Source organism: Labeo rohita, chromosome 3, assembly GCF_022985175.1.
Source record: "Labeo rohita strain BAU-BD-2019 chromosome 3, IGBB_LRoh.1.0, whole genome shotgun sequence".
Taxonomy (NCBI): Eukaryota; Metazoa; Chordata; class Actinopteri; order Cypriniformes; family Cyprinidae; genus Labeo; species Labeo rohita.
The window spans coordinates 24798259-24860711 of NC_066871.1; the positions used below are offsets into that span (position 1 = coordinate 24798259).

Here is a 62453-nt window from a genome sequence, read left to right on the forward strand (position 1 = left end):
ATGATGCATAAATCTTGATTCTCAAAAAAATATTGACTGTTTTTGTGGTCCAGGGGAACATAGGTCTCAGAGAAATCGCTAAAAATAATATCCTAATAAATCGCTAATAAATAATATAGACAAAACTCCATAGCTGGTAGTCAGGATGACATCCACATTACATCTAAAATAAGTTTTAAGATATCGAAATACTTAAAATAGCCTAATATTCGGTTAGAACAGCAGCTTTTATGTCCAAAGAAAATCATGCATGAGAGCGCGCGCATCGTGCTCGCGCGCAAGTCAATCATCCTTCGCCTTTTGTGAACGTCAGAAATTCCTCTCGTCAGTGTGCAGCCATCCGTCAGGCTTCCCCTTCAGTGTTAATACGCTGTAGCATCCCTCAGACAAGGTCGTGCACTTTCGCCTTTCCCCCGTGATAAACAACCAAAAAAAGTCGCGTTGGTGAGCCGTGGAAGCAGTCATTGTGTCCCAACCTCCCCACGAGGACGGAGACGAGACGCGGGCACAGCTTGAAATCGTAGTCATTTACTGTTGACAGTTAGTAGGATGGCTAGTTCGCACGTGTTCACTGTAATGGGTGACTTTAGGCGCGCGATTGAAAATGACACTGGAAGCGCGCGAGAATATTTCGCCAGGTAAAAACGAGCACGAGGCGAGCTCGCGCCAGACGCGCGAAAATGAATTCAACGGCGAGCGAGTAACGGTTGTGATGTCTTCGTAATGACTGAATTTATCCAGCTGAATAGCCAACATTTACAACCCTCGCAATAAAATAGCATCTGTTACCAGACATTATGGTAAAATCGGACAATTTCGGCTGTGAAGTCTTCAACGGTGACAAGACAGAGGCGGAGGCGAGTCCGACAACGGAGGACTTGGAAAGCGACTGAAATTCTGGGACCTTCCGTCATTTGACCGGTTATCCTTCTCCTTAAAATAATCATCACAGACTCGCAGAGCGGTAAGAGTCATATTTGTGTTTTACTAACAACATATTTCGTGTGGAGAAACAGCACTGAATGACACAACTGGAACGCGTTACCACATTTTGGCGAGGTTATGATGAGTATCAATTAATTATCTCATTAATACTTAAATAAAAGACAATTACATGTACTTTTGTGTAAAAAGGCAGCACATTGATAACGCGGTTATAACTGTAAAACATTATCGCGTTCCGGAGCGCAAGTAATGACACTTTTATCCACGGCTTTGGTTCAGCGTTTTTTGCTGACAGAAACAAAACGTCATTACAGACTTGACATTTTCTGCTTGCATTGCTTTTGCTTTTGCTTGGTCTTAACAAGACAAAGCTGAAATTGAGGACTTAGGTTAGTTTTGGTAAAGGTTTTCCTTGTGTCCGTTGTGAAAGCGAAGACACCTGATATTGGACACATTTCTTGCTCTTCACTTGGCGTAGCATTCAGGTTTTATGTAGCTTATTGATCACTAACCTTAAAGCAGCTGAACACTTCTTCTCAGTAGTTAATGAGAGTAATATATTTTTTCGTTTTTCTCTTCCTTTCTCTTCTTCTTTCTTTCTGTTTCTTATTATTCCTATAATGGATAAGCGTAAACACAGCTGAAAAAAGTTATGACTGAAACCCGTAGATACTTGTTAAAGTCGCCCTCAATAAAGCAGAGATCTCCAGAAAAGTCCCTCCCTCACTATATTCAGATTTCTGCACTCAGATCAAATAATGTCCATAAAAGCATCTTTGTTTTAGAGAGGATTGTTCTTGCAGTTGTCTTGGGAATGGCAGTTGTTTTTTTTTTTTTCGTTGCTTTCATATTGTTAGTGTCCAGCTAGTTTTATTAAGTGTTTGGTCTGGTCTGTTTAATGTCTGGGAAGAGGACACCATGTTTTCCAGTTAAATGTACACTGTACAGTACTGCTGTTCGGCTCAGTGCTCCACAGCAACAAGTCTTGCAGGTATTTGTCACAGCTATGCGCCAAAACATCTGATTAAAGCAATTAGCTGATATTAGAGCATAAAGTATTTCATTAGCAGAGGTGAGGTGGTGGTGCGTAAAGGCACAGAATAGCTCTTGTGTGTTTTAACTACCATTTTCTAGCATTTGTGTCATATTTTCTGTAAGATTTTAAAACAAATGTTTATAGCATTTAGTGCAACTATTAGTCAATTTCAATGTAATTTCATATCTGGCAGATTGTAGTGTGTCATAGACAGTCAAGAATAAATGAATCTCAATAAGTCATCTTGAAAACATTAAAAAGATTCCCAGAACAGTCCAGGCGTTTTGACGTAATGTCTTTAAACTGGAGAGTAATACTGAGGTATTCAAATGTAAGCCGTAGATGCCTTCATTCTCCGTTCTCTCTCTCTCTTCCTTTGCGTAGTTACTATGTAGGTGCTGTATATGTCTTGATTTTTTCAAATTCTCATCTTTTTTGAAATTACAGTGTTCATAATGATGAAATAATCATGAAAAGCTAGACAAGCTGATCTGCCCAGTGATGGATTTATAGCTTTGATGGTTTGCAAGCTTTAAAATCTCTACACTTTTACACTCTAAAAAATGCTGGCTTAAAAACAACCCAGAGCTGGAAATATGGACAAACCCAGTGACTGGTTTGTTTTGACCCAGCAGTTGTGTTAAATGTTGAACCCAGTCTTCCGGGTAGTTTTATTTAACTCAACCATTGTTTAAAAATGACTCTTAAAAATAAAGGTGCTTCAAGATGCCATGGAAGAACCTTTTTTGTCTAAATGGTTCCATAAAGAACCTTTAACATCTGAAGAACCTTCCTGTTTTATAAAAGGTTCTTTGTGGTGAAAGAAGGTTCTTCAGATTATAAAAAGTTAAGAAAGAGGTGGTTCTTTAAAAACCTTTGACTGAATGTGGAACCAAAAATGTTAAACATTAATAAATTAATTAAAAGTAAAGGTGCATCAAAAGGTTCTTCAAGCGATGCTATAGCGATATACACTTTTCCAGTGTATGGCTGGCTTAAAGTGAACCCAAAATAGGTTGTAAATTAAAAATCGGATAGGAAATTACTAGAGGCATCAGCAATAATCAAAAGGTGAGCATTTATTAATGTTTATTATTTAATTGTTATTCATTCAACTTATTAATAAATGTTCATTTATAAAACATATTAATATATGTTAATTTACAGCCTATTTTAGGGTTGTTTTATGCAAAAAATATAGTAATTTTTAAGCAATAATTGAGTTAAATAAAACTACCCAGAAGGTGTCAGTGAGTTAAAAAAATAAAAAATCATATCCAAAAATAATGTATTAAAAAGTATCTGGGTGTTTTTATGTATACAAAAATGTATGTATATATATTTATCAGTATAAATGTATAAAATAAATATATGAAAATGTATTTATATTAAACATATAAAGGGTTATTTTTAGAGCATACCTTAATAATTTATTTTATTTTCAAATAAAGGTTTTTGTTTTAACTTTGCACCCGACTATGAAAACTGTGAAAATTGCAAGTTTAATTGCAGGTTTGAAACTAATGATATAAACAAAAAATGCAATAAATAGTAAGGTATTTTAATATTTATTACTGTGTGAAAAATGTGTAAAAAAAAAAATAAATAAATAAATAAACAAGAAACACCTGTTTATTAAATTTATTTTGGATTATTATTAATATATTACATATATTTAAGATCATCACTTTTTTTAAATTTACCCAATCTAGTATGAATATGAGTAATTATATATAATATAATATATAAATAATAAGATTTTATAGTAGTAATATGCATGCAGCCACAATGGCATGTCAAGACACTCTCTTTCACGCACACACCCATCCTAATTTCTGTTCTTCGTTTTCTATTAGAACTTTAATCTCAAGGCAGATCTGTGTGTGTGATACAACAATGTTTCTGTGTGACTTATTACATGCATACACACAGTAGGCTTTACAGCAGAAAGCGAATAGTAAAGAAAGGGGTGGAAATTGCGTTTCGCCTGGGTGAAAGAGCGATGAGGAGCACATTCTGTCTGGCATGCAATTACACACACGCTCATGCACTCTGAAGTCCAGGAGCCTGATCTGAGGAACCTGGCCTGTGTACAGCTTTCTAATGTGAACATATACACACACACGTACACACATAAAGAGACAAAACAGACTGCTTCGTTCCGGCTGGTCAAGGCCAGTTTTGACCACCCAGATCGAAGCAGCATCAGATAAGTGGGGAGGCTCTGAAGCCTCTCGGTAAGTCTGTTAGAAAGTCTGTCAATCTGTTATCCATATGGAGAATCAGATGAATGGTAGAAATCATTGAACGATAGATTTTTTAACATTTGGCAACCACTGTCTAAACAAAACCTCACTCGTATACACATCATAAAGAGAGTCTGTAATGATGTGCTATGTGAGTTTTTGTGTGTGTACTCATGTGTTTTCTACAAAAGGAGTGCTGTCTTTATCATCATGATGATTCATAATGACTCTATCATTCTGTGTGATGCACACACACCATAGACACAGCATGTTTGTGTGTGTGTGTGTGTGTGTAGTTATAGATCCTCAGTGACATTCCCAGTGGGAAGGAGTCTCATGTGATTCTTTTCTTCCACGCAGCTCAGTGCCGAAGTGAACCTTTGCCATCCAAACACACACAGACACACACGTGAGTGTGCATTCTCAGCTTCTGTGGCTGAGTGAGTAAATCTGCAGTCAGTATTAATGCTTTGTGACAGCGAGGGATGACTGCAAAGACAAAGGCGCACTGAGACAACAGAGGCCACATAAAACACACACACAAACACAAGCCATCCTGATTTACAGCCTTCCCTCCCATGGCCTGCCCAACATCATCTTTTTCAAAACTTTCTCTTTCTCATGCACAAGCCTCTGTGTTGACACATAACCTGTGTCAAAGACAAGTACATGGGCTCTGTTGACCCAGCCAGGTCTGGGTCCTGTCAGAGACAGACAGAGGAAAACAGGTTAAGAAATGCTAAGGAAATGTATTAGGTTGCAGACTCTGGTCTCTATTTCTTCCTCTCCGGCTCTCTTGTTGAGTATGTAGAGCAGAGATCTCATGCCCAATTGGAGGCACAACAAACAGGACATTTTGCATTACTGATAGTTAAAGTGACAATTTGTTTTTTCCTAGTATCTGCAGCCTTGGCTGTGAGTAACTTAAACAGACTCCATCTGAAGTATTTGCAGCGCTGCACAGTGTACAGTACTGTGGCAAAATACGTTTTTTTTTTTCTTCCCATTTAAACTAAGCGTGATGGGGAAAACCTCCCCATGACATATATATATATATCAGGAAAGGTTCACAAACCAGGACGCCCATAGTGCAATGGTGCTGTATGTCGGCGCACTGCCCACTAGGCTATCAGTGTCGATGGTGCCATGCAAAGCTTACCAGAAATGCTCCGACTGCAAGTGTGACATGCCAGTACCGATTTTTGTTAATTCCTGTTAATTTTCTTTCTAAGAATTATAATTGACACCATATGCAAACAAAAATATACTTTTTTTCAATGCAGATCATTTATTTACATAATAAATATGTATTAAACATGACAAATCTCTATAAATGCATTTACACTGCGAAATTTCAAATGCATAAATAACTGTATAAGATTAATGTTTTAAATATTTTTTAAACAAAAAAAAAAAATGTTTGGAAAAATGCAATGATACTTTTAAATATGAACCAAACCACCAGTAGGTGGCGCAAATGACTGAGTCATTTAGTCATTCATTCAACTCGTTCATTCATTCGTTCAAACAGCAGATTCATTCAGAGATGAGGCAAGTGACTGTCTTATGAATGGGTTTCTGAATCATTGACTCACTTAATTCGTTCAAAGGCGTGGATTCATTCGGTTACAAAACACTGCTGTGTTGCTCAGAGACATGCAGTGAAATTGAGCAGAAACAGTCAATATTGTGTCTAAAACATAACACATAATTTTAACTTCTTGTTTATTGAAATACTGTTGTATAAAATCAGTGCCACACTATGCATCTATAACTTTCTATGAGTGCTGTTGTGCTCATTTGTTTTAATTTCTGCACAAGTCTCTCTCATTTGGCACAACATGAATACATTATCAGTCGCCGTAAGTGTGACGTCAAAACGGATCAGCTCGGAATCAGCAGACTGACTGGCCAGTCACCGGTCCAGGCAGATCATGCGGAAAACTGGCTAATTCCTGGTCGGTCGGTCGGTGCATCTCTAAACTTAACATTTGCAAATTGTGCTTCTGGAGTATTTTTGTTGTAGTTATATATTGTATTGTGTTTTTAATATTTTTTTATATAATACACAAAATATTTAGTAAAATATAAATGTAAATATAAAACTATAAATGCTTAACCCTTTAACTGTCACTCCTTATCTTGAACATAGACATGAAAATGCACTTTCCAAAGTTAAATTTTTAAAATTTATGGACGAAAACATTTTGTAAAATGATTTTAATGCACAATTTCCATGGTAATGCAATGTCTGACTTTAAAATGGTTTTCAAAGGGTGAATTTTGAGATTGTAAGTTTTCATTTGATATATAAAGGGTTATATTGCGTAGATTATGTAGATTTTTGAAGTGGACTCTTGTCATAAATTAATCTATGACTTTTCCTACATAATTTGTAACACAAAAGAGTGGTAAAATATCTATTTAGGAGTCTTAGACCTTTCCAACGATATATAGTTTGTCATGATTAGATTAGGATTTATTTGTAATATGGTGAAGACTTAGACTTAGGCGTCCCACAGAGGGGACGATGACAGTTAAAGAGTTAATAAAATTATAAATGCTAATCTAAAATTTTACATTTTTTGATTAATATGTATATTTCTTTATATTGAGGCCAATGGACAAAATGGCAGGGAAAATATAAATCTGAATTACTGTTCTTAAAAAATCCATAAAATACTGTTATGCTCTGAAAAAGGCAGTAAATGGAGTTGTCTTTGTTGGCTGTAAGCCAAAGCAAACAAACAAAAAAAAGCCAACATGACCAAATGTAGTCCGATTTCATGAATAAATCACTTCCTTGCTTTGGTCCTGTTGCTGAATCAGACAAGACGTCTCAGACAGTCATCAATTTAAATCAGATCATTAGCAGATTACTTATTGAATCTGCAATTTATTGACTTAACATCTGACTGAGTGGATATTTATGACAACATGTTAAAGGGGACATCGGATGCCCATTTTCCACAAGCTGGTATGATTCTTTAGGGTCTTCATGAAATGTCTGCAACATACTTTGGTTCAAATTCCCCGATGGTCGTGTAAAACAACACCGTATTTACCTTGTCAAAACAGCTCCTGTTCACAGCGACTCGTCTTGGTGCATGCCTCTTTAAATGATAATGAACTACTGCTCACTCCATCCCTCTCTGTTTTTTGTATATATACGGTGGTGCGTTACCCTCAAAAACAAAACTAATCCACTGCATGCTCAGTTGCTCTGATGTCGGGAGAAAATGAAGGCTCGGACATCGTACAACTGGCTGAGGGCGGACAGTCCATTAGCCTTCGTGGGCAGAGCGTGAGCAGTATGATGTCATACTGCTCAGAAAATCAAAACGGCTTGATAATTGAGACTGTTTAGGTTTTTTGGGGGGTTAAAAAAGAAGTGAATGGATTTTTATCATTGTAGAGTGGTTGTAAAGCAAACACCATGTAAAAGTGAATTTTGCATCCGATGTTCCCTTTAAAGATAAACATTTCTTTTAATTTTAAGAATGATCAAAAACAAAACATTATGTCTAAAAGAAAAGTATTGTTTTGTGTACTTCACTAGGGCTGTTTCTTCTAGCTCAGCACAGACTTTGACAATAGAGGTAGTTATGCTTTTAATTTACAGCAAGAGTAAATAAACAAAGTACAAGGAAGAAGCCATAAAAACAAGCTGTTCTTGCACTTTTTTGTGATCTGTTTCTCCTTTTCGTTCACCTCTAACTCTCCCTCTGTGATCCTGCCATGAGCGCAGTGACAGACCCCTTGGTTACATCATCAACACGAAACATGAGTCCTCCAACACAGGTCAGAAAGTATTAGACTGAATGTGTGTGTGTGTGTGAGAGAGAGATGTCCTTGTTTCCTGTCTTTTCCCCAAGTCATGTTCAGAGGGGGTATCGTTCACCCATGGCTGGGTTTCCATGGCCACAAGGACCGAGCCAATCAGAGCGCAGGGCCACCATGTGCTCCAGACGAGGAAAAAGCCCGCCGGCGACACATATGCTAGCGTGCTAACGCTAACCCAGCATCTTTGCGTCTGCTCCGCGGCTCTTCCTCTCTGGCCTTCTCTTTCATTTTGATCCCTTCCGTCCTTGAACCTTAAATCTCTCTTTAGTTTTTAAATAGCTTGATGTGTTTACAATGTCTCCCCCTTATGTTGTCACTTTTATTCTTTTTGGTTTCTTCCCAAGGCAAGACATGAATAATGAGGGAAAGATGGACAGAAGTAGAGGAAACAGGACAAGTGCCCCCCAGACAAACAACCTTTAACTCAGCCTTTAAAAATAGAAAATGAGGTGAGACGAATGCCATGGAATTTCTCCTACTTACAAACATTGTTGATTTATATTGTCTGACTTAGTTTGTATATAGTAAGAGTGTGTACGGTAAAGAGAGAAAAAGAAAACATTTGCCAGAGGATTTCAGAGGGCAATTCCTGTAAATGTTCTTCTTCAGGCCAACAACTGAGTTTTCCTGTGGTTTAATGCACTCTAAACTGTAATGGAATTGCATTGTTTGCCTTTGGGAATGATTGTGTCCGTGGAAATGGAATTCCATTGTTCGAGTCTAATCTCAGTTTTTATTCAGACATGGTTTTCATTTACTGTGGAATCGTCTGCAGGTATGGCATTGTGAGTCGGCAGTGGAGGAATACACAGCTGCTGCGCGCGCTCTCTCAAAAGTGCACACAGACACACATTCTCGCACATACCTTGATCAAAGGCTTAAAGCTCAGATTTTGGAGAAATCCCCTCTTTGGCAAGTCATCGTTTCCATGGAGACTAAAATATTTCTTCTGTACTCATTCTAAGCTGTTTCTCACTTCATGGTACTATTATGTGTTTCTTCTTTCTCAGTGTTTCCCCTGCCATTATATTAGGGGGCGACCTGCCCCCCCTTGAAGGCCAAGTTAGTTTTTATTTAATTTTATTTTCTATATAGTGCCAGATCACAACAACAGTCATTTAAGGTTTCCCTACCTATAGAACAGGTCTATACCTCATTCTTTTATTAAAAAAACTAAATGGTCTTATGTTATTTATCTTATTTACTTGACGGCATGTCATTTCTGTCTCTACATGGATGCGCGTCTACAAATTCATAATTCAGAGTCCATTCATAAAAACGGAACTTAGCGCGGAATGCCACGGAATGCGTCAATTTTTGGATGAATAAATCAAAATTGGGTCTGTCTCTTAATTCGAACTGTGATATGGACTAATGTCTGTGAATATTAAAATGCAAAAAGACGGTTTAGATATAAATCCTGCATGTTCCGCTTGGCTCTGTATGTATGAATGGTGGAAACACGGTTTGTTTACTACACAAATAATGAAGGCTCGCTGTGATTTATTGGCCTCTCCGTCTCTTATATGATGACATGAACACATGAACGTTGTCTTCGGAGCTGCTGTGAGAGTCATTTCATGTGAATTTTGTCATTTCATTTGAGAAAACTAGCATCATATCATACTGTATAAACACAGAAACTTCACTGCAGCCTGTCAAAATAAAAGTACGGTTTAACATGTAACAGAAATATATTACGTTTGTATTACTTTTGTATTATAACCTGATTAACCACTTAATTGTAGAAAAAAAACACCTACAATTATTATTAAAACTGTTTTAACAGAATATTCACACAAAATTTCTTCCATGTATTAATTTTAACAGTAATCCTTTGTTTGTTTGCCAAAAAAAAAAAAAAAACTGTTTAATTTTCTTTTTTTTTTTTTAAATAAATAAATGTTTAATGCCTTCATTTGATTATCAAAAAAATTAAAACACAAAAATTTCTGGAGGAAAAAAAAAGAAAAAAAAATTGTAGGGCCCTATTGTTCAAAATGTTAAAATTGAGAGTTTTGGACTATTATATACTTTTTTCAACTGCTACCCAAAACTAGCGCAAAACCAGCCCAATTGCATTTAGAGGGGTTCCCCCTATAAAAATCGTTTTCTGGGGGTAAAATACATGTTTTTTGACAGGGTTCCCTTGGTAAAATTCACATTCAAGTGGCCAAATATCACATTATTTTTTTCCCCTTTTTTCAGAAAACAGTAAGTCAGTAAATGTGAAATGGTTTTCGATTTGCTTTGAAACAATTTTACATTTTTTCAATAGAAAGACTGAAATAGTAATAGTGAAATAGTAGCTTTGTGTATTTTATTTACAGCTTTGAAAAATCATTTTTACAGTGTATGGTTAATGTTTTTATGTTTGCACGGGAAAATGCTAAGAAAATATATATTTTTTGCAGTGTTCTTGGAAGCTTTTCACATTAATAGATGAACAACAGGTCAAAATTACAGAGTTTTGCTCATTTAACAAAGCATAAAAATGGATTTGTGCAATCCGAATATCAAACACCGGTGACAGATATTTTAGCATAAGAAGCTTTAGCGCAAGAATCAGCTTTAAGACGCAGTTATGGAGGTTGAGAGGAAGATACGGTAGAGCACACGCAGAAGCGTTAATATGTCGCATAACAAGCAGATGCTGCACTAATATGCTTCGGCTGTGGATTAGCTTTAGCAGTCAAGGTGCAAGATGGCACACTAAGTTTATACATAATTCATGTTATTAAGTGTTAAATCTGTGGAGTCTACGGATTTGGGATTTTGTGTGCTCCATATCATTTACCTCACAAAAGTGTAGAGGATTGTTAGAGACCTGACTTTTAGGTGCTATTTTAGGTGAAAATATCTGTAAATATTATTGTCCTACATCAGGAGCTCTCAGTTAACGTTCATGGCTTTGTGTTGAGGGGCTTTCCTGCAGTACCTACTAGAAGGTGATGCCACCAATAATGGTCCTGTATGTTTCAGAGCAGCGACTACAGCTTGAGGTCAAGGCAACAGCCATGTGTAGCTCTACTGTTTACATCTGCGTGAAAGATGTTTTAGGGCCAAGCTGTGTATATATTAGTGTTGACATGCAAGGGCAAATATTTCCAACAATGTGTTTGGAATATCAGGGTTTTGGCCACATTTATGCACAAGGTCCAGCAGAGAATTGTGTTTTTTTTTTAATCTGCAGGGCAAAATATATTGTCAAACATAGTGCAATCTTGCTGAATTTGCCTCCAAAGCAAAGCCACGCTTGTGGACCCTCACTAAATCTTTACTCCATCATGACATTGCCAACACAACCCTGTTTAAAGCTTTAGTGCCACCTCCAGCATAGCACGTAATGTATTCATTGCTCAAAAACATAGGTTTTATACTCGGCTAGCTAGGAACATCAGAGATGCTTTTGAGATTCGTGTTATTTTAAGTGTAAATGAAATCGGTTTTGGCTGACCACTTGTGACAGGTATAGAAAGCAAGAAACACTAGTATGAAGACCGAATAACAAAAGCATGGGTGATAAGTAGAAGAGAGAGAGTCCATGAGTATGAAAAAGAGAGATAATGAGGTGAGCTGAGGTAATATTCACAGTTCCCCTGAGTAAATTCACTCCCTGTGTGTGTTGATTAATTATGTGTGTGTACACAGCATTGTTTCCCGCATCGCTGTTCAGTGACTGTGCTGCTCCACGACAAAGTAAAAAACATATTACCCAGTTTGTGTGTTTGCAGTCTAAACTGAATCTGATGAGATTTTAAGAGTAGCTCAAGAAAAATAATACAAAGACGATAAGAAACACATCTTTACTGGCTGCATGCAAAAATACGGTACTCAAACACAGTCTGATTCATAAATATATGATTCTTCTCAGCCAGTTGTTTTACTGAATCAGTCAAAAAAGAGCCATAGTTATTGGTTTGAATCAATCTAATGAATTACTCATTGAATTCTTTCAAGAGGTCAGTAATATTTTTAAAGTCTTTTATGCTCACCAGATTACATCGATTTGATAAAAAGATACAGTAATACTGTGAAATATTATTGCAATTTAAAATAACTGTTTTCTAATTTATTTTGAAGTGAAGTTTCAGCATCATTACTCCAGTCCTTAGTGTCACATGATCCTTCAGAAATCATTCAATATGCTGATTTGCTGCGTAAGAAACATTTCTTGTTATTATTTATGTTGAAAACAATTAATCTGCTTAATATTTTTGTGGAAACTGATATTTGTTTTATATAAAATTCAATTTGAATTTAGCATTTTTTTGTAACATTAATGTGTTTACTGTCACTTTTATTCAATTAAATCCATCCTTTAATGCTGAAGAAAAATTTTACTGACCCCAGAATCATTCAAATTGAGCTTCATCACACTGCTCTTCATGCATGTATTTTATTTCTGCATTTTAAAGTGATACAGAAATATAATAAATATATGAACATTTAATATATGGCTTGTTGATTGACTACAGCAACCATTTTTTCTCCGTTCTGTCTCATCAGCCTCGTTGGTCAAAAATTCATGGGGTGACAGAAATGGCTTCTCAGGTCAGTAGCCATTATACAGTGCAGTTCATAATCTTCTCATTAACACTCGCAAATTAAAAGCTCAATTAGTTTTTACGGATCATTTAAATAATGTCTGTTTACGTCATTCTGTATGAATATAAAGGCATGATGTTGCAATCAAAAAAATTATAATTTTCTCATCATTTAGACAGAGAACGCTCAGCTGTAGGTGTTTAATCCTGTGGGCTCTGAACCCATGATACATGGGCAGTATTGTAAGCAATTGAAACTAAATCTGTAATTAGGAGATGATGGATCATAAACATAATGTCAAATGCTTGCATGCGTATCATTACAAGAGGATTATATTGTATTTATAATTATATTTACCATATTAATACTTTAAAACATTGTGGGCTTTCCAAACTCAAGTCACCAGCATGTGTGTTTGTGTAAGCAGTAATGATTATCGCTTTGATTCTCATTAATTTAACAGCAGTCTAATAAAGACAAAAGCTTCAGAAATGACAGCAATCAATATCATAATCTCTGTAAGTGTTTGTGTGTGTGTAGGTCATGATGCTTGTCTATATGCATCATGAGCCATTGTGTTTATGTATGTCTGTACATACATGTATTAGAATTAATATTAGATCCTACCCACAATTAACCCATTTTTACACTACAGGACAAGCCTATGCTACACAGATATTGTATATATTCATAACTGTTCCCCTTGGTTAATAAAAGTACAATATATGTCTAAAGTGGCTGAATAATGATCAGAGAGGCAGAATGGAGGTCAGAGGGGAGCAGCAGATGATAATGGACGTCTAGGGTGAGATAGGATGACAGGGGCACGGGAAGATGTTTTAGGTTGGGGGTGCTGTAAGCACGGGAGTCCAAGTGGATGCTGCACACTGGTGGTGGTTGAGGAGAGATCCCCCCATATGACTGTAAAGCGCTTTGGGTGTATAGCAATACACAATGAAAGCGCTATATAAATGCGATCATTCATTCTTTCGTTCATTCACGGGAGGGTTGGTGGGGGGATGATTTTATTAAGAAACCGTTGGGAAACAATACAGAGTATATAAAACGTTGATATTTCCGTGTTCCACTTTTAAGATGTATTAGAGCCCTGCATTTCAGCCCCGAGATTTTTTACGCCCCTAGCGCCAGGCTTCGGGCCAGTGTTCGTCATAGGTCAGACGCGCGCTGGGCATCTGGCCTGTTTTAGGCTTCTCTTTATTTTTATATTTTAGACATATATCAATGGTGTTTAAAAAAATTGGTGGAAACAACATAAGACCAGGCTACTGCGACTGTCAAGAGCGGCTTGGACGGTGTTTAGTGTCCCGTCAGCAGCAGCAGCGAGTGCAAGTGCTTTCAGCGCAGCTGTTAGAGATCCGTGTTCAAGTGCACGCAATAGGCTAAAGCTTGCCACATTGCACTGGCAAAAGTAATTAACATGAATGTGTGGGGGAAAAGTAAAGAGATTTTTGAATTATTTATTAATAAACTAGTGTTTTCTGAGTCATTGTTTTAAGGATGAAGTTAAGGGTCCTTACAGAGATAAATGCATCTTTACGGATTAGCTACATAAAAGCATTTTTGTTTTCGTTAAGTAGTAATATAAATCTTTCTACATATATATTTATGCGTGTATTCGCTGAATTTCGGGGGGTTTTTTGAGACAGCAGAAAGCGTTTCATATTTGTTTTCTTTATTTTATAAAAGCACAACGTTTTATCGATATTGAGAGTGCACACAAATAAAAGTAGACCCTTTACAAATTGTTTCCACTGAAAATTAAGTGATCACGCTGGTGCCTCTGTGTCCTAAAAAGCACGCTTTAGCTCCACTCTTACACAAATGATTGGATATGCGCACATTTATATAGGTTAAACGTTTAGCATTGTTCTATGCTTTAACTGTTTTATATCTATAGATTTTACTTTAGGCAGGTTGTGATTTGAGAAGGCAAAATTGATTCAACATAGACTATGATCAACTCACTGTTTGCCTATGATTTCCGCGTTTTGGAAAATGCGGACGGAATCGTGGAATCCATTCATAAAAATGGAATTTACTGTATAACGTAGAATGTCATAGAATATGACAAATTTCGGATTAATAAATCAAAAGTAGGTCAGTACACTTAAATCAAAAAACAATATGGACTAGTATATGTGAATATTAAGCCAAAAATGCTATTTAAATATGAATCCAGCATGTTCTGCGTGTGGTTTTGTTTACTACACACATGCTGAAGAGCGTGTGATGTTTGTGGTGTTTATAGCCTTGGCTGTCTCAATATTTGAGTACATGAACACATAAACATAATCTCCAGAGTTGCTGACGTCACATTGTGGCGATACTCATATATAAACAGCAGCATGGATTGCAGTGTTAATGTACTACTGAAGACGTTGTTCTACTAATTAATGTTGTTTAAACCACGGAAAATGTGTGGAAGCTGATAAATCATATAGAGAAGGAATTAGTAAGCAGGAAAGAGTGTTATATTTTGACAAACTAAAGTTAATACAGGGCTCAATGCTAAGCAGCGATAGTGTTTTCGTAGTTACTGCTGTACACAAAGCTGCGCAACGCTTATTAACACTGCTTTGTAATGCATTAAACAGATGCTAGATGAAAAGAAAATACCATGTAAACTTTTCTGAAAACAGACAGTTCCCCTCAGAGATACATTCATATAAACTCCTACCCTAAATGTATTATTTAGAAGTTTCTTCAGATGTTTTGTGCATCATGAACAGTGAGATTGATCTGCCTGCTACAGTATTTTCTCCTCCTTATGTACGTCTTGAGCGTTTCTGACCCCCCTGACTAAATATAGTAATAACGTAATATTTCCACACAAATGACATTTTTGCCATATGGCAGTCCATATTGTCAAGCCCTTAATAGGTGGTAAATATCCGTACGATCTGCCTCCTTTGTCGCGGACTGATGACCCGACAATTCTTCCTTCTATTTCTTATCCTGACATAGTGAATTAGTTTCGTTTCTTCATTTTTTCACCAAGGCTATGCACGAGTTCCGTTCAGTTCAGTGAGATTGTTTACATTGAATGCCACCGCAATGGCCAATTTCCGGATTGATGACGTAACGTGAAAACACTCTATACCAGGGGTGATGAACTCCGGTCCTGGAGAGCCGCAGCCCTGCAGAGTTTTGCTTTAAACCTAATCAAACACACCTGAACAATCTAATTAAGGTCTGAAGGGTTACTAGGAAGCTATAGGCAGGTGAGTTTTATTAGGGTTGGAGCTGAAACTGGTTGGTTTTCCAGGGCCGGAGTTACTAACTTATTGAACCGAATGGAACTCATGCATAGGCTTGGCGAAAAAAACGGAGAAACTAAACTAATTCACTATGTCAGGATAAGAAATAGAAGGAAGAATTGTCGGGTCATCAGTCCGCAGTCATCAGAAATGAATAAAATAATAATACTAAATTAGTGATTATTAAAATTTTATGAAATCATTAAAATGGAAACTAGAAAATTAATAGAAAACAGGTAATTTGGTAAAAATAAAACTGAATTTGAGAAAAAAAAAATTTGATAGGGCCTTAAAATCTTTTTTTTTTACTTTTAATAAATTGCTGTAAAATTGTGTGTTTCATTATTTCAATAATTTAGACATGCTTTTTGAATAATAAAACTTAATTGAACATTAAAACAGAGTCTAGAAAATGGGGAAAAATGAAACCAGAAAAAAAAAAAACTTATTTTGGGGGCGGGGGAGGATAAATAAATTGAATTTGGGAAAAAAAATAAACCTCTCAAGACTCTAAAGCTCTAAAGACCCCAAACATTTGAACAATAGTGTATATAAACCTGCTAATGATGAATGAATTAAGTTGGGTTTCACAGTAATGGGGGTATCATATTGAGTGGCTTTTGTCTTTTGTTTTGTTGCAAACTTTTTTCTTACTCATTTCATTGTATTTTTTTGCTGAACTTCACATCTTCTTAAGATGCGCATACACTGGTCATTCACTGTATCATCAATAGATGCCTGTCATGAAACAGTAAGAAAATTGTCTTGAAAAGTGGGTGAAGGGCTGCTAATCGGAGAAAGTGTGTCTATAATTTGATTCACACAGTTCAGTTGAGAAGCTAGCAACCCAGCAAACATGCTTTGCATAACCCCCCAAAAATCCTGTTTGATGGAAAAGATGGTAAAGGCTAGAGGAAGAGTATGGATGAAGTTAACAGTGACACACAGGCGCAGATGAACAGATGAATAAGCGAAGGGAAGAGGGAGAGCCGAGAGAAGGAAGGGATTGGGGGAAGGGCTGCTGGGTAGATTAATCCCGTTCACCCTTTTACATGGAAACATACATACTCAGCCTGTGATCCATTTCTCAGCAGTTTTCTGTTTTAAGATGAAGCATGCATGATGTGTTTGAGGATCGTAGATGTGAAATACTAGAAATACTGTGTGTACTGTGCATGAATGTGAGCAGTATTGTGTATGTAAATAGCTGTAGCGTGTGTTTTCAGAGCAGTCTGTCTCTCTTCCCTCAAGTCATTTACAATTTCTGCACGGTTTGATGAATATGCTCCAGTGTTTGTGTGTATGTGTGTGTTTATATAGATACACGAGAGAGCGAGAGCGAGGTTTGCTTTGACCTTCCTGTTTTAAATATACACTGCTATCTTCGCCCATGCTCTGTCCTCTCCGTGTTTAAAAATGACATCTCTGCAGGCCACTTGTTTTTTTTCATCAGAGTACATTACCATTCATAGAAATGCTGGGCAACATTATTATTGCATTCATTTATAAAAATGGTCCTCTGGAGCGCCTGTGCTGGCATTCTCCTCTTGCCTCTGGATTGCCTCTGTCACCTCACTGCTGTCTTACAAATGGACTCAGCAGCTGTACGACAGAGCTTCAAAAAACTGCCTGCATGCATGGTGTGTGTGTGTTTTCTGTTAAATAATGTGAATTATGCCATTTAAATCTTCTGCCTGAAGGAGCTCAGCTGTAAAGAGCACACTGCCTTAGCTGGGTTTTCCAAAAACACACACACATGTACACACACTTCCAAGTGTAATGATTGTGAAGCTAGTTATTTTGTACCACAAGTGCACTACTGCTCTTGCAGCATTTATTTGAGATAGATTTTTTTTAACAATGCAAACATATTTACTGTCACTGTTTAAAAGGATAGCTCACCCAAAAATGAAAATTAGCCCATTATTTACTCACCCTCAAGGCATCCTCAGTGTATATGACTTCCTTCTTTCATCAGAGTTATATTAAAAATTGCTCTGGCTCCTTCAAGCTTTATATTGCAGGCGGGTTTTCTCTTTATCAGTCCAGAGCAAGTCCAATAAAGTGCATCCATTCATCATAAAAAGTGCCTCACAAGGCTTCAGGGAGTGAATGAAGGCCTGCTGTAGTGAGTCGATGCAAGAAAAATTGTTGTAAGAAAAGTATCCATATTTAAAATGTAATCACTTAAATGACCAGTTGTATATGGTTGATAACGTAGGATGTTGGAGTTGCGCATGCGCCCGTGAGTCTCGTGAAAATTAATGTTTGTTTACAGAAGCAAAGGAAGCAAAGTTTCCTGACTTCAGCAAAGGAAAACCAGTCTCCTCTAGGCTTTTATCGACATCCACAACATTTTTGTTTACAAATGTTTTGTATTTCTAATTCGTGACTGTTGTTTTGTTTTGACCTCTCCACTGTGTGTCTGCGTTCGTCACTTCTCACCGGCACATGCGCAACGCTGACGTCCTACGTCATCCACCTGGAGCTGTTTCCGTGTACAATTGTTAGCGCAAGCTAGAGAAAAGTGATTATTATGTTTCAAACATGGATATTTTTCTTACAAAAATGCATTGATTTGCTACAGCAGGCCTTTATTCACCCCCCCTGAGCCATGTGAGGCACTTTTTTATTATGGATGAATGCACTTTATTGGACTTGTTTTGGACTGATGAAGAGAAACACCCAGCCATTGTATTGCAAAGCATGAAGGAGCCAGAACAATTTTTAATATAACTGCATTTGTCTGAAAGATGGAAGTCATATACGTCTAGGATGCCTTGAGAGTGAGTAAATAATAGGCTAATTTTCATTTTTGGGTAAACTAAACCTTCAAATTTCATTTATCCTTGCTGAATAAAATAATTTCTTCTAAAAAAAATAAACTTTTGAACAGTAGTGTACATTAAATCGAAAAAGTCAAAATAGAAATAGGAAAAATATAGGAAGTATGCCATATTTCCAAATCAATGGCTTAACATTTGAAATTGAAGAATAAATTGCGTAACAATAAAAATACATATTTTGCAAAGAATAGTATTGGTTAAATAAAGTGAATTAACACAGAATGAAGAGAATACAAATTTTCATTTTTACTTTTTGATAGGAATATTAAGTCGTTGACTCAATTTAAGCCAGATATAATATTTTGTGCGCAGAATAAGTCAGTTGTTAAAGGGATAGTTTACCCAAAATTCTGTCATTAATTACTCAACTTCATGTCGTTCCAAACCTAAAAGGCTTTTGTTCATCTAAGAATGCACATACAGAATGACGCATTTGATGTGTGACAGAGTAAACAGTAATAGCACCAGCAGTGGCAGCCTCCCCCAGGTTCTAATGTCTATTCGGTAAGGAGTTTTAATTCCATAGGGGGTGCTTTTGGCCTACTTCTAATAAAATGAAAGTAAAATACACAAATAACATTTAGACTGTGTTTCTGATTTTACAACTCTTTTGCTTCAGGCCATCTATAGATCTTAAAATAAAATCTAAAGGTTACCACTGCATTTTTCTGGGGAAAAAATGCAGCAATTGATATATAGTTTATTTATAATTATTTTCAAAGCATCAATGTACTGTCATTATAAAAGAACTTCATTATTGTTTATTTAATTCTAACAAATAAGTTCTTGTTAAAAACTAAAATTAAAAATAATTTGCTCATAACTTACATTTAAAGCACTGATGTCACATGGACTGTTTTAACAATTTTGCTTCCTTTCTGGCTATTGAACATGTCAGTTGCATTGCTGTCTATGCAGGGTCAGAAAGCTCTTGGATTTCATCAAAAATATCTTAATTTGTGTTCTGAAGATGAACGAAGGTCTTACAGGTTTGGAACGACATGGGAGTTAGTAATTAATGACAGAATTTTAATTTTTAGGTGAACTATCCCTTTAAGTCAGTGATTCAGTGTGGCTGAATCAGAGCATGATTCAGACCAGTGAAACTCATGAGTTTAAATCAGACAGATTTGTGAACCAAGTTAATTAAAAAGACCTGGCCTCAGAACCACATGTTTGTTTATCATGCACTTAGCCAGAACATTGTGAAAGACAGTTGTGTTGATTTCTTTTTATTACTTTGTGACGCCGTCTTTCTCTAATGGCACAAACAGTCTCTGCGAGTTCTCAACACAGTTTTATGCCCTGTGTGTGATTTGCATCCAGCAGCTCTTTCCAGGTAACGGCACTCCATTCACATAGTTGTGCAATGTTACATTGTACACTTGCAGCTTCCCCCAGAGCTTCAGCAGGACATGCCAGTCTGTCTGTTTAATTAACAGTGTCTCTTAGGGGATTCAGCATATGAGACATACAACAGTGGAACACAAAATGCACCAGACAAGTGCAAACGCTGGTGTGTATGTGTGTGTGTGTGACTTCCCAAAACTCCCGTAGGGGATTACTAATCACTTTACCCCAACATTAGGCAGATGTTCCAACACAAAAAGATCTTGAATTATCTTTAATGAGAACTTCCACTGCAACACCTCTCACTTCTTATCTGCAGCCCTCACTTAACCTTTGTGCTATACTGAAAATCCTATAGCTAATTTGGTGTTTCTGGTCAAAAATCACTGGCCTTTTAAATATCACCAAATCTTGGATTCAATATTTTTGTCAGCTTGTTTTCTTTAAATGAACACAGGTTTTGTATTTCTGACTGATTGATCATAGGCCTCATTAATCATTGAGCTTATGCACTTCAGTTTTTAAGTAAAAAAAATATTATTTGTGGATAATTTGAGGTCCATGAGCTCAGATCAATAAGGCCTATGATCAGTCAGTTCCAACATTTGGTAATAATATACCATAACCACAGCATACAAACAAATTTTGTAGGCCGATCAAACACCAGATATATATATATATATGTCTGAATTATTAGATAAAAAGACACTAAATTTATAGGTATATTTGCTGTAAAGTGGGACTCTAAATGTGGACCATACGGCCTCAAGCAGAGAATTTGTATCTTCTTCAACATGTGTTCTTCTCCTCATCTTTTTTCTTTTCATTTTGTGCATTGCACCCTCCTGCCAGTCCTCTTTATCTCACCTTTCCAGCATGTCTACCCCTCTCTTTCACACTTGTGCTCAATAAATCTCTCCTTTCATTCTCTCACTCCTTCTCCCTTTAACACGCTTATAATTTCATCTCCTATATGTATATGATTTTGCCTAAAAGCCTCTGTAATCAAGGCTGTCAGGCTGTCTTGTATGAAAAACAGTCTTCTTTGAAGAAAAATGCATTTAGCTGACTCAAGCATTGCCATTTATAAGGTATTTTCATGATGCAATCAACAGTTATGTTTCCCCTGAAGGTGTTTTGATCAATCTTCTATAGTTTCAGTGTGGAGGCGCCTGCTATAGTCAACATGTACCTAATATCTCACCTCATTTCAGTGTAAAGAATGTGTTCTGTGAAGGGTTACCATTTATTTTTTTTTATTTTTTTTATTTATTTTTTTTGTCATCAGTAAAAGTTGAAATGACATTTTTGGCTTTCTAGCCATTATTTTTTGATGAATTTCTATAAGTCTGAAACTTACTGTGGTATATAGCTAAAAATATTGTTCTCACACATCTGTGTGTTAGAGAATGGGAGAGAGAGACTGAGTATAAAGGCCTCAGTATACTTAAGGCGAAATCGATGAACGAAAGGGTTGATGTCATTTGGAAATAAATCTGGCCAAAAAAGCTAATTTGCTGTTTTTGGACAATTGAATGCATAATACAGTACTGTTGGAAGGAAGTTGCATTGGGTAGGACATTTAAAGTGATAGTTCACCCAAAAAAGAAAATTTGCTGTTCATGTACTCACCCTCATCCAAAATGTTCTTTACTGTTCTGCTGAAGAAATAGAAGTAACCTACATCTTTGTTTATTTTGTTTATAATATAAACAAAATAATTTAGGGAAAAATAATTTACCACTTGCATATATAATAGAGAAAGACTGTAGAGTTTTTCTGCATGTACACTAAAGGGAAAGTTCACCCAGAAATGAAAACTACCCCATGGTTTACTCACCCTCAAGCCATCCTAGGTGTATATGACTTCCTTCTTTCAGATGAATACAATCGAAGTTATATTAAAAAATGTCCTGGCTCTTCCAAGGTTTATAATGGCAGTCAATGACTGTTGTAGGCAAACACGCTGACAAACGTAGAAGTGCACTAGACAGACCAAACCAAAATGGAGGTCACAGATTAGAAATATAAAATGAGAATTTGTAAAGAAAAATGTCAGAGGATTTCAATGTAAGCCGAGAGGAGACTGGTTTTCCTTTCGCTGTAAACAAAACATAGTTCTCGTGAGACTAGCATATTCTTACCAGAGCTTACAGTCATGGCCAAAAATATCGGCACCCTTGCAGTTCTGTCAGAAAATGCAGCACTTCTCTCAGAAAATTGTGCCAGTTGCAAATGTTTTGGTATTCACGTGCTTATTGTTTTTGTTTGCACTGCAACAACACAAAAAAAAAAAAAAGAAGAAAAGTCAAACTTAATAAAATTTCACACAGAACTCGAAAATGGGCTGGACAAAATTATTGGCACTTTGTCAAAATTGTAAGAAATAATTACCTTTCAAGCATGTGATGCTGCTGCAATTTGTGTTTAAACACACCTGTGGCAAGTAACAGGTGTGGGCAATATACACTCTAAAAACTGCTGGGTTAAAAACAACCCAATTTGGGTTATTTTGGCAACCCAGCGCTGGGTGAAAAAGGGACGAACCCAACGCTGGGTTGTTTTGACCCAGCGAGTTGGGTTGAATTATTGACCCAGCATGCTGGGTTGCTTTTTTTATGGTTTAAAATTACTACACTGCCAGGATGATTAACCCAAAATTAACCCAAAATTCAGCTAGGCATTAAATCTACAAATCTTGATCATTATAAAATCACTTTAACACACACAGAATGACTATCAAAAGATAAATGTTTATTAAAAACTACAACAAGAGAAAACATTCAAAAGTAACATGCATGTGAAAAGAAATGCAGAAAAAGTATGGCATTAGCAGGTTCAGAGTTTATAAATGAAGCACTGAACATTTGCTGACTATTTTGTCTGGTAAATTGTGTATATTGTATAAAACTACTGTACAAAAACACTACTTTACAATAATTGTACAATTATTTAATAGTTTCTTTCTTTCTTTCTTTTTTTCTTTTTTTTTTTTTTTTTTTTTACACAAACTAAAAATAAAACCACAACATTAACACTGACATTATAACATTTAACACAAGCAAATGTGTGAAGTATTGTGCGCATGTGTATGAATGAGTGTGAACTCCATCTTTACTGAACACAGAACAAGCATTTGACATTTTGTTTTTACAGACTATGCACTTACGGTTTGTTTCATAGTCCATGATTGCATACAGAAAATGCATCACTGCCAATTTTCATTATCTCTTTAAGATAAGTAATGTAGTCATGAAGCCCCATCAGCTCAGCAAAGGTGTGCAACATGCGGCCTCCTCCTTTAAAACTACTGTTACATCAGTTTGGGGGAAACTCTTTGTCCAGCATTTATCCCAGTCACCACCTGTTCATCACAGCCTGTTCTACCACAGTGCTCTAGAATACTACAATAGCAGACAACGGTAACATTTATTTTCTAAAAAAAAAACCTCCCATCAATCTTAAAAGAATGAAGCTCTCTTATGTTTCTGGCATTTTAACCTCTACATAAAACATTCTTTTACACTTAGTCCAAAAAAAAAAAGAAAAAAAGAAATTATGACCTTTACTTGCCTTAAACCACCTTTCCGTCGAGCCGATCCAATCGCCTCCTCTCACACGCGGTCTTCTGTGCCGTTAACTCCCGGCGCGGGCACAATGAAGACTCAAAGCTCAACAAGTCTGAAATATTACAATATTTGTAAATATGACATATGAAACTCCCAGACGTTGTATTAAAGCTATCTCTTCCGTTCAGTAGAAGAGGCCGTTAAGACTATTTCTGAGGCAAAAACCGCGTCAGCGTATTTTACAATAAAAGCTCTTTTCCGACTTTTCCCACGTTCCATTAGATCTCAAAATACTCCCGGACACACATAATGAATGATGACTTTACATTTTTAATCTTTACTTACCGAAAATCGTCCTTCGCTCGCTTCCATCTGCAGACGCTGAGAAAATGGCCGCTTCTCGCACTTTTTGACGTACGGTGGACACGACGTGCCTGCTCTCTCTCGAGTCCGCGTTCCTAACCCACTGCTGGGTTATAAATTAAGACCAGTTTTAACCCAAAATTGGGTTAAATTAACCCAACTTTCTTACCCAGCAGTCTCAACCCAGCGTTTTTTTAGAGTGTAGTAATCACACTTGCAACCAGTTAAAATGGAGAAAAGTTGACTCAACCTTTGTGTTGTGTGTCACACTGAGCATGGAGAAAAGAAAGAAGTGTAAAGAGTTGTCTGTGGATTTGAGAGAAAAAATTGTGGAAAAACATGGACAATCTCAACTCCAAAGATCTTAATGTTCCTGTGTCCACTGTGCACAATATCATTAAGAGGTTTACAGCCCATGGTGGAGGTTCAAAGATGTTTTGGGGTTGCTTTGCTGCTTCTGGCACTGGATGCCTTGACTGTGTGAACTGTATCATGAAATCTGATGATTACCAGAGAATTTTGGGGTGCAACGTAGTGGCCATTGTCAGAAAGCTGTGTCTCCACCAGAGGTCATGGGTCTTCCAGCAGGACATTGACCCGAAACACACTTCAAAAAGCACTCAGAAATGGTTTCAAACAAAGTGGTGGACAGTTCTGAAATGGCCAGCAATGAGTCCAGATCTGAATCCCATAGAACACCTGTGGAGAGATCTCAAAACAGCAGTTGGGAGAAGGCATCCTTCAAATCTGAATGACCTGGAGCAGTTTGCAAAAGAGATATGGTCCAAAATGCCAGTAGAGAGGTGTAAGAAACTCATTCATGGTTACAGGAAGCGATTGATTTCAGTTATTTTTTCCAAAAGGTGGTGCTGCCAAATATTAAGTTAAGGGTTCCAGTAATTTTGTCCAGTGCATTTTTTGGGTTCTGTGTGGAATTGTATCAGATTTGACTTTTCTTCTCTTGTTTTTTTGTGTTGTTCCAATGCAAACAAAAAAAAATAAAAGTGAGTACCAAAACATTTGCAACTGCAACAATTTTCTGAGAGAAGGGTTGCATTTTCTGACAAAATTGCAAGGGTGCCGATATTATTGGCCATGACTGTACGCTATGCCTACGTCATCCACTGGCAGTGTTGGACACATTAAAAGTAACTAAATATGAAGTTTTTGGGGTCACGGACATGAAAACATCATAATAACAAGAAAACAATGTGCTTTTGTAAAATAAAATAAACGCTCTCTGCAGTTTCAATCTCCATTACCTCTCTTCACAGTTGTAAATAAAACAACTTGAATCTCCACAAATACGTGCCTCACTTTTAAATGAAGTTAGTCACGTCGAAAACAAATACTTTCTAAAAAAAGTAATCCGTATGATGCCAAAAACTCACCTAAACTCACCTAAACTCACCTATAATGTAATCACACCTACAAGCGGCTATGCTTTTCAAATTTTAAACATCCATGTGAGACGCCTGGACATGTAGGTAAACACCCACATCACCTCCATAAAAAAAAAAAACTGAACATTCATCGAGTTCATCTCAGCTTTTTAACGTTTCTGAAAGACGAATAAGCCAGAATTTACCTCAGAAGAAGAACGCAACATAGAAGTGATAGCAACAACGCATTTTATTGTCAGTAACGGTAATGACGTTGTAATGGGGAAAACAGTAATTCATTTCATTACTCATTACTGAAAAAAGTAATGCCGTTAGTAAGACGGTTTATTTATAACGCCATTATTCCACCACTGTCTGCTGGAACGCCACTCTCTCGTGTACACCAGTATGACAGTAGCTGAAGATAGAGATTACAATTTCAGTTCACTTCAGAAACCCTTTATTAACACCCATAGCCGACTGGAACACTTTTTATGAAGGATGGACTGACTTTTTTTGGAATTAAAAATCTTAAACTTCATTCACTTTCATTCTAAAGCTTAGAAGAGCCAGGACATTTTTAATACAACTCTGATTGTATTTGTCTGAAAGAAGAAAGTCATATGCACCTGATGGTTTAAGGATGAGTAAATCATGGGGTAATTTAAATTTTTGGGTGAACTATTTCTTCAATGTTTTTTAATTAATCATCAAATTAATATCTGATGATTGAATACACTGATGGCCTATAATTAGACACTAAAGTTTTAACATCCTGCTTCTAATTTAGCTTCAAGATGCTTTATATGATTAACTGCTGTGTGCTGTGGGTTTTATCAGGGATTATAGACATAATAGGTGGTGCATTGCAATGAGCTCTAGCAGTAAACTCCAGCTGGTTTTATGCCCCTTAATAAGAACACCATGCTAGTAAGCAGCCATACCAGATGCTGGTAAATATTTGTTGCTGTTTGTGCAATTTAACCCCAAGCATATAGGAATAATCTGTGTCCATGAGTGTGCTTGCATGAGTTTTACGTCAAAGATTTGACACAATGTTAAGATTTAAAATTGCTAATTTTATTTAGCCGCTGTAGAAGGAATATAAGACTTTCCTTCAGATTAATTTCATGATACAATTACAAAATAGATGCCGCGTTTATCTCATTTCGTAACAGCAAACATTTTAATCTTACACACCTCCCAATTTGTTCTTCACAGCGCTGTCTGCCTTCTTAACACTAATTAAATATCTGCCCTCCCACCACTAATTAAAAAGTGTTAGGTACACAGGCGGGTGCTTTGAAGCCTGGGGAGGTAGAGGTATGACAATCTTTTTCTCTCTCTCCCTCTCTCTTAGTTATGTATTTAGCAGGGTTTATGTGTGAGTAACTGCGTATTCATGACACTTACAAATGCCTCAAGCTGTGCTCCAACACATTAAGTTTCCACTCCAGTACACCTCCCTATACATACATAATCATATGTAATGTATTTCCCTCTGATAAGCATGCATTGTATATTCAAGACTAATCTAAACCTTATTCAACCACAGCGGTCGTCATCTATCAAAATAACATATATGCTAAAGGTTTACCTTGGACGATTGAACACAAAATTAAGGCTTTTACATTGTGTTCAAGTGCATAGTAGGTGGTACAATTACATTTACAGCTGACTCAAACTGGCGCATATCAAATACGCATTTCTAGGCAATTGGTCTCAACTGTCTGCATACAAATGCACTATAGTACCTTACTTGCAGTGTGAAGAAATAAACTTTAAGTCTGTGTAAAGGCAGTTAACCCTTCGCAAAAACCTTAGCTACTGTTGCTATGTCTGACAAACTGCCGCTCTCACACTACACATCATGTTCTCACGCAGTGAAAAATACATCGTGGAGTAAAGAGGAAACTGGCAACACGCCGACAGACGAGAGAGAGCAGGTTACTTCTGGTATGAAACAAGGTCTCAGCTTTAAAATGTTGTCATTTTTTGAGAAATTCAAACAATAAATACCGTTTTGTGGCTTTTTAATGTGTCGTGACAGATCACTGTATTGCCGCCTTAGATCAATGAGACCGATAGTCTTTTCTTCTTTACTTAAAACACAAAAAAAGCATGAATGAACATCAGAATGTATTTTATTTTAACCACAGAAAGACGTCAATACACTTTTTTCAAATTCATGTCCACCGACGTTAATCTACTTTCCTGAATTGTTTGTCGGAACAAAATGGCGGATTCTGCATCACGATTGGTCAGATCACCTGTCAATCAAGCTGTTTGCGAAGGGTCAATTCAGAGAGTTGTTTCTAAACTCATTATTAATGTTAGAAATGTATTGCTGAAAACACACTACAGAGACTGTGAACTATAGTGCTGAATTGTGGAGTTAAACCGTTAAACCGTTTTTCACCATTTTTGTGTTCAGGATTTTTTGGGCAGGCCAGAAATCATGTCTGGATGACGCACTTATTACTTATTAACTAACTCATTTCTGTTAGCCTACAGTTTAGGAGCTGGCTATAGCTTCATCACATTAATGTATATCACCTGGTTGTGATAATTTACAAAACAGCTCAGTCTCAGGTATTTGACAGATGAGAGAGGCGGCAACTTTTTAGTGGGTGGGCGTGGTTTCAACACAGAAAGTAGACACGCCCCCAGCATTTGATTTTTTTCAAGATTTTGATATCTTATTTACTTGCCATTTTTTAATCGTTCAAATTTGGCTGGGTGGCTAATAACACATTTTTTGTGGTGTAACAAACTCAGAGCACATATTTAATATTGCTTAACATGGACTTCATTATGTAATTTTATGAATTGGCAGGCTCCTAGGCTGTGTCCAAAACTGTCACCTATATCCTTAAATAGGGCACTATTAGAGGGGACAGACATTTGTAGTGGTGTCTGAAACCATAGTGGATGTTATCGAATGCACTCATTAATTCCCATAATGCACGGTGAGGGTTGTGCCGAATGAATTCCTGCATCTCACCAGAAGATGGCACCTGCATGTTCATGTGGGTATAGAGTAATATCATTCAGGTATAAATTTCTTTTTAATTGATTATAAAATAGTTTAATGAAGATTTATACATGCTAGTTTCCATGACAAAGTTCAAGAAACATCTTTTTATTACTACTGGTGGTACCAGTTTGCTAAGTTTAAAATAATTATTAAAGGAATAATTCATCCCAAAATGAAAATTCTGCCATTCATCGTTCACATCGTTCATCTTCAGAACACAAATTATAAACAATAAAACACATATTTATGATGAAATCCGAGAGCTTTCTGACCCTGCATAAACAGCAATACAACTGACACTTTCAAGGCTCAGAAAAGTATTAAGGACATTATTAAAATAGTCCATGTGACATCAGTGGTTCAACCTTAATTTTAAGAAGCTCTGAGAATACTTTTTGTGTGCAAAAAAAACAAAAATGTGCCTGTCCGGCACACTCAGTGTCTGAATTCACTCACTCTTTTTCATTCACTTCTATATTAGTAGACTAAGGAAGAGTGAATAAGGGTATAGGGAGTGATTTCAAACACAGCCCTAGACTTACTGTAAAATTCACACTGTCCTCTTACTAAGGTTGGGATCTTGGGGAATTGGTTATTCATAACTGGTTCTATTTATTTTTGCCGCTTGGTTCCAGTAGCCAAATTCTGAAAACATTCAGCAATTATCTGGACTCATCAGTCGATCAAAAAAAAAAAAAGGAAAAACATGACTGCAACTGTTAACATGATAATGCATTAACACAATCTCAAAATAGTGCAGTCAACGCAGGTTGTATTTGACCCTATAAATCACTCATCGTTTTTTTTTTTTTTTACATTTTTTTTCACCAAACATTATAAGCTCGCCTCCCATCCAGTATTGCAAAGGGTTTTGTTACATCTGAAGGAACCATGTCTCAGCTCTCAAATTCCATGCACTTTATCCCAAAACAAAGATTTGATGCTCTTACATGTGGAGTGACAGATTTTATAAAGTTATATCGTGAAATAAATATGCATGAACAGCAGATAATATGTAGAAAGATACAGTATAACTTACTGAAATGTCTCATGTCTCATGTATTAAGTCAATGTTTCAACCACAGCATAACATCAATAAAACAGCTTGTGAACAATGACACTTGATGCATTCACCTCAAGAAAGTTATCTAGTTTGTTAGTTCACTATAAAACACTAGAGGGCAGCTAATTTACTGTTAATTATATGTATGTTTGAATAAATGTGTCATGAAGTTTTTTATGAAAACTAGCTTATGAGCAATTGAGTTCATTTCAGTTTTTATTTGAGTGTGATCTGAAAATAAATAGCAGTTGAATAATAGTTTAGGCTCTGTAATAGCATTAATAATATAGTAACCTGTAATATTATATTAATGTAAAAAAATATATATAGCATTAGCTGGGAGAGAGATTTTTTTTCCTTAGGAAAACCAAACTATCAGTATCGGCAGATGTCATTCTTAATAATCGGTTATTGGTGGAGAAATTTAATATTGGTGCATCCCTAGTAAAAAAAAAGCTGAGTTTCCTCCACTACTTATTCTTTGGTGCCAAAACGCTGCTATTTAATCTACAGCACAACCAGTGTAGTTTGGTAGTTTAATTACAGAATTAATGACTCTAAGTTGTTATCGAATCAAAAACTTACACCACAACCAGTGTAGTCTCATTTCTGGCACAAATGACTGTCTTTTAACCCTTTAACTGCCACCGTCCCCTCTGTGGGACACCCAAGTTTACTATCCTAAGTTTACTAACCTGTCACTATATTACAAATTAATCCTAGTCTAATCATGACAAACTATACATCGTTGGAAAGGTCTAAGAGTCCTAAGTAGATATTTTACCATATTTTGTGTTACAAATTATGCAGTGCAGCTTAAAAAAATCTACATCATAACCTGAGTTCTGACCTTTGTCACAAAAGACTTTCTTCGTTGCCTTTTTTTTATCATGTTTTAGAAATCATAAGAAATTATATATCAGTTCAAAACTTAAAATCTCAAAATTCATCCTTTGAAAGGCATTTTAAAATCAGACATTGCATTACCACGGAAAATGTACATTAAAATCATATTACAAAATGTTTTCATTCACGAATTATACAAATTTAAGTCTGGATAGTGCATTGTTATGACAGTTAAAAGGTTAAGTTAAAATTAACTAAGAATAATAGATGCTGTAGAAGTATTGTTCATTCTTAACTCATATTAAGTTCATGTATTAACTAACATTAACAAAGATTAATAAATAATGTAATGTATTGTTCATTCTTTGTTCATATTAGTTAATACATTTACTAATGTTAATATTTTGTCCTGATTTTGTTGATCATAAACCAATGTGTAGTTCAGAAATATATTATTTTTTAGGTAACACTTTACAGTAAGGTGTCATTTGTTAACATTAATTAATGTATTAACTAACATGAACAAACAATGAGTAGTACATTTATCACATTATTTATTATCTTTGTTAATGTTAGTTAATAAAAATACAGTAATTCATTGTTTGTTCATGTTAGTTCACAGAGCATTAACTAACGTTAACAAACACAAACTGATTTTAATAATGCATTAGTAAGTTCTGAAGTTAACATTAACTAATGCTGTAGAAGTATTGTTCATTATTAACTCATGTTAAGTTCTCTTTAACTAATGTAGTTAACTAATGTTACCATATTTTAGTTATCTACAACTAAAGGTTCTTTATTGGTTCTATGAAGAACCTTGAACCTTGAACCTTTCAAATGCAGAAAAGGTTCTTTATTGTCAAAAAAGGTTCTTTAGATTTTTAAAATGTTCTTAAAATGGTTCTTTTAAGAACTTTTCACTGAAAGATTCTTTGGAGAACCAAAAATGATTCTTCTATGGCATCAGTACAAAAACACCCTTTTGGAAACTTTTTTTTAAGAGTGTATTTATGTTTTTGGACTACACTGGTTGTGTTTATCTATCTGTCTGTCTGTGCAAGAATTGTTTCAAGTTGTTTTAAGTTAACTTTAACTTTTAACTCACTAACTGATTTTTAATTTTAAAGTCTTTTTGCATTGGCTTATTTTCTGAGATTTAAAGAGACAGAGATAGAGAAGAGACTGTATGATAAAGCATAACCTAAGATCTTTATTGTGCAGGATAAAATGAAGATACGTCAGGCCATTATCAGATTCTGTCACAAATTAATTAATCACATTTCACGTTAACTTACAGAAATCTTTCACATCGATTTCCGAGCCATAATCAACAACAAGCTTCTTCCGTAACATCTCATAATTATTGGGAAAATGTTTTCATTGCACATTCCAGCGCAGGAACGCCTCTCTCCCGCTCTACAAACGAATGTAGTCACATTAAATGATTGTTTCCTTATCACACTTGGGGAATGCGTGTCGAATTTAAATGAGATTTTTCCCACTAACTGTCTGTGGAAGTAGCTGTGAAATCCTGCGATCGTAATCTCACCTCTGTCTTTACTGTGAGAGAAGCACATAAAGAGCGAGTGGGGAAAGATAAGAACGAGGGGGAAAACAGGGTATGGATAAGAATGTGAGCGCTGGAGATCGCTGGAAGCTCTAATTTAAGCCATGACCAAAGATGGGCAGATGAATACAAGAGCAAGCATTAAGAAGTTCCCTTCCTTCCAGCAGTGTGCCGTGAAAGTGCTATAGAGAGAGAGGGGGGGGCTTTGGAGAGGAAGTGGAGGGGGTAGGCGATAAGGTTATGGGAGAGATATTGTTTACTCACTTATCTGTGACAAGTGTGCGTGTCTTTGTGTTTGAGTGTGTGTGTAGAGGAAGGAGGATGTGGAAATCTTCTGGTTTCTTGTTACAGGCTGAACATCACCCGTGATTTTGGCTCTCCTCTCTTGTCCTCCCCTCATCATTGTCTGTTCCCCTTCTGTCAGGGATATTAACCCACCCAGCCTCCCACATCAAAACCATAACACTCCCCCCCTCAAACCACAACCCTCTCTGACCCAGTTTTTTGGGGTAAAAGGCTATTGTGCGCTTTTCCGAGAGTCTCCCCCTCGCGCATTCTTCATGGCGACAGACGTTTTGCGCGCGTGTACAGTATGTGCGTGTAGGTCTCGGCTGTTGCTGTAAGGTCAGTGGTCTCTGATCAAAAGAGAAGAAAGGAGGAGGATGCAGAAATGAGAAGAGGGAAAGCAGACAGGGAAAGACAGAGTGCCGAGTATGTGTGAGTACAACTTTCACCGCATGTGCTTGTGTGACTACGAGTACGGCGAGTACGTCAGTGCTGTTTGACCTGACTTGACTTCAAGTATGTCTGTGAACTGGATGGGACTTTTGCCTTATGTGTCTCAGTATATATGGCTTGTGTTATATTATGTGACTCTGTTCACTGTGAACCAGTGAATCTTTGGTAGGGGTTCATTTTAGCTTTCCAAAGCTATAAAACAGTATAAATAAAATCAGTGGGTTGTCAAAGGATTTTTTTTTCCACGTTTGTTTATTTCTTTATTTCTTTTATTAGGAAAATGCGAAATGATATCCAATGTATTATGAGGTAAAAGGAGCACATTTCTGGTTTAATGTATGGGATTTATTTTGTATGATATTAGTATTAAATATTAAACATAATATTAGGGCTGTCGTAGGATATTTCTTTTTCTTCCTTTCTTCTTTCTTTCTTTCTTTCTTTACTTGTTCGTAAATTATTCCTGTGATAATACTAATAAAAACGGTAAAAACTTCTTATTTATTTTATATAACTATTTATTTGTTTGTTTGTGAACTATTCATATAAGAGTGATTTGTTTATCAGTTTTGCTGTTTTTAATTAAACTATATCCTTTGATAGCCCTAATATTTTCATTATTATCACAAGAATAGTTTCCAAACAAGTAAAGAAAGAAAAAATATATATTAAAAAACTGTATATATATTATTTTAGATTTTATTTTATTTTGTTTATATAATATATTTCTTGCTTGCTTGCTTTACTTGTTTGGAAACTATTCTTGTGATAATAATGAAAATGTTTTAAAAACGATTTATTATTTTTTTATTATTATTATTATTTTGCTTTTCCAAAACTGTAAAACAATATTATTAAAATTAAAGTTTTAATAATATTAGAGCTGTTAAAGAATATATTTTTCTCTTTCTTTCTTTCTTTCTTTCTTTGTTAACCTGTTTGTAAACTATTCTTGTGATAATACTAATGAAAAAAATGTAATTATAAATATATATATATATATATATATATATATATATAGTTTATACATTTGTTTGGGATCTATACTCATATAAATTGCTAAGTGATATCCAGTATATTTTGAGGTAAAAGAAAAACATTTCTGGTTTAATGTTTGGGATTTATTTTGAAATTAAAGTTTTTTTTTAAACTTTAATTTATTAAAATTAATTTATTAAAATGTATTAAAATTAAAGTTTTAATAATGTTAGAGTTGTCGAAGGATATATTTTGATAAACGATTCCTGTGATAATACTAATGAAAATGATTTTTTTTTTTTATTTGTTTGCTCTATTCATATAATTATAATAATGAAAATGCTAAATGATATCCTATATTATGAGATAGAAGGAGCACATTTTCTTTGCTTTTCCTAACCTATAAAACAATATTATTGTTTATTAAAATTACAGTTTTAATAATATTAGGGCTGTCAAAGGATATATTTTTATATATATTTCTCATTTTTCTTCCTTTCTTTCTTAATTTTTTGTAAACTAATGAAAACGTTAAAAAACGATTTATTTGTTTTTATATAACTGTTTATTTATTTATTAAAATTTGTTTGTTTTTTGTGAACTATTCATATAATACTAATGAAAATGCTGAATGATATCCACTATATTATGAGGTAGAACATTTTTCTGGTTAAACATTAAACCAGAATCAAACAGCCAAACCTATAAATCAACATTATTAAAATGTACAGTTTTAGTAATATTGGAGCTGTCAAAGGATTTGTTTATTTGTGAACTATAATAATACTAATGAAAATACTAAATGATATTCACTATAAGATGCAGTGAAAAGAAGCACATTTCTGGTAGAATATTTGCGAAGGGGTGCTTACTAATGGGGGTCTTGGAAACATAAGCCAAAAAAGGTTGCAAAACACTGCTGTAAAACAAATGAGATGGCAGACTGAGAGAGAGATACTGTGGATGGATGGATGAAGGGTATAGATTGGCTTTGACATGGTCACAGGGGCATTTTGCTGAATCTGTACACTGTCTGTCCCTGCCAATGGGCAGGGCATGAGAACTGAGCTTTTGTGTGTGTATGGATGCAAGAGACCCACATGAGTAACGGGGGACTTGGGCTTTAATCAGTTAATAGGATCAACAATTATAGCAGGAAAGCCTTAATGTATTCAGTACTAAATGTTTTGGTTTGTGCTGCATGAGCTTGTTCTCCGTTTAGATTTAAAAAAAAACATACACTATAGTATAAAGTTTAGAGTCTGTAACAGTTTTGAAAGAAGCCACAAGGTTGCATTTATTTGTTAAAAAATACAGTAAAATGCTAATAATATTTTGTAATATTTCTATTTAAAGTAAGCATTTTCCATTTTAATATATTTAATAAAATCTAATTTATTCCCGTGATGCAAAGCTGAATTTTCAGCATCCAATACTTCAGTCCTCTATCATATGATCCTTCATAAATCAATATACTGATTTTCTGCTCAAGAAACATTATTATCAGTGTTGAAAATAGTTGTCCTGTTTATTATATTTGTGGAAATTGAAAAATTATTTATTTGGAAAAGAAAGAAACATTATTATCAATGTTGAAAATAGTTGTCCTGTTTATTATATGTGACCCTGGACCACAAAACCAGTCATAAGTTACATGGGTATATTTGTAGCAATAGCCAAAAATACATTGTATGGGTCAAAATTATTGATTTTTTTTATGCCAAAAATCATTAGGAAATTAATTAAAGATCATGTTCCATGGAGATATTTTGTAAAATTCCTACTGTAAATATATTAAAACTTAATTTTTGATTAGTAATATGCATTGCTAAGAACTTCATTTGGACAACTTTAAAGGCGATTTTCTCAATATTGAGATTTTTTGGCACCCTCAGATTCCATATATTGAAATAGTTGTATCTCGGCCAGATATTGTTCTGTCCTAACAAATATATAACTTATATATTCAGCTTTCTGATGATGTATAAATGTATGATGTAGTTTTGTGGTCCAGGGTCACATATTTGTGGAAATCGAAAAATTATTTATTTGGAAAAGAAGCAAATGTCTTTCCTGACACTTTTGATTAATTATATGCATCATTGTTCTTAGGAAGCCCAAACATTTGAAATCAAATTTCAATATATCTGGTGGCGATGATTATTATTAATTGTGTACAATGTAAAGTAGTTTGTGTTGAAATGTCATTGAGAATTCAATTGTTTATCTGTCTTTTATGATGTTATTAATTGTTATTAGTTTAATTACATTAAATAACTCTTATCTTTTGTTAAGTAATGTTATGAATTTATTAAACTATAACAAACTGATTTATTTTTTAACTTGGCATGAAACCAGAAGGGATGTCTTGCCCCAGAGAGTTAGCTGACATATCATAAAAGTGACACTATACTAATGCTGAGGCACAATTTGTTTTGTTTAAGCATGTCTAATGCACACGGGAAGATTTTGATACTATTTTATGGTTGTTAGTTGACTCCCTGTGGCCAAAGCCAGTGTGTGAGTGAGTGTGTTCAACAGTCACAGATACAAAACAAAGTCTTTTATTCCCTTTGGGAGTGAGTGCTATTTCAACCTTGAGAGAGGGAGAGAGCATGGTGAGATGATGGGGGCATAACAGCAACAGCAGTCATGTAAGGACAGATGCTTCAGAGTGACCAGTTCTGTGTCTTTTGTCTTTTCTGTATGCGTGTGTACTTCGTTTGTGTGCCCACATATGAGTCACGTTCTAAGTCTACGTTTCTCACCCCTAGTGCCTCTACCAGCATAGTGAGACGCAGATTAATGGTGAAGGGCTAGTACACATGAGCGCATACCCACTGCTGAGGTCCTCTTCTGGGCGGGAGGAACAGGAAAGCCCTGGACCCTCTGGTCCTGTTGAGCTGGATAACGTTGACCTTTGAGAAGAAATAAATTAGTCTATTCTCTCTTGTCTCAGACATGAATACTTTATATTTGAACACGTAAGATATTATTATACTTCTCCCTTGTCTTTGCGCAGATGTGGCCTAATATGGTTATAACAATCAATGCTGGCTTTATTGGAAGAAGAAATACAAAACATTCATTTTGAAAAAAGCAAAACAAGAACAAGCAGAGACAAACCAGAGAGGTCACACACACACACCCGCTCAACACAGCTGTTCTCCCTCAGGGAAGATTTGTGTGGTTCAGGCTCACTGCTCAAGGTAATTGTGTCTGCGTATGTGTGTGAAAGCGAGAGTTGCATTCATTGAGTCTATTAACACCAGGCTGACCTTTTATCCAGCAATATATCTGGCAGAATATACAATGAACTATATATAGATGAATATTGGTTTATGTTGGTACCATTTTGGTTATTAATCATGTTTTAGTTTTCGTTTTGGATATAAAATAATTGGATATTATAATAGTGCTCATTTTAAAAAAGTGTATCATTAAGTTATTCATTAAAAACACTTTAATTTTATGCACTTTGAAACACTTTCTTTAATTAAAGAACTTTTTTTTTGTTTTCAAGTTATATTTTGTTCTCTGATTTAAAGTACCGTATTCCTAATCATGCTTATGTAGATATCTACTTTGTGAAAGAAAAAATTATTTTACTCATCTATGTGCTTGTGGGATATTGTGTAAGGGTCTGCGGGTCTGTTTCTATAACATCACTAAATCATCACTAAAATTATAATAAAAATCAGTAAACAACAACAGTTGTATCATACATTTTCTTCCGTAGATTAAAGGATTAGTTAACTTCCAGAATAAAAATTTCCTGATAATTTACTCACTCCCATGTCAGTCCAAGATGTTCATGTCTTTCTCTCTTCAGTCAAAAAGAAATTAAGGTTTTTAAAGGAAAATATTTAAGGATTTTACTTCAAAGGGTTCTACACAATTTCAACCTGCTGATCCCCACTGAAGTCCACTATATGGAGAAAAATCCTGGAATGTTTTCCTTAAAAATCTTAATTTCTTTTCAACTGAAGAAAGAAAGACATGAACATCTTGGACGATATGGGGGTGAGTAAATAATCGGGAAATATTTATTCTGGAAGTGAATTAATCCTTTAATAGCTAAAGGATCTGGCTCTGGTGGCTGGCTCTTTTAAAAAAGTAGTTCCAGAACAAAAAATGTACAGATACAGATATTGTACTCACCCCCTTGTCATCAAGAAAATGTTCATGTCTTTCTTTCTTCAGAAATTATGTTTTTTGAGGAAAACATTTCAGGATTTCTCTCCATATAATGGACTTCTATGGTGCCCTGAGTTTGAACTTCCAAAATGCAGTTTAAATGCAGATTCGAAGGGCTCCGAAGAAGAAGGGTCTTATCTAGTGAAATGATCAGTTATTTTCTTTAAAAATGTACAATTTATATATTTTTTAACCTCAAACGCTCCTCCAACTTCAAAATCATTCTAGATTGCGGCAGAAGTATCAACTCAGTGTTTACAAAGTGAACATGCAAAGAAGGTCAAACAGAAAAAGTAAAACAGTGATGTAGGAGTTGTAGAAGTTGGAAGAGAAAAAAAGATGGAAGTTTTTCGACATACCCTAACTGTCATGAGCCGGAATACACAGGGCTAGACAAAACAAGCGTTTGAAGTTAAAAAGTATATAAATTGTAATTTTTTTTTTACACTTTTTTGTATAACTGATCGTTTCGCTCTTCCACAGCTGGAATCATTTAGAGCTCTTTAAAGCTGCATTTAAACTGCATTTTGGAAGTTCAAACTCAGGGGAACCATAGAAGTCCACTATATGGAGAAAATCCCTGAAATGTTTTCCTCAAAAAGCATAATTTCTTCACGACTGAAGAAAGAAAGACATAAACATCTTGGATGACAAGGGGGTGAGTAAATTACCTGTAAATTGTTCTGGAAGTGAACTTCTCCTTAATTGAGAAAACTCAATTGGGACTTTCATTCTTATGTCTGCCATATTGAGGATTGCCTTTTTTATCTCCTTCTCCTTATGCTGTATATAACTGTCAATGCACATAGTGTATGTAATTGTTTTGGGGTATGAACTTAGAATTAATTTTGGAACTCTCTCTGTTTGTCCACAGAGTCTGTGAGCTGTGCAGTGTGGGACGCTGTCTGCCCCGTTGTCATCAGACGTCATGAGCTGGAGCTTCCTGACGCGTCTGCTGGAGGAGATCCAGCACCACTCCACGTCGGTGGGGAAACTCTGGCTCACTGCGCTAGTTGTCTTCCGCATCGTACTGACTGCGGTGGGCGGCGAGTCCATATACTATGATGAGCAGAGCAAGTTTGTTTGTAACTCGGGCCAGCCAGGATGTGAAAACGTCTGCTACGATGCCTTCGCGCCACTCTCGCATGTGCGATTCTGGGTCTTTCAGATCATCCTGTCCGCCATGCCCTCTCTGCTCTACATGGGCTATGCTGCCAATAAGATCTCCCACATTGAGGAATTGCGGGGCGGTGCGGGGGCCGGAGCTCCAGCCGCGAACGACTCGGCGGGGGGCGGATACACCCAGCGCAGACCGCGAAAATGTACTTTGGTGCACGGCAGCATCGGCCAGGTCATGAAGACGGGGAAGAGGAACGCGAGGACGACCCTATGATCTACGAAGTGCCTGAGATAGACAACACACGTCGTGAATTGGTGCCGCCACGTCCTAAACCCAAAGTGCGCCACGATGGGCGCCGGCGTATACGAGATGATGGCCTGATGCGAGTGTATGTGCTACAGCTGCTGACGCGCTCCGCACTGGAGGCGGGCTTTCTGGCGGGACAGTACCTGTTGTACGGCTTTCGCGTGGAACCAGTCTTCGTGTGCTCAGACAAACCCTGCCCGCACCATGTGGACTGCTTCATCTCACGCCCCACCGAAAAAACCATCTTCCTCCGAATCATGTACGGTGTCAGCTGCCTATGCCTGTTGCTAAACCTATGGGAGATGATTCACCTCGGAGTGGGATCTATCCGTGATGCACTGCGCAAACGAAATGAATCAGCCACCGATGATGAGTACCAGCTCGGCTTGCTTGCGGCTGGAGGTGTGTCCGTCGGAGTAGGCGGGCCTTCGCTCAGCGAAGGGGAACCAGGAGGCGGAGTTGGGGGTGGCGTACGAGAAGCAGACTATGTTGGTTATCCCTTCTCCTGGAACACCCCTTCTGCCCCACCAGGCTACAACATTGTGGTGAAGCCCGAAACGATGCCGTACACAGACCTGAGCAACGCCAAGATGGCTTGCAAGCAGAACCGTGCCAACATCGCCCAGGAGGAGCAGCAGCAATACGGCTCCAATGAGGACAACTTCCCGTCTGCAGGTGAGGCGAGACCACCTCCCATCAACAAAGATGTGATACAGTTAGAGGCGGCCATTCAAGCCTATACGTTGCAGCACCATGCTAGCAATAACCATGATGAGATGAACGACACCAATGACATTGATGAGAAGCCTCAGAGCAATATCACCACAGCACCACAGAAGGAGCGAAAGCAACGGTCCAAGCACGGAAAATCTGGGAGCGCTGGGAGCAGCAGCAGCAGCAAGTCAGGAGAAGGCAAACCATCTGTCTGGATCTGACATTTGCACGCACACCTGAACATTACATTGAACATTTCTGCAAGGTTTTTTAGACGCTAAATATCATGTGTATCCTACAGATTACAAAGACTTGGGAAAAATGCTGTTTTTTTGAAGTGCTTTCAGTGCCTTAAAGAAACTCCAAGAATGAGACTGATTTTTTTTCGTACTATTTCTTAATTTTCCTAAAATAATCTTGTGCACTCAAGATTATGTCGAGCTCTGAGAACATTCCCTCACAATCCAGAAAAACCCATCAAAGCTTGAAACTTTTCAGTGAGTTGAGAAAGTCTTCCGATCGGATTCTTTCGGAAGAGCGATGGCGCTACAATCCGATTCCAAACCAGCCGTCTTCCTTTTTCCAGTGTTAAACAATAACTCTTGCAACACAATGCCAAGCTATAACAATGCAATGACACACCAATGCTGTGGTGGTACACTGTGGTCTTTAAGACCCAACAAACAGTCCTGTGAAATAAGCTGTAAATCTACATTCACAAACACACAGTGCAAATGTTTTCATATCTATGGGTGTGTGAGGAGGCAGTGCCATGTCTTCCAGTTCTAACGATTCTCTAAGTTTTGAGATCTCTGTAGCATTTCTATCCACCAAGATTTGGGATATTCAGTTGATGGATCCACTTTCTACTCTGTTCTTGTACTATCCCCTACTGGTGAAGAAAGCAGTTGCAGTCTAGTCTTCTCAGCCATATAAATATATACAGGGTCCCTACGGTCTGGGAAATAACATGGAATTTTAAAAGTGTGATTTCCAGACCTGAAAAAAAAAAGAAAAATTAAGGAACATACATTAAAATGAAATTAAATTCAGTCCTTTACAGTTTTTTTTAAATAGAACTTATTCTTTGTGAGTTAAATCATTGTGAAATTATTTAAAAAACAAAAAATCAGAAGTTAGGAGGAAAAATCACAGAAACCCATTGCTCATAAAATGTGGAAATCCTGTACTTTCATATGCATATGAAATTATTTGTGACCCTGGAGCACAAAACCAGTCTTAAGTAGTATGGGTATATTTGTAGCAATAGCCAAAAATACATTGTATGGGTCAAAATATTATTATAAGTAAATATCATGTTCCATGAAGATATTTTGTAAATTTCCTACCGCAAATAAATCAAAACTTAATTTTTGATTAGTAATATGCATTGTTAAGAATTGCATTTGGACAACTTTAGGTGATTTTCTAATTATTTAGATTTTTTTTTTTGGCACCCTCAGATTTCAGGTTTTCAAATAGTCGTATCTTGGCCAGATATTGTCCTATCCTAACAAACCATACATCAATGGAAAGTCTTTGTAAACATTGACCCTTATGACTGGTTTTGTGGTCCAGGTCACGATTTTTATTCAGATTGACTTGTTAGAAAGCCACTGTGTATTGTTGGTATTGCTCTAGTGAACGTGTATTTATGGGAACGTCCTACAGCTAAAACGGACTTGATATATTCAATCCAAGTAGCAGGTCTAACTTGGTTCGGATGGTTGAAAGGTTGAACAGTGAGACTCTTCAGATCATGCAATGTAGATATCTAAGGTTCACACACACTGTGTGAAGAGTCTTCCATTCTCTCTTACTGCCACATTCCAACTTGTGAGACTTTTGCCTTTACGTAGGATGTTTCAATTTGTGACAATTGCCATGGGAGACCAAATACTGTTTGTCACAAAGACATCGAGCTACTATGCAGTCATGCGGACTGAGGAAAACACGCCATAGAACACCATTGTGTGTGCCTGCGTGTGTGCGCTTGCGTGTAGCGGAGGACGAGGCGGCGGGGGAGTGATTGCATGAGTGCATGTGACTAATATTTGATTCATGATTTAAAAGAAAAGAACAAACCCTTTACATATCAGCATTTCAGCAGTATTTATTGATGCTGAAGATTGTGGCATTAGATTTGTGGTTTCTAAGCGAGACTTGACTTGTTTGTATTTTTAAAACATCCATTTGGGTTTTTTTTATTAGCTTTTTTAATACATGGAATTCTATTCAACAGTTTGATTCGTTTATTACGAAATAGGTTTTGTAGGATTTTTTATGATTTTGTTGCCTTGTAGCAAAACAAAGTATGTGATGTAGTCAACCAGTGCAAGTACGTTTCCCAGTGTGCTCGGTGAATCCTTTTTTTCATAGTCATGATTGAATATGATTTTGCATGGGAGGGAAAATAGGAATGTTTTTATGGGGAAGTCCAATGGAAAACTCTAAACAAAGAGGATTCTGCAATGCAACTGCTTTGACCTTTCTGTGTGAATGTGTGTTGGACTTTTCGAACAGCTGTATATTGGAGCGTTCCAGATGGAGTGAGTATAAGAGACCCCTCTGCCCCACATCTGAGCACCACTGCGTGTGTTTGCGTTTAATGTGCGAGTCGGGGTTAGCCGAGGCGATCCTCAAGAAAAGCCTCTCTCGTACTTTTGTCAGCTGTCTGAGAAAGAAACCGAAGTAGTAAGCTACTTTACTTCAGAGTTTGACACATCGCTTTGAAAGCAAGCCTTCTCAGCAGGTCACAATGAAGTTTGACGGCATTCTTTCTGACGAGCGTGTGTGAATGTGGGAATGTGGCAGCATGCGTTTCTATTTATTGCCCTTTCCTGGTTATCATCAGGCCACTTTAAAGCCCTAATGTGTTTGATAAGACCTTTGTTTGTCCTGACTGGTATGTGTTTCTATAAATGTTGTCACTGTGTTTGAAAATGAGGGAGAAAAAAACACTTTTAATGTGCCAAGCTGGATTCTCCAGCGATGTACAATTATTTCCAATTTTGGAGAACCCTCTCATTGGATTTGAAAATGCATGTTCAGAGCTATTTTGTTAATAAAATGAAATAAATGGCAATGCTATGTGTCTGAGAGAAAATATGTACATTTGGTATTCAAAGGGTTGATTGTCTCTTTGCTCATCAAAGGAGTGATTTTGACGACTTGTGAAGCAGTCAGCCTGTTATTCATCCCTGTTTTTGACATGTGACGTGGTTGTGTGAGAAACGCATGGCCGAGCCATGTTTGTCGCTCTAACTCATTTCCAGAACATGAAGAGTTTCTTGGAATTAGTCTGAGCAGGTTTACTCTCAGAATGCATTCCATAAGGCATCAGATTGGCTCGTGAACCATAAACAGATCATGGGAGAAAAAAAGCAGTAGTGTCAAATGTGGTTCCCAATGGGAATGTCTTTCCCTTAAAAGGGTGTAACACAGATGCAGAAAAACCGGGTCGCTGGGCCAACACAAGCGGAATCCCCCGAGTGTGTGCAGAACAGCTTGCAGAACGTTTCGAAAACATGAAAGTGTACCCCATGCATCTATTCTCCAAACCTCTTATCCTCTGTAGGGTCGCAGAATTGACAGCAAATTAAAAACACAGACAACAGAACACAAGGGTCAGGATGAGAGATAATTTTGGAAGAAGGAGGCAGAAGATGTCTAACCTTGGGCCTTATGATAACATAAACACACCAAAGCATTGTTTATGACACAGATGCATAAATTTGTTGCTTAGTGAAATTTTTTACACAAGATTTAATTCAAGGTAATTATTTTGCCATTTATATTGCTTTACATGGACTTTAAGCTGACTTAAAGTCCATGTAAAGCAATATTAAATATGGGCTCGGAGTTTGTCACACCACATAAAAATGTATTTATCACTCAGCCAAATTTGAATGATTAAAAAATGGCAAGTACAAATTTTGAAAAAACAAGCAGTATTGTCTGCTCTCAAACACAATGGTCGTGTCCGCTGTCTGCACTGAAACCACGCCCACTCGTGCAAATATACAAATAAATTTAAATAATGAGACCGAGCTGTTTTTACGTGACAAAGACAGCAAGCTAGCAAATTGTAGGCTGTACAGTAATGACAGTAGGCCTAACGAACCACTGATGCTAATCCGCATGAAGTGTACGCTGATTGGCCAAATGCATACGAAACACCAGATACCCGGCATTTTTAAAAAGACGTGTAAAAATATTTACTCCACGAACATGGAAAACAGCGGTAACGGTTGTCTGCAGCATTGGGTTCTTTTCTTAGCCTCAATGAAATGTAATGCTGCAAGAGATTTAGTCAGATTTTCATGCTCTTTTACTTACATAAATTGTGGTTACATTCCATCTCCGTTATCACGAAACCCATGACACACAACAAAAACAGCTCTGATCGCAGCATCTTTTATTCACCAGTTGTTGACGTTTGTAAATGCCACGAATAAAGACGTCGCTGCCGGTGCGAATGCAACCAGGAAAATGGCCAGAGGGCAAAATTGGTTCTCTAGGAACCACCATGCTGGCTAGTTCCTAGAACTAAGTACGAAAACCTCTATAATTAAGGTCAGTGGGGTCCAGTGTTGTGTTGACCCCACTGAATTTCATTATATGAACAACATCTCGCTGTCTCTGTTGCTATGAGGACACAGTGCAAGGTTCCTGAAAAGGGAACAGCTCTTCTTTTGTGCTCCACAAAATAAAGAAATTCATACAGGTTTGAAAAAAAAAAGGTGAGTATTACAGAATTATTTTCAGATGAACAGTGTTGTGTTGACAGTGTTGTGTTGACCCAACTGAATTTCATTATATGGACAACGTCTCAGTTGTACGCATGTAGCCATGATTCCCTGAGAGGGAACGAGACACTGTGACCCATAGCGACCGCTAGAGGACGAAGTGCGAGTTTCCTTGAAAGGGAGCGTCTCAGGTTATGCATGTAACCAGGGGCATCTGGGTATACAGGTGCATATGGGCCCGGGCAGATTGGCATGTCTTCACATGAAACATGAAAAACAGCAATAAAAATGTAGATGTCTTGAACAACTCAGTCAACTGGCTGATTTATGAGAAAAATAAAAACAATGTTGGCAAAGTTATAGGCTTGTTGGCTTTTCTGAGGTAGGCTAAATTTTATATTACTTCTATTATGACTATTCACAAGATGTTTTATTGACGTTTTTATTTATTTATTTATTTATTTATTGAAACTTTGATCAATTTCATAAGACATTGTTTTTATTATTTTTTTAACATGCATTCAAATATTTTTTTTCATGTTTATTTGATGCTGCAAACATTAAAGAGGAAAAGATCATTGAATCACATGATGCTTGATCTGAGACAAATATAGTTATTTCACCACAAATTAAAGGAGAAGTCCACTTCCAGAACAACAATTCACAAATAGTATACTCACCCCCTTATTATCCAAGATGTTCATGTCTTTCTGTCTCCAGTCGTTAAGAAACTATGTTTTTTGAGGAAAGCATTTCAGGATTTTTCTCCATAAAATGGACTTCATTGGTGCCCCGATTTTGAACTTCCAAAATGTAGTTTAAATGCAGCTTCAAAGGGCTCTAAACAATCCCAGCCGAGGAAGAAGGGTCTCATATAGCGAAACGATCTGTCATTTTTTTCCGGCAAAAAAAAATTGTATACTTTTTAAGTACAAAAGCTCGTGTAGCACAGGCTCTGGGATGTGCCTTCACAACGCTACGTACTATTAAATCACGTCGAAAGGTCACACGGAACTACAGACCCAGTGTTTACAAAGCGAACGCGCAAACACTAAGAAAGTGCAAGTAAGTCAAACTCTGTTTACAAACAAAAAGGTGCAACGATGTCAGGCAATTCTTAAGTTGTAGGAGAAAATAAGATGGAGTTTTTCGCCATACTCTACCTTTTTGAGCCGAAGTACACAGACGAAGAACTAAGGCGTGATTCATAGTAGTGATGGGAAGTCCCATAAGATGAATGAATGACTCGAAAAAAACCCGAAGACTTGAAACAGGTGAACTAATTCCAGCACAGAACCTAACAGAATGTTGCGCATGCACGACTGAACGAATCACTCCCCGAGACGACTCGTTCTTCAAAATGAACGAATCGTTCAAGAACGACCCATCACTAATTCGTAGCATCGTGGATCCGCATCCCAGAGCCTGTGCTACATGAGCTTTTGTGCTTAAAAAGTATACAAATTTCTATTTTTTGAAAAAAAATCCTGAAATGCTTTCCTCTAAAATCATTATATTTATTATATGTGAATCTTTGTTTTGGAAGTGGAGTTCTTCTCTAAAGAACGTAAAAAAAAAAATATTTTATCATAAAATTGACAGAATTTATAGGCTGAGACTTGCAGACCACAAATTGGTAATTAATGGACTTGAAAACTTTTAAATAAAACAGCTTGATACTCATGTAGCATTATGTACTTAAGAAAAATCAAGAAGTTGGAACCCATAGGGGGCCCGTACAAATTTTTTGCATATTGGCCCAGGGCTGACTTGCTACACCACGGTATGTAACCATGGTTGATTTAATAGCTGTTTTGCAAAGGCAGCTCATTAATGACTATCTAGATCACTAACTGAACAAACTTTTCCAAGTAAAAGGGTTCCACTCATTTATTATCCTTTGTAGTTTGATGGTACAGTTTTATATAATAGGGGCCCATCCGTCAACACCTACTTTTATTCACACGCCGAGGAATTTCAGGGCGCAAATTGCCAAGCCGTTCTATCATGATAAGCTCCATTGAGAAAATCTGACCGCAAAAAGCCCTTCGACTGGCCAACTCACTGTCATCAGTCTATCCCTGAATGCCTCAGTGTTTATTCCCCTTCAAATGGAAAGAATCAGCAGGAGTTTACTTTGTACAATATCTTGACAGAAGCAAATTAAGACGGGAACAAATGAGTCTAATAATTCTGCTTTCGAAAGGTTTATGTGCTGATGATTTACAGGAATATTGCACAGAAAAAAATATATTTTTGTCATTTACCAATGTCAAGCTCATGTTTTTATTTACATTTTTTTATTTTTTGATAACGTACCATTGGAAATTTCAAATTTTATCACAAATACCTCAAGGAGTGTTTTCAGTAAACAACAAGTAGATTGGAAGTCACAGGTAACCAAAACCAAAAACTACCAACAAAATATCTTGTATGTTCCAACATGAGGGTGAGTTTACGTTCACAGAATTTTCTTTTTGGGTGAAATCTCTTTAAGGTTTAAAAGTAAAGGAGAGAAAATTGCACAAACTGATATTTAACAGTTCAAAGCGAGTTTTAATTACTTTACATTGTTTGCTGTAAGAGTGATATCGTGCTCTGACAGGGCATTCAAAACTGTCACGTTTGAAATTTATCAGCTTTTACAGCTCTTGTCTTCATCCATGCTTCCTATTGTTTCTCATTGTGAATGTGATGTCGTGCTTTTAATCATGCAGACATTTCTGTGATCTCCTAGGTGAGATCTGAGTCTTAGTATTATAATCCAGTGCTGCTATTACAGCTATTTCTCCACACCTGAGATCAAATTCACATTTACTGCTAATACTTGCTGAAGAGGACAGAATGGCACTTGTGATGAATGCAACAGAGCTGGAGGAGCACCAATAGCAAGCACGTTAATGGCTGACTAAGGCAAGTGTGCGTAGGGAGTGTTTAGGGGTGCTGCTCTCAGAGTCATTTTCCTAATTAAATTCGTTCACAGTATACCAAGGCTAAAATTCTTACATTCGTCTTCAGCTATTTTTGTATGCAAGATTATCTTAAAGTAACATGATTTTGTTGTGCATGGTCATGGCTGCTTTTTTGAGTATGAACAGCAATATAGGCAATATACATTCAGTGCACATTCACATTCACAGCTGTGTCTCTCCAGACACCCATCCAGGTGGCCTGTTGTAGTTCTTAACCAAACTGTGAGGTATTTTTTAAGGGAATATAGAGTACATTACAGTCAAGGCCTAGTTACCAGCCAGGCTCATGTCTTAACTATGAGTGGGCTGACACTCACCCAGGTGTATGCGAATAACACCTTGCTTGTGGAGTTTCACCAAATGCTCGAACTCGGTCGGCATTGAATGCACGTTCTTCTTGCTCTCCCGGTTATCGTAGTAATGGTTGGTGATCGGCCGACTGTTGTTTGGATGTTTACTGAAAGGCCAAAAACCATACAAATGAACGTTTGAACAGAGTTCTAGTGCTAAGCTGGCCATAATGAGTCCTGTGCTGGGACGAACTGAGTTAAGGCCTCGCTCACGCCAAAACTTCGACAACCTCCTCAAGTAATCTGGATTGAGGAAAACAGGCAGCAGGCTGTCGTTGCCAAAGTCCTCCAGTGTGTAAAAGGCACGCAGCGATACAGGTGTGTTGTGACCGTACGAGAAGGCTGGCAACAGCAATAAGGCTTGTCCATAAGGACGAAGGCTTTCCACAAATGGACGACGGCGCTCCATCAGTCCACTGTACCTGTAACAGAAGAGGTGGAGGAAGAAAAACCTAAATATTCCTCTCAATGTTCCCGGTCTCATTAACAATGTATTTGTACTTAGGTTTAGTAAGGAATAATTATCTGTGAAAAAAGAAATGCAATTTCATTGCCAATGATAAAGTCAATAACAAACACATTAAAAAACAATTCTTGCAGATGTCTTTACATAAAGATTTGTCTCAGTCTGACGATTATCTTTAACTACTACACAGCAACACATATAATTTTATAATATAAGCTATATTTAAAATATATGTATATTCATACATTTTGGGTTTTCTTTTTTTGTTGCAGGTAATTTGATTACATGGTGTGTACAATGGTGTGATTGTAGAGTATTTCAGTTGTGTTTTATGATCATTTAATAACTATTTCCTCCTTATTTTTCCCATAAGAGCAGATGTGGCCATTTGTACATTTTATGGGTCTGGTTTCAGGTCTCATTCGCATCCAGCTATTTTGCTGCTTGATACTGCAAATTGGTGTGTCTTATTATTTTACTGTATTATCTTAATTATAAACACACTGGTTTGTAGTGAAAACAGTTTTACTGTTTACTTCAAGTGGTTGTTCTTCTCGTTATTTCCCTATAGTGGCTAATGAACCGGAAGTCTCGCCCATAGGTTTACTTCTGCGTTGAAGATTATGGTGAATAAGATTAATCCTTGACCCTTTCTTTTTATGTTATTCGTAACTTTATATGTATATTTCTTTTCAAAAACAAATAGATTCAAAAGCAATTTTTCTGATCAGTAAAAAAGTTTGCAATCATATTTCCCATAAACTACGATGATTGGCGCGCATACCTTCCCGCCTTCTCGTTTAAAAAATAACGGTCGCCAGTTGCCACCCTGAACACTATCGCGGCTGTGTTGAATAACCAGTGGGATAACAAACTCTCGAGGTAAGATAAGTATTTACTTTTATATTAACTACGTTTTACTGCTGCTTTTATATCATTGGATGACTGTGGAATTAAGAGAATATAATCGCTTAGCCAGTCGAGGCTGAACTACCGCAGTTATGGACAGTATGAAAATAATAATATTGGCAGTTGCCTATCAAATTGTCTACTATAAAATGTTGGAAAACTACTTGTAATGTGAGAAAGAGAATAACCAGTCAGTAACTAGATTGTTCTCCAATTTCGATGTCAAAAAGTTTACCAATTAGCCTAAATGCACCTCTGTGCGTTTGATTCAATAAACAACCTAAATTACTCATTTGAGTCATTCGGTTAGTAATATAACTACATTGTTCAGGCTATACGTTTTCGATTCACTAAAACAAGCAGCTCATTAAGGCTCATTCGTTGTGTAATCGAGTTACATTGGCTGGTGGCGCTTTAGGTTTTGATTCACTCTAAAGAACCGACTCATAAGAGTCGGTGTTGATGCGCCACGGAGTATGAGATTAGAGGAAGCACGTTGTTCGTCCGCATCGGAGAAAAATACACGAGCCACCATTCGTATCTGATATATCGCCCAGCCTTAATCGCAGTAATTAATCTGTCCACATAACAAATTGAACAGAAAAATGACGCGTGGAAAACCCTGCACTGAGTGAGTTTAAATCACGGATTGATAATCGTTCATCCTGTACATGATGTATTAGGCGCTGCTGCTTATTATAGCATCAAGACACGGATTCTTTGTCAAAACAGAATGACTTCTTATTCGTCACTAAAGCCAAACCCACAATCACATACTCACTTCTCATGAAGGATGCTGGGATTTGCAGTCACCAGGTTGGTTTTGTTGCCCACATCTTTTTCATATCTGTTATCCAGTGGAGGGAGGTTGCATCTAAAATGCAGGGATGGACAGAGATTTATTAGAACATTGTTTGTTGATAGGAAATAAAATTAAAGGTGCCATTGGCTTATTTTAAATACATTGTTACATTTAGGAGCACAAAAACATGGATAATTATTGTGCCAGTAGTTTTAAGTAATAGGAATGATACTAACGTGGATGTGGATTACTTTTTATATTAATTAGGGCTGGGGTTTGATTTGATTATGCTTTACAAGCTTGCGATTCGATTAGATTTCGATTTGATTCAATATTATTTCGGGCATATATCAGGTACAGTACATGGCAATTTTCTCAAGGAAAAATGTCTGTAAAAATATAAAGAGTCAGCTGGTACTACTATAATACTGATGGTTAAAATTCTAATACTAAACTAAAATATACATTAACTTTAACTTTAAATAACATAATTATATTTCTACTCCAATTCATTTTTTGAAATGTAAACATTTAAATGGTGGTCATAAAAATGTTTATTCAAACTTCAATATACTGAAGAACAGTAAAATTATATTGAATATGTTATGTTGTGCATATATTTAGCAAACTGCGCCTTTCCATTACAATAGTTCAATTTTTCTGGCTGACTAACGTGTTTATGGTCACCGAGTATGTTTTTTCACAGGTAAAGGTGACATTACATGAAATGTTGTTTACAGGCTGTTATACTGATGTCTTTCTGCGGTTAAAGCACTGAATGAGCGATTACATGAGAGGATAAGTTGATAAGGATACATATGGCGATAAGTTGTACTTGTTCTTTTAGCATAACCTTGGAAGTTTACTTATGTTTATTTCGTGCTGTATCAAAGCGGAGGACACGATCAGTTCACGTGCGCTTCACGGTGTCACTTCTCTTGAATTGTGGTGCTACAGACCACGTTAAACAGTGCCAAAACAGTATTTATTGTTTGCATATTGTAATAAAATGTGTACAATTTGAAATCCGAGACATTATTTAAAGTAACTAATCACAAAGCTTTATGCAATTTATTGGATGGGAGGTGCGCTACAATGTTCCAGTTCAAATCGAGAAATTGATATTTTTTTTACCCAGCCCTAATATTAATCTAGTCAGTTGGTAATGTGGGTTGATCTGATACAGACCTAATGACAAACTGGGCTGAGTTAATTTCTTCTCCACAGCTGCTATTGGCCAAAATACCTCCATTTCCCACCACAGCACATGACTCCCATGTTGCATTTCCAAAGGGCTGCTCCTACAAACACACTTAATGTTACTCCAGACTCATTAGAGAAACCAAAATTCATCCTGTTTTAATGCTGGTACGCTACCTTAGCCAAGATGTTGAACAGGGCTTGTGTCACCTGTAGCGGCTTTCGCCTCTCTCCATCATAAATAACATTTGACCCGAGTGGGGTGTTATTCTGTGTAACCACAGCCTTTGACAAAGCATTGCATTTGCTGTTCAGTAATGACCTGGAAGGAAACAGATGTTCAGTCTGATGTGTTGCAGTTATGAGAACTAATAAAAAGAAGCCTATCAGCCAGATAATCCCAATATGTTTTTGTGTACTAAAGACATAAAATCTAACCTCAAAGGAACAGATCCTTTGATAATAATTTCATTTTTGGATGAACTATGCCTTTAAGTAAGCATTTCTGTAGTGTATTTGTCTGGTTTATAGGATCCATAATCAACAGAACAGTACTTTGACTTTTTTCTTTGCCACAGATGTCTCAGTTTAACCTTTATGAGAACGTCTCATGTTCTGCTCTGGGCTACTGTTTTACCTGAATCTTTTAAAGTTTGTCTCGTGCTTTTTCCATTTCTCCGTGTAGTTCTCCAGCACCTTGGCAATTAACACAATGTCTCTGAAAGAATTAAACACATACAAACAGAAATTACATATAGTGGTGATTTACAAACATATGCTTTATGAGATACAGATTCATGAACTTTATTTTTTTTATTTTAAATTGAATTTGTTAATATATATATATATATATATATAAGATAAATGACAGAAACATGAACACTGAATTATTAAAAAAAAAAAGTATAAAAGATCAGAAGGTGTTTACATTTGGTGCATTCCATGTAGGAATAGACATTACATGCTGTGAAGTGTAATAAACTTTGTATACTTACTTGCATCCCTTGCAAGATTGTGTTTCTGAGCTTTTTTGAGGAATCCTAGATGAAGGGTGAGGGATTACATTACTGCAGAGAGAAAGAGATTTAAAATGTTAAAACAAAAATGATCGCTCATAAGGGTTCAGATGTTGTTGCAGAGGCAAAATCTCATTAATAGTAGACAATTAATGAACAAATCCATTCTAATATAAGTGGGAATGCAAAGTATTGTTTCAGAAGAATAAACACTACAAACATCCTCATAATTACAACCCCAATTCCAGAGAAGTTGGGACTTTTTTTGTAAAAATGCTGTGATTTGTGAACTTTTATTTAATTGACAATAGTACAAAGAAAACATTTCCAAAGTTTTCACTGACCAACGTAAATGTATTTTGTAAATATGAACAAATTTTGATTTTAATGGCTGCAACACACTGCAAAAAAGTTGGGACAGAGGCAAAATACAAGTGAAAAGGTTATAGAATATTCACTTTAAACTATTTTGAAACAGTTCACAGTAAGCAGGTGAACTGGTAATAGGTCAAGGTATCGTGTTTGTGTTTAAAAGAAGCAAAGCTGGATCATGGCTCATTACATTGTGCTAAATTTCATTAGAGAAGTGTCAAACAAATCAAAAATCACATTTCACAATGCAAAATTGCAAATAATTTAGGTCTTTCACCAAATACCACATGTAATATTGTGAAAAGATTCAGGGAATCCAGAAATATCATAGTACATGTAGGGCAAGGCAGGAAACCTCAGTTAAATGTGCTCGACCTTTGAGCCTTCAGCTGGCATTGCATAAGAAACTGCGTTGTTAAATATAGCCACATGGGCTGAGGAGTACCTCAGAAAACAACTGCAGTCTGCTGTTGCATCAAGAAGTGGAACTTGAATATCTGTTACTCTAGGAGAAAGCTATACATCAATTCTATGTAGTGATGCCGCCAGGTTCTCTGGGCCAGAGCTCATCTCAGATAGTCAAGAAGACACTGGAAAGGTGTGCTGTACTCAGACCTAGACTCAGAGTCCACATTTCAACTTGTTTCTGGGAAAAATGGATTTTGAGTTCTCAGTCCCAAAGACCAAAGGGAACATCCCGACTTTCATCAGTGACAGATCCAAAAGCAAACATCTGTCATGGTATATGAGAGCATCAGTGCAAACGGCATGGATGACCTGCATATGTGTGAAGGTACCATTGACATGGAGGGATATATTGGAATTGTACAGAGAAATATACTGCCGTCAAAATGATGTCTTTCATGGGAAGTCCATGGTTATTGGATCAAGACAGTGCCAGGTCTCATTCTGCATGTGCTACGACACCGTGTTTTTGTAGAGACAGAGTGAATGTGTTAGACTGGCCTATCTTCAGTCCAGACCTGTCTCCTCTTGAAAATGTATGACCAGAATCAGACAACGACAATTACAGACTGCTGAGCATCTGAAGCCTTGTTTCAAGAGAGACTTGACAAAAATATTGCTTGCAAAATTTTAACAATTACTATCTTTAATTCCCAAACAATGAAACATTGTAATTAAAAGGAAAATTGATGTGACAGAGTGTTAAACATGCCTCTGTCACAACCTTTTTGGAGTGTGTTGCTGCCATTAAAATCAAAATGTGTTCATATATTTACAAAATAAATTGACGTTGATCAGTGAAAACTTTGGAAATGTTTTCTTTGTACTTTTGTCAGTTAAATAAAAGTTAAAGAAAATGAAAAAAAAATCACAGACTCTTGATTTTATCGCATTTCACAAAACGTCCCAACTTCTCTGGAATTGGGGTTGTAGGATTGCAGGAATGCATTTACATGTAGGCATGCTTGCATCTCACAAAACAGCAGATAAAATGTCAGTACCTACTGGCTTTGTCAGGAGACCATTAAAAACAGTAAGTTCCTGTGCCCTCAAATTTGACTGGTGAAGTGTGAACACTACTATTTTGTGTGCTGCAGACAGCCTTTCTATGTCTCTCACAATGTATTTTGTCTCCCTATCTTAGTTTCCACTTTCTGTCCCTCCCTTACTTTCTGTTATACCATATCATACATATCACTTTCTGTCTCCCATGCATGTTGTTTGCAAAACAGAGCCAGGCGTCTTTGACTTGAACCCTGAAGCATAGTTAAAATTTGCTGATTAGAAATGAGAGTGATCCTGTGGTGTAAAGATACTATTTTGTTCATTTGTTTCAAGTATTTAATTTTGCATTACAAGACAGATGTTGTTAAATTTCAATTTATCTAAACACAAATAGCCTTATTGAAACAAATTACCTTAATACTACCGAAAAACTACTGTGAGATGTTGGGTGCCACAGGTGACCTTTGACCATCCAAACTGGTTGTGGCTAGAAGGGATATAGCTCACGCCAGAAACTAACAATGAAATTATTTTTTCTACCTATTAGATTGTGTTTTATTAACGTCTACGCCAACCCCAACCCCAACTCTAAACTTAGCCCTTACTATAATACAAAAACAGTATTATTGTTGTACAGTGTGACAAAAACAATGTTAGATTGATGTGGGCATGCCCAGTAGCCACAGCTGTATCCCTTCTAGCCTTACCCATCCAAACTAAAGTTAGTCTTTTTGTAGGTTTACTCTTTATGAGTCCTTGCAATTTAGCATAATAAAGTTACCAATGTGATTCACTGTAATCCACTTTAATTATACTTATCTTAAGTTTGTTTCCCGTAATTTGGCATCTAAATAACAAGCCTAATTCACATTACCTATGGTGGAGAAGTTCTCAGGGAGTTTAATCTCCCACATGCCTTGTTGTGATTAAAGACTGCTGTTGCCAGTGTAACAGCAAATAATAAGGGAAAGGTCACAGATATATCAACACAATCCTTACGAAAATTAAAACCAAAAACCATGGTTACCACAAACATGGTTTTGCTACACTAACCATAGTCTAACAATGAATTTTGTAGTAAAACTATGGCTGTAAAATAAAACATTGTAATCAATCGTCAAAACATGGTTACTATAGTTTTATTGTAATAAACAATGGTTAATTGACCATATGCACGGAGCGTTCTTTAGAACTTCTGCATAATGATACGTCAGCTCGTAAATTTCCAGTGTAGCTCATTTGATATGTGCTATATTTTGGTGGAGACTCTTAAGGCTACTTTTGTCAGAAACTGGGAAAATAATAATTAAAGAATTATTAAAGAATTAAATTATTAAAGAATTAAATAATGCATTCAATATGAATCAGTATGAATTTGAAATATTTTAAATTTAATTTAATAACTACATCTTTTTACATACATTTAATAACAGTTTTATCTTGAACTGTAAAAGCTATTAAATAGCCTATATTCAACCAACACAAACTTGTTACTGCTGTAGTTTTCTTACTCTGAATTTAGTCTGAATCATTTAATGCATAACTCTATTTTTGACATCGGCTTGTCAAATGTTTTGTTCGGCCATTATTGTCAATTATAGCAATGATTCGCGCATATTAAACGGATTTACTCGTGTAATTTTTTACACTCGCGTTTGTCATTATTGAAACGGTATGCATTGACATTTGGTCCTCTTAGACAAACAAAACTTTTCTTTGAATTGTGAATGGATTATGTAGAAAAAACGAGCAAAGGACACTCTTATTACGACACAGTACAGTTGAATGGAAATGACTGAGCTGGCTTGTCTGAAACAAGGAAATAATCCATGCATATAGTCAGTTATAGTAACATGTTCAGTATTAGGATTTTTCTGTAAAGCTGTTGCCATGATGTAATTATTATTGTACTAATTTTGAGATTTAGGCAATTTAGAAAATATAGTTTTGTTAAAAGTAATTTTAAGATAAAACAACAACACATGGTCATAATGTAATACTTTAAACTAAACTAAACTAACTAAAATAATAAAGTGTTATTTCGAACAGAATACAATGAGGTGGAGACAGTTCTGGTCATAACAGTAGATGGCTAATGGGAGAAGTGACAGTTACAAGAAAGTTAAAAGAAGTAAAAAAAATAAACACAAAGTGAGATACCATGGAAAATGAAAAGACTGAAAAGGAAAATGGAAGAGAGAACCTTTAATTAGTTTGCATGGCCCCAAGCCTAAGGTTTTAAACCCTTTTTTAAATGTGATGGTCATACAAAAAAATAGGGTTGTCCGTGGTTTCAGAATTTGTTGTGGGTGTATGGGATGGGTTGGATGATTTCCCAGCCTGACATTTTGTCCCAGTCCGGCCCTGTTCTACATGGTGGTTGTTCAGCCTTGATACATTCATTAGCAAACAAAAATGTAAATGTAAGTTATTTTGTATTAATGTGTCAATATGACGTGAGATCCAGCGAGACACTAAAACCGGTAGTAGTAATGGCTACTTTTTACTTAAGTACATGTCAGAGTACTTCTGCTTTTATCAGAGTATTTTTAAACATGTGTATCTAAACTTCTGCTTGAGTGTAGGATGTGTGTGTTTTTTTCATCTCTGACGAAGATGAATAAAGGCAGAATAATCCACAAGACAATAAACCAAAACAGAGCAACAGTCCAAACACAGTGGTAACAATGATGACACCAGACAACCAAACACAAACAGGACTGAACTAACATAAACATGACAATTATACACATACACCTGAACATCAAATGAATAACCATGACAACAGATGAACTAAGGCCAAGCGCAAACTAACAGAAACCGTGACAATACTCAGGCAATAACATGAAAATGTTACTTGAGGAGCTATTTTTAGCTGATCCAACTTTTCTAAACTTCTCTATTGTTACCTCATCCAACTTCTCACAGTATCTTAATTTCATTGTCCAGATTCAGAATGCTTTAACCTACCACAGAGTGCTTATCAGCTGTTCAACACACTTACTGTGTTACAGCTGACTTGAGAGCGAGAATGTAAACAAACCAATATCTGTCTGAAGGAGGCATACTTACAACTACGGGGGTGAAATTTTGTGAAAATGTAATTCATTATGGAATTTGATAATCAATCATGATGACTGTAAAAATACCCAGTGTGTTACAGAGGCCATCGCAGACACTGAGAGAACAAACATGCACAATAAATTAAGAAAGATCATCCTGCCAAGTTTCTGCATTATTATGCTGATTCTTAACAAAGTTAATTTTTCTTTTCATTCCCATGCAGTTGCGTTATATTCTGCATATACAGGAATATTTGGAGAAAATAAGCTGTGTTTATTATGTGTTACGCAAGAGATAATTTACAATCAGCCAGTTATAATTGAAATATAAGCCTTGACATGATGCAACAATATTATTTTATTGTTAATATTAATACTGAACTGATGCTTTCTGATATCAATGCAATAACAAAATGAAACACAAGATGTTGCCATTTGTTTCTGTATGAAACAAAATGGGCGGCAGTGAATATATCTGACCACTTAATACTGCAGTTGACCAATCATAATTATGTTTTATAAAAAGCCATTTAATAAATGGCATTTAGTTGTTTATTTAATTATCATGGTTAATTTGAAGATGGTTGTTCTTCATACTTGAACTGATTGTGTTTCAGTCAGTAAATGTTCTGTCAAATGAAGTGCAAAACTGTATTGCAGCCTATATATAAATGTGACCCTGGACCATAAAACCAGTCGTAACGTTATATAAGATTATAATACGACATATATACAACAATATTTGGCCGAGATACAACTATTTGAAAATCTTGAATCTGAGGATGCAAAAAAAAAAAATCACCACATTGAGAAAATTGCCTTTAAAGTTGTCCAAATGAAGTTCTTAGCAATTTACGGTAGGAAATCTGTATATCAGTGTGATAAAATATTATTGATACATTGTATATGTATTATCTGGGTGAATATTTTTTTGGCTATACATTAGTCTTAGATAATAACTGAAGCTTTTGTTGTGACTAAAGTGAATGTTCAAGTTTATTGAGTTACACAGATGTAAATTCAAGAGATCAATGTTTAGACATGCAGATGAAACTTTCAATTATTAACAAATGTGAAATGTGATATGAAACTTTAGTCAAACAGAGTAAACAACAAACATCTAAAGTCCAACTTTTAGACCTTTCCAGCATTCTAAAACCTTTTTTCCCAAAAGCATTGTCTTGCTTTGCTCTCATTAAAACCTTTTTAATAATGTAATGTAATCTTTTATTAAATCAGATGTCTGCGTGTATCTGACAGTACAAAGATTAAAGAGGCCTTGACTCTTTAATTTTTTTTTTGAAAAAAAATTGGTGACTAACTTGACTGGAAAAAAAAAACTTAATTTCAGTCTGGGTAGTCAGCAGACCGTACCGATATGTTTTAACACTCAGGTCTTTTAAAGTTTACTCTCCAAATAAAAGGATAGAAAAGATACACACAGAGATTGAAATTGATATACTCACTTGTTAGAGATGAAAATCCAAAAGGCCACACTGCAGAAGGAACACAGAAGGATGACAGGAAGGAGCCAGAGCATAAGAGTCTTCATAACGCGCATCCACTCTCACACACGAGCTTTGGCGCACACATAGCCGCTGAAATGCATGTGCTCTCGTAAACTCTCATTTAAATGTGGCTGTTTCCATTGCCGACGACTTCCTCTTTTCCCGTGCCGTCCTCTCGTTATTTTATCACTGGGTCCGTTTCTTGACGACTGCACCCTTTTCTTACTCTCTCTCTCTCTTTCTCAGACTGTTAATCTCCTCACTCTCCCTCCCTCCTCTTAATTTAACTGCTACTTGCACTCTTTTTCTCTCTCTTTCTCTTCTTTTCTCTACTGACAGGCCTGGTTTTTATCACTTCTCTGTTGCTTTGCTCTTTCCTTAATCTTTCAGCTCACTTTCTTCTCATGTCTTGATGTCTTGCACAAGAACAAAAATTCCTCCGCTCTTTTCTTGCCCGCTGTTCCTTTAAGGAATCTACGTTATTTGTCCATGCGTTCTCCACCTCATCCTTCCTTCTATACTTCCTTGTCTTATAGGAGCTGCTCAGACTTTCCTTTCGTCCCGGTTCCCTAGAAATCTCAAGCTGTTGCTTCTTTTGCATTCTCAACCCCCTCCCCCTATCACCCTGGGTACAACTTGCTTGCCCCTCCCTCCCTGTCTCACTCACATACACACACACACACACACACACAAACAGTCACACTCTTTTTCGTTCTCTCTCAGGGTAATACGAGTGCCGAGTACAGAATTAGCCCATGGCAGCACCTCATGACTGGGAGGAAGGGTTATGTGAGCTAGAGAAGGGTTTTTCCCCTTCATTTCAGCCAATGATGGTCAAAGAATGCAAAGGGCAGTGGCCAATCAAATGCTCGTCTGGTGTGACCCCCCCACCTACCCCACTTTCTTCTGATAGTTTGAGAAAGGGAACATTCTGTGGTGCTAGAAGTGAATGAAACTGAGCAAACTAGAGATGTTAAAGTGATAGTTCACCCATTAATTTACTCACCTTTGTCAATTCGAAACCTTTGTGACTTTCTATCGTCTATTGAACACAAAAGAAGATATTTTGAAGAGCTGCTCTTGTCTGTACTGTGCAAGTCAGTGACTACTATTATATGACATCCAAAAACTTTGACTACCATTATACGAAGAAAAAAGCAAAGACATAAAGGTTTGGATAGACATGGCGGCTGGTGGAAAATTTTCTAGGGCGCAACGTCCAAACAATTTTAGCATACATCCCAGTATGATTTATCCCAGCATGACAAAAAAAAAAAAATATTAAGACTTGAAACATTTTAAATGAAGATAATTGTCTAACCAAGTTTTTAATTTTTAAAATGTTCTTATTTTCCATGCTTAACAACTTATACAGTTCAGCATCAATAAATGACACGTTTGTTCCCAAGCATTTTTATAACTAAAAGTCGAGCTGCGATACCAAACAGGATCACATGGAGATGCCAACAGGGCATTATACCAGTCACCTTAAGCTGACTGCTTATAAATATATACAGATTAGTGCTGTCAATCAATTAACAAAAAACCTAATTAATCACATTTTTCTGAAATTAATTGCGATTAATTTCACCTAGCATTAAAGTTTTTAAATATACTTTTATATTCCAATCATTTCACATTTAATCTTCAAATTAAAGGAGAAGTTCACTCCCAGAACAAAAATTTACAGATAATTTTTGAATTTAGAGTTTCTTGAGGAAAACATTTCAAGATTTTTCTCCATATACTGGACTTCTATGGTGCCCCCAAGTTTGTATATCCAAACTTGCAGCTTCAAAGGGCTCTGAATGATCCCAGCCAAGGAAGAAGGGTCTTATCTAGCAAAACGATTGGTTAATTTCTAACAAAAAAATTACAATTTAGATACTTTTTAACCTCAAATGCTCATCTTGTCTAGGTCTGTCTAAACTCTGTTTTTTCCGGTTCAAGACAGTTCCAAATCATCCTACTTTGCTGCAGAAGTACCGCCCCAGTGTTTACAAAGTGAACATGCAAAGAATATCAAAAACCCTTTACAAAAAACGGTACAACAGCGATGTAGAACGATTTTGATGTTGGGGGAGAAAATTAAATGGGAGTTTTTCAACATACCCTAACTGTCTTGAACTGGAAAAAGCAAAGTTCAGACAGACCTAGTCAAGACGAGCATTTGAGGTTTGAAATATATATAAATTAGAAAACCCTTCTTCCTTGGCTGGGATTGTTTAGCGCAATTTGAAGCCGCATTTAAACTGCATTTTGGGAGACCAAACTTGGGGGCAAAAATGAAGTCCACATTATGCAGAACAATCCTGAAATGTTCTCCTCAAAAAACATAAATTGAAACACTAAATTCTAAGGTAAACATTGATGAATCCTTAAAGCTACAAAAGTTATTGATTTCCTCTTTTATCTTTTGTTCTTGATTAACAAGACGTCACAGCAGCTGCGTTATTTGGTGATTTGGCTGCTAGTACTTTAAGAGCTGCTGCTGCTGAACACGATGCGGATCTGACACGCATCATATTTTCTCACCACTCTCTATAACCTTTTCTGTGACTCATATATAACAAATGTTACATGCATGCACAGGCAGCTTTAATCACCTTTTTGGTAATTTCATGACTTAACTGACAACATAACTACGACACTGTATGCATGTAGTTTTTTTGCGCTTTGATTTGAGATGATACTGGCTACAGCACGTGCTGACGCCTTTGTGCACACGCTACTTCTTCCTAGTGCTGACGTGAAGTTGGAGTGCACATCTGAAACGTCTCCTGTTTGATGTGGTTGTAAAGATGTTCTGCATCTAAATAAAAGCGATTCTTGTCAAGAAAAAACAGATAGAAACAGCAGTTGTGAGTGGGATGGCTCCACCGCTGTGGCAACTGCATTAAATATGGAAAAATTAATCGTTAACACGCTAATTTTCACAGCACTAATGTTTGATCACATTCAGAATTATTAAGCCCCAAAAGACAGATTTTAAAAAGCCAATGAAAACATTCTGATTTTGTCTAATGTGACAATTGCAAACTCCTATAAAAACACGCTTCTTCATCAAGTGTCCATTATAAAACACTTGCCAGACTTGCAACCATACTGAAATGTGCTTGTGCAAAAAGCTATCAAAGAGCGCACATACACGGTTTATTTATTTGCACATTAATATGATGGACTCACGTGTGTCTAATAATGTACGACTCCTGTATGTCACTGTAATAGTCTTTAACTCCATTGCAATCGTCATCCATCAAGCTTTACTGGTAAGATACTGGTTTGCTTTATTCAGGCCATACAGACTAGTCCTGACTTCATATTTCTTATTATTAGAGGTATGTTTGTTTCCTCCAATCGCTGCACAAGTTAGGTTTACATATGATGATGAAAGCACGTTATTGCTTAGAGTTTGTACTGCAGTCCCTACAGTTCAAGAAAAAAAATCTTTGTATGGAAGAAGTCTAAAGCCCCTTTCACACTGCGTGTTAATTTCCGGAAAATTGCCGAAATGCCTTCCGTGCGAACACAAACATGCCTGGCTTTTGTTCACACAGCGTTTGTTTCAGGAACGATCCCGGTTTGGGGACCTAGTAACATTGC

At 36.5% G+C, this 62453-nt stretch overlaps 2 protein-coding genes across 2 annotated transcripts; one reads left to right on the plus strand and one right to left on the minus strand.

Moving 5' to 3' along the window:
- The first annotated feature begins 316 nt into the window (after window positions 1-316).
- On the plus strand, window positions 317-43010 carry gjc1 (gap junction protein gamma 1). Its single transcript, XM_051106732.1, is given in 3 exon segments — window positions 317-964; window positions 38710-39148; window positions 39151-43010. Coding segments are annotated over 2 exon segments (1431 nt in total). The 5' UTR covers window positions 317-964; window positions 38710-38763; the 3' UTR covers window positions 40197-43010.
- Window positions 43011-46914: 3904 nt separating this feature from the next.
- Window positions 46915-59494, minus strand: st8sia6 (ST8 alpha-N-acetyl-neuraminide alpha-2,8-sialyltransferase 6). Its single transcript, XM_051106407.1, has 7 exons — window positions 58809-59494; window positions 52418-52489; window positions 52060-52140; window positions 51600-51744; window positions 51411-51523; window positions 50202-50294; window positions 46915-48467 (listed from the first exon to the last, which is right to left on the minus strand). Exons 1-7 carry the CDS (start codon window positions 58901-58903, stop codon window positions 47987-47989), a joined length of 1080 nt encoding a protein of 359 aa, XP_050962364.1. The 5' UTR covers window positions 58904-59494; the 3' UTR covers window positions 46915-47986.
- Window positions 59495-62453: the final 2959 nt, after the last annotated feature.

Excerpts from the sequence above, each read along its gene's own strand:
- st8sia6 (XM_051106407.1), bottom strand. The coding sequence starts at position 58,903 with ATGCGCGTTATGAAGACTCTTATGCTCTGGCTCCTTCCTGTCATCCTT. Across the intron at positions 51,745-52,059 it reads ACAAACTTTAAAAGATTCAG|GTCATTACTGAACAGCAAAT; the intron begins GTAAAACAGTAG and ends GTTTCCTTCCAG. Across the intron at positions 48,468-50,201 it reads CCCAGCATCCTTCATGAGAA|GTACAGTGGACTGATGGAGC; the intron begins GTGAGTATGTGA and ends CTTCTGTTACAG.